This window comes from Halichoeres trimaculatus, unplaced genomic scaffold, assembly GCF_033239565.1.
Source record: "Halichoeres trimaculatus isolate MK-OKI-2021-1 unplaced genomic scaffold, fHalTri1.1 fHalTri1_scaffold_17, whole genome shotgun sequence".
Classification (NCBI taxonomy): Eukaryota; Metazoa; Chordata; class Actinopteri; order Labriformes; family Labridae; genus Halichoeres; species Halichoeres trimaculatus.
In genome coordinates this window covers 16,130,136-16,201,045 of record NW_027437195.1, presented here as the reverse complement: position 1 = coordinate 16,201,045, position 70,910 = coordinate 16,130,136, and the positions used below count along the sequence as shown (strand labels likewise).

General features: G+C 42.1%; 4 protein-coding genes across 6 annotated transcripts; 2 read left to right on the top strand and 2 right to left on the bottom strand.

Annotated features, from left to right (window-relative positions):
• The first annotated feature begins 16,958 nt into the window (after window positions 1-16,958).
• On the top strand, window positions 16,959-26,543 carry chrm5a (cholinergic receptor, muscarinic 5a). The gene is made up of 2 exons (XM_074691303.1): window positions 16,959-17,422; window positions 24,344-26,543. The coding sequence occupies exon 2, from the start codon at window positions 24,413-24,415 to the stop codon at window positions 25,991-25,993; it is 1,581 nt and encodes a 526-aa protein (XP_074547404.1). The 5' UTR covers window positions 16,959-17,422; window positions 24,344-24,412; the 3' UTR covers window positions 25,994-26,543.
• Window positions 26,544-26,717: 174 nt separating this feature from the next.
• On the bottom strand, window positions 26,718-29,260 carry LOC141806076 (fibrinogen-like protein 1-like protein). The gene is made up of 2 exons (XM_074691304.1): window positions 28,979-29,260; window positions 26,718-28,091 (listed from the first exon to the last, which is right to left on the bottom strand). Exons 1-2 carry the CDS (start codon window positions 29,121-29,123, stop codon window positions 27,397-27,399), a joined length of 840 nt encoding a protein of 279 aa, XP_074547405.1. The 5' UTR covers window positions 29,124-29,260; the 3' UTR covers window positions 26,718-27,396.
• Window positions 29,261-29,590: 330 nt separating this feature from the next.
• LOC141806993 (KATNB1-like protein 1) lies at window positions 29,591-33,243 on the bottom strand. The gene is made up of 10 exons (XM_074692745.1): window positions 33,032-33,243; window positions 31,876-31,991; window positions 31,734-31,774; window positions 31,372-31,642; window positions 31,147-31,262; window positions 31,010-31,060; window positions 30,850-30,939; window positions 30,654-30,749; window positions 30,296-30,389; window positions 29,591-30,193 (listed from the first exon to the last, which is right to left on the bottom strand). Exons 2-10 carry the CDS (start codon window positions 31,984-31,986, stop codon window positions 30,161-30,163), a joined length of 903 nt encoding a protein of 300 aa, XP_074548846.1. The 5' UTR covers window positions 31,987-31,991; window positions 33,032-33,243; the 3' UTR covers window positions 29,591-30,160.
• Window positions 32,648-47,339, top strand: acp7 (acid phosphatase 7, tartrate resistant (putative)). 3 transcript variants are annotated; one of them, XM_074692742.1, is made up of 15 exons: window positions 32,664-32,716; window positions 33,557-33,642; window positions 33,836-33,972; window positions 34,538-34,738; window positions 34,859-35,041; window positions 36,535-36,560; window positions 37,789-37,886; window positions 42,893-42,955; window positions 43,775-43,889; window positions 44,035-44,148; window positions 45,786-45,852; window positions 46,260-46,327; window positions 46,406-46,477; window positions 46,834-46,971; window positions 47,053-47,339. In XM_074692742.1, coding segments are annotated over exons 2-15 (1,350 nt in total). In that variant the 5' UTR covers window positions 32,664-32,716; window positions 33,557-33,640; the 3' UTR covers window positions 47,119-47,339. The 3 variants fall into 3 exon arrangements, with proteins under 3 accessions (XP_074548844.1, XP_074548843.1, XP_074548845.1); XM_074692743.1 differs by lacking the exon at window positions 33,557-33,642 and having other exon boundaries at window positions 32,648-32,716; XM_074692744.1 differs by lacking the exons at window positions 32,664-32,716; window positions 33,557-33,642 and adding an exon at window positions 32,723-32,887.
• The last annotated feature ends 23,571 nt before the right edge of the window (window positions 47,340-70,910 follow it).

Sequence of the window (70,910 nt, the reverse complement as noted above, 5' to 3'; positions counted from 1 at the left end):
GGTTAGCTCTCCAGAAAGGTTTGAGGCTTAGGTCGCGAGTGGTAATTGACAGGGCCGAGGAGACGGTCAAAGCGAGCTACTCGCCAAATCTCTACTCCTTTCCAGGGGCCCAACCCTAACCCTAATTCCAGCCTAGGGTTAGGGTTAGGGTTAGGGTTAGGGTTAGCCGGCTAGGGTTAGGGTTAGCTCTCCAGAAAGGTTTGAGGCTTAGGTCGCGAGTGGTAATTGACAGGGCCGAGGAGACGGTCAAAGCGAGCTACTGGCCAAATCTCTACTCCTTTCCAGGGGCCCAACCCTAACCCTAATTCCAGCCTAGGGTTAGGGTTAGGGTTAGGGTTAGGGTTAGCCGGCTAGGGTTAGGGTTAGCTCTCCAGAAAGGTTTGAGGCTTAGGTCGCGAGTGGTAATTGACAGGGCCGAGGAGACGGTCAAAGCGAGCTACTGGCCAAATCTCTACTCCTTTCCAGGGGCCCAACCCTAACCCTAATTCCAGCCTAGGGTTAGGGTTAGGGTTAGGGTTAGGGTTAGCCGGCTAGGGTTAGGGTTAGCTCTCCAGAAAGGTTTGAGGCTTAGGTCGCGAGTGGTAATTGACAGGGCCGAGGAGACGGTCAAAGCGAGCTACTCGCCAAATCTCTACTCCTTTCCAGGGGCCCAACCCTAACCCTAATTCCAGCCTAGGGTTAGGGTTAGGGTTAGGGTTAGGGTTAGCCGGCTAGGGTTAGGGTTAGCTCTCCAGAAAGGTTTGAGGCTTAGGTCGCGAGTGGTAATTGACAGGGCCGAGGAGACGGTCAAAGCGAGCTACTCGCCAAATCTCTACTCCTTTCCAGGGGCCCAACCCTAACCCTAATTCCAGCCTAGGGTTAGGGTTAGGGTTAGGGTTAGGGTTAGCCGGCTAGGGTTAGGGTTAGCTCTCCAGAAAGGTTTGAGGCTTAGGTCGCGAGTGGTAATTGACAGGGCCGAGGAGACGGTCAAAGCGAGCTACTCGCCAAATCTCTACTCCTTTCCAGGGGCCCAACCCTAACCCTAATTCCAGCCTAGGGTTAGGGTTAGGGTTAGGGTTAGGGTTAGCCGGCTAGGGTTAGGGTTAGCTCTCCAGAAAGGTTTGAGGCTTAGGTCGCGAGTGGTAATTGACAGGGCCGAGGAGACGGTCAAAGCGAGCTACTCGCCAAATCTCTACTCCTTTCCAGGGGCCCAACCCTAACCCTAATTCCAGCCTAGGGTTAGGGTTAGGGTTAGGGTTAGGGTTAGCCGGCTAGGGTTAGGGTTAGCTCTCCAGAAAGGTTTGAGGCTTAGGTCGCGAGTGGTAATTGACAGGGGCCGAGGAGACGGTCAAAGCGAGCTACTCGCCAAATCTCTACTCCTTTCCAGGGGCCCAACCCTAACCCTAATTCCAGCCTAGGGTTAGGGTTAGGGTTAGGGTTAGGGTTAGCCGGCTAGGGTTAGGGTTAGCTCTCCAGAAAGGTTTGAGGCTTAGGTCGCGAGTGGTAATTGACAGGGCCGAGGAGACGGTCAAAGCGAGCTACTCGCCAAATCTCTACTCCTTTCCAGGGGCCCAACCCTAACCCTAATTCCAGCCTAGGGTTAGGGTTAGGGTTAGGGTTAGGGTTAGCCGGCTAGGGTTAGGGTTAGCTCTCCAGAAAGGTTTGAGGCTTAGGTCGCGAGTGGTAATTGACAGGGCCGAGGAGACGGTCAAAGCGAGCTACTCGCCAAATCTCTACTCCTTTCCAGGGGCCCAACCCTAACCCTAATTCCAGCCTAGGGTTAGGGTTAGGGTTAGGGTTAGGGTTAGCCGGCTAGGGTTAGGGTTAGCTCTCCAGAAAGGTTTGAGGCTTAGGTCGCGAGTGGTAATTGACAGGGCCGAGGAGACGGTCAAAGCGAGCTACTCGCCAAATCTCTACTCCTTTCCAGGGGCCCAACCCTAACCCTAATTCCAGCCTAGGGTTAGGGTTAGGGTTAGGGTTAGGGTTAGCCGGCTAGGGTTAGGGTTAGCTCTCCAGAAAGGTTTGAGGCTTAGGTCGCGAGTGGTAATTGACAGGGCCGAGGAGACGGTCAAAGCGAGCTACTCGCCAAATCTCTACTCCTTTCCAGGGGCCCAACCCTAACCCTAATTCCAGCCTAGGGTTAGGGTTAGGGTTAGGGTTAGGGTTAGCCGGCTAGGGTTAGGGTTAGCTCTCCAGAAAGGTTTGAGGCTTAGGTCGCGAGTGGTAATTGACAGGGCCGAGGAGACGGTCAAAGCGAGCTACTCGCCAAATCTCTACTCCTTTCCAGGGGCCCAACCCTAACCCTAATTCCAGCCTAGGGTTAGGGTTAGGGTTAGGGTTAGGGTTAGCCGGCTAGGGTTAGGGTTAGCTCTCCAGAAAGGTTTGAGGCTTAGGTCGCGAGTGGTAATTGACAGGGCCGAGGAGACGGTCAAAGCGAGCTACTCGCCAAATCTCTACTCCTTTCCAGGGGCCCAACCCTAACCCTAATTCCAGCCTAGGGTTAGGGTTAGGGTTAGGGTTAGGGTTAGCCGGCTAGGGTTAGGGTTAGCTCTCCAGAAAGGTTTGAGGCTTAGGTCGCGAGTGGTAATTGACAGGGCCGAGGAGACGGTCAAAGCGAGCTACTCGCCAAATCTCTACTCCTTTCCAGGGGCCCAACCCTAACCCTAATTCCAGCCTAGGGTTAGGGTTAGGGTTAGGGTTAGGGTTAGCCGGCTAGGGTTAGGGTTAGCTCTCCAGAAAGGTTTGAGGCTTAGGTCGCGAGTGGTAATTGACAGGGCCGAGGAGACGGTCAAAGCGAGCTACTCGCCAAATCTCTACTCCTTTCCAGGGGCCCAACCCTAACCCTAATTCCAGCCTAGGGTTAGGGTTAGGGTTAGGGTTAGGGTTAGCCGGCTAGGGTTAGGGTTAGCTCTCCAGAAAGGTTTGAGGCTTAGGTCGCGAGTGGTAATTGACAGGGCCGAGGAGACGGTCAAAGCGAGCTACTCGCCAAATCTCTACTCCTTTCCAGGGGCCCAACCCTAACCCTAATTCCAGCCTAGGGTTAGGGTTAGGGTTAGGGTTAGGGTTAGCCGGCTAGGGTTAGGGTTAGCTCTCCAGAAAGGTTTGAGGCTTAGGTCGCGAGTGGTAATTGACAGGGCCGAGGAGACGGTCAAAGCGAGCTACTCGCCAAATCTCTACTCCTTTCCAGGGGCCCAACCCTAACCCTAATTCCAGCCTAGGGTTAGGGTTAGGGTTAGGGTTAGGGTTAGCCGGCTAGGGTTAGGGTTAGCTCTCCAGAAAGGTTTGAGGCTTAGGTCGCGAGTGGTAATTGACAGGGCCGAGGAGACGGTCAAAGCGAGCTACTCGCCAAATCTCTACTCCTTTCCAGGGGCCCAACCCTAACCCTAATTCCAGCCTAGGGTTAGGGTTAGGGTTAGGGTTAGGGTTAGCCGGCTAGGGTTAGGGTTAGCTCTCCAGAAAGGTTTGAGGCTTAGGTCGCGAGTGGTAATTGACAGGGGCCGAGGAGACGGTCAAAGCGAGCTACTCGCCAAATCTCTACTCCTTTCCAGGGGCCCAACCCTAACCCTAATTCCAGCCTAGGGTTAGGGTTAGGGTTAGGGTTAGGGTTAGCCGGCTAGGGTTAGGGTTAGCTCTCCAGAAAGGTTTGAGGCTTAGGTCGCGAGTGGTAATTGACAGGGCCGAGGAGACGGTCAAAGCGAGCTACTCGCCAAATCTCTACTCCTTTCCAGGGGCCCAACCCTAACCCTAATTCCAGCCTAGGGTTAGGGTTAGGGTTAGGGTTAGGGTTAGCCGGCTAGGGTTAGGGTTAGCTCTCCAGAAAGGTTTGAGGCTTAGGTCGCGAGTGGTAATTGACAGGGCCGAGGAGACGGTCAAAGCGAGCTACTCGCCAAATCTCTACTCCTTTCCAGGGGCCCAACCCTAACCCTAATTCCAGCCTAGGGTTAGGGTTAGGGTTAGGGTTAGGGTTAGCCGGCTAGGGTTAGGGTTAGCTCTCCAGAAAGGTTTGAGGCTTAGGTCGCGAGTGGTAATTGACAGGGCCGAGGAGACGGTCAAAGCGAGCTACTCGCCAAATCTCTACTCCTTTCCAGGGGCCCAACCCTAACCCTAATTCCAGCCTAGGGTTAGGGTTAGGGTTAGGGTTAGGGTTAGCCGGCTAGGGTTAGGGTTAGCTCTCCAGAAAGGTTTGAGGCTTAGGTCGCGAGTGGTAATTGACAGGGCCGAGGAGACGGTCAAAGCGAGCTACTCGCCAAATCTCTACTCCTTTCCAGGGGCCCAACCCTAACCCTAATTCCAGCCTAGGGTTAGGGTTAGGGTTAGGGTTAGGGTTAGCCGGCTAGGGTTAGGGTTAGCTCTCCAGAAAGGTTTGAGGCTTAGGTCGCGAGTGGTAATTGACAGGGCCGAGGAGACGGTCAAAGCGAGCTACTCGCCAAATCTCTACTCCTTTCCAGGGGCCCAACCCTAACCCTAATTCCAGCCTAGGGTTAGGGTTAGGGTTAGGGTTAGGGTTAGCCGGCTAGGGTTAGGGTTAGCTCTCCAGAAAGGTTTGAGGCTTAGGTCGCGAGTGGTAATTGACAGGGCCGAGGAGACGGTCAAAGCGAGCTACTCGCCAAATCTCTACTCCTTTCCAGGGGCCCAACCCTAACCCTAATTCCAGCCTAGGGTTAGGGTTAGGGTTAGGGTTAGGGTTAGCCGGCTAGGGTTAGGGTTAGCTCTCCAGAAAGGTTTGAGGCTTAGGTCGCGAGTGGTAATTGACAGGGCCGAGGAGACGGTCAAAGCGAGCTACTCGCCAAATCTCTACTCCTTTCCAGGGGCCCAACCCTAACCCTAATTCCAGCCTAGGGTTAGGGTTAGGGTTAGGGTTAGGGTTAGCCGGCTAGGGTTAGGGTTAGCTCTCCAGAAAGGTTTGAGGCTTAGGTCGCGAGTGGTAATTGACAGGGCCGAGGAGACGGTCAAAGCGAGCTACTCGCCAAATCTCTACTCCTTTCCAGGGGCCCAACCCTAACCCTAATTCCAGCCTAGGGTTAGGGTTAGGGTTAGGGTTAGGGTTAGCCGGCTAGGGTTAGGGTTAGCTCTCCAGAAAGGTTTGAGGCTTAGGTCGCGAGTGGTAATTGACAGGGCCGAGGAGACGGTCAAAGCGAGCTACTCGCCAAATCTCTACTCCTTTCCAGGGGCCCAACCCTAACCCTAATTCCAGCCTAGGGTTAGGGTTAGGGTTAGGGTTAGGGTTAGCCGGCTAGGGTTAGGGTTAGCTCTCCAGAAAGGTTTGAGGCTTAGGTCGCGAGTGGTAATTGACAGGGCCGAGGAGACGGTCAAAGCGAGCTACTCGCCAAATCTCTACTCCTTTCCAGGGGCCCAACCCTAACCCTAATTCCAGCCTAGGGTTAGGGTTAGGGTTAGGGTTAGGGTTAGCCGGCTAGGGTTAGGGTTAGCTCTCCAGAAAGGTTTGAGGCTTAGGTCGCGAGTGGTAATTGACAGGGCCGAGGAGACGGTCAAAGCGAGCTACTCGCCAAATCTCTACTCCTTTCCAGGGGCCCAACCCTAACCCTAATTCCAGCCTAGGGTTAGGGTTAGGGTTAGGGTTAGGGTTAGCCGGCTAGGGTTAGGGTTAGCTCTCCAGAAAGGTTTGAGGCTTAGGTCGCGAGTGGTAATTGACAGGGCCGAGGAGACGGTCAAAGCGAGCTACTCGCCAAATCTCTACTCCTTTCCAGGGGCCCAACCCTAACCCTAATTCCAGCCTAGGGTTAGGGTTAGGGTTAGGGTTAGGGTTAGCCGGCTAGGGTTAGGGTTAGCTCTCCAGAAAGGTTTGAGGCTTAGGTCGCGAGTGGTAATTGACAGGGCCGAGGAGACGGTCAAAGCGAGCTACTCGCCAAATCTCTACTCCTTTCCAGGGGCCCAACCCTAACCCTAATTCCAGCCTAGGGTTAGGGTTAGGGTTAGGGTTAGGGTTAGCCGGCTAGGGTTAGGGTTAGCTCTCCAGAAAGGTTTGAGGCTTAGGTCGCGAGTGGTAATTGACAGGGCCGAGGAGACGGTCAAAGCGAGCTACTCGCCAAATCTCTACTCCTTTCCAGGGGCCCAACCCTAACCCTAATTCCAGCCTAGGGTTAGGGTTAGGGTTAGGGTTAGGGTTAGCCGGCTAGGGTTAGGGTTAGCTCTCCAGAAAGGTTTGAGGCTTAGGTCGCGAGTGGTAATTGACAGGGCCGAGGAGACGGTCAAAGCGAGCTACTGGCCAAATCTCTACTCCTTTCCAGGGGCCCAACCCTAACCCTAATTCCAGCCTAGGGTTAGGGTTAGGGTTAGGGTAAGGGTTAGCCGGCTAGGGTTAGGGTTAGCTCTCCAGAAAGGTTTGAGGCTTAGGTCGCGAGTGGTAATTGACAGGGCCGAGGAGACGGTCAAAGCGAGCTACTGGCCAAATCTCTACTCCTTTCCAGGGGCCCAACCCTAACCCTAATTCCAGCCTAGGGTTAGGGTTAGGGTTAGGGTTAGGGTTAGCCGGCTAGGGTTAGGGTTAGCTCTCCAGAAAGGTTTGAGGCTTAGGTCGCGAGTGGTAATTGACAGGGCCGAGGAGACGGTCAAAGCGAGCTACTGGCCAAATCTCTACTCCTTTCCAGGGGCCCAACCCTAACCCTAATTCCAGCCTAGGGTTAGGGTTAGGGTTAGGGTTAGGGTTAGCCGGCTAGGGTTAGGGTTAGCTCTCCAGAAAGGTTTGAGGCTTAGGTCGCGAGTGGTAATTGACAGGGCCGAGGAGACGGTCAAAGCGAGCTACTCGCCAAATCTCTACTCCTTTCCAGGGGCCCAACCCTAACCCTAATTCCAGCCTAGGGTTAGGGTTAGGGTTAGGGTAAGGGTTAGCCGGCTAGGGTTAGGGTTAGCTCTCCAGAAAGGTTTGAGGCTTAGGTCGCGAGTGGTAATTGACAGGGCCGAGGAGACGGTCAAAGCGAGCTACTCGCCAAATCTCTACTCCTTTCCAGGGGCCCAACCCTAACCCTAATTCCAGCCTAGGGTTAGGGTTAGGGTTAGGGTTAGGGTTAGCCGGCTAGGGTTAGGGTTAGCTCTCCAGAAAGGTTTGAGGCTTAGGTCGCGAGTGGTAATTGACAGGGCCGAGGAGACGGTCAAAGCGAGCTACTCGCCAAATCTCTACTCCTTTCCAGGGGCCCAACCCTAACCCTAATTCCAGCCTAGGGTTAGGGTTAGGGTTAGGGTTAGGGTTAGCCGGCTAGGGTTAGGGTTAGCTCTCCAGAAAGGTTTGAGGCTTAGGTCGCGAGTGGTAATTGACAGGGCCGAGGAGACGGTCAAAGCGAGCTACTCGCCAAATCTCTACTCCTTTCCAGGGGCCCAACCCTAACCCTAATTCCAGCCTAGGGTTAGGGTTAGGGTTAGGGTTAGGGTTAGCCGGCTAGGGTTAGGGTTAGCTCTCCAGAAAGGTTTGAGGCTTAGGTCGCGAGTGGTAATTGACAGGGCCGAGGAGACGGTCAAAGCGAGCTACTGGCCAAATCTCTACTCCTTTCCAGGGGCCCAACCCTAACCCTAATTCCAGCCTAGGGTTAGGGTTAGGGTTAGGGTTAGGGTTAGCCGGCTAGGGTTAGGGTTAGCTCTCCAGAAAGGTTTGAGGCTTAGGTCGCGAGTGGTAATTGACAGGGCCGAGGAGACGGTCAAAGCGAGCTACTCGCCAAATCTCTACTCCTTTCCAGGGGCCCAACCCTAACCCTAATTCCAGCCTAGGGTTAGGGTTAGGGTTAGGGTTAGGGTTAGCCGGCTAGGGTTAGGGTTAGCTCTCCAGAAAGGTTTGAGGCTTAGGTCGCGAGTGGTAATTGACAGGGCCGAGGAGACGGTCAAAGCGAGCTACTCGCCAAATCTCTACTCCTTTCCAGGGGCCCAACCCTAACCCTAATTCCAGCCTAGGGTTAGGGTTAGGGTTAGGGTTAGGGTTAGGGTTAGCCGGCTAGGGTTAGGGTTAGCTCTCCAGAAAGGTTTGAGGCTTAGGTCGCGAGTGGTAATTGACAGGGCCGAGGAGACGGTCAAAGCGAGCTACTCGCCAAATCTCTACTCCTTTCCAGGGGCCCAACCCTAACCCTAATTCCAGCCTAGGGTTAGGGTTAGGGTTAGGGTTAGGGTTAGGGTTAGCCGGCTAGGGTTAGGGTTAGCTCTCCAGAAAGGTTTGAGGCTTAGGTCGCGAGTGGTAATTGACAGGGCCGAGGAGACGGTCAAAGCGAGCTACTCGCCAAATCTCTACTCCTTTCCAGGGGCCCAACCCTAACCCTAATTCCAGCCTAGGGTTAGGGTTAGGGTTAGGGTTAGGGTTAGCCGGCTAGGGTTAGGGTTAGCTCTCCAGAAAGGTTTGAGGCTTAGGTCGCGAGTGGTAATTGACAGGGCCGAGGAGATGGTCAAAGCGAGCTACTCGCCAAATCTCTACTCCTTTCCAGGGGCCCAACCCTAACCCTAATTCCAGCCTAGGGTTAGGGTTAGGGTTAGGGTTAGGGTTAGCCGGCTAGGGTTAGGGTTAGCTCTCCAGAAAGGTTTGAGGCTTAGGTCGCGAGTGGTAATTGACAGGGCCGAGGAGACGGTCAAAGCGAGCTACTCGCCAAATCTCTACTCCTTTCCAGGGGCCCAACCCTAACCCTAATTCCAGCCTAGGGTTAGGGTTAGGGTTAGGGTTAGGGTTAGCCGGCTAGGGTTAGGGTTAGCTCTCCAGAAAGGTTTGAGGCTTAGGTCGCGAGTGGTAATTGACAGGGCCGAGGAGACGGTCAAAGCGAGCTACTCGCCAAATCTCTACTCCTTTCCAGGGGCCCAACCCTAACCCTAATTCCAGCCTAGGGTTAGGGTTAGGGTTAGGGTTAGGGTTAGCCGGCTAGGGTTAGGGTTAGCTCTCCAGAAAGGTTTGGGTTAGGGTTAGGGTTAGGGTTAGGGTTAGGGTTAGGGTTAGGTTTAGCCCCGTCAGTTACCACCCACAACCTAAGCCTCAAACATTTCTCAAGAGCTAACCCTAACCCTAGGCCACTTACCCTTACCCTACTAAGGTTACGTTCAACTCTTGAGAAGCAAAAAGTGGGGTCAGACAAAACCTTTGATCTCCCAGATGAGAGCCTAAATTTGTGTTTTTCATTATCAAAATAAACTGTAGATACAACTTTGAGCCGAAATGTATGACTTTAAGATAAATGTCAGGGAAGAATTGATACTGCTGCGTTGCTCTCCTTTTGGATACAAGCATAAATGCTACATTAATGTAGCATGTTGTCAGAAACTTAGAGTCAACGACTAGAAAAGTTTATATTTTGACAGCAATTAAGAGACTTTCTGCTGTCAAGTTTCTTTAAACATAAAACAGAAGCCATAAGGCCATTAGATTAGCATGAAGATTGGAGTAAAGGGTAAATAGCTAGTAGTTCAGTCAGACAACTCACGTTTGAATTGTTTATTTAGCAGCAAATATATTTTATGTTTGGCGTCCAGGCTCCGGCCTCATCACCCCTCACAATAAATTTACATGGTGACATTGAGGAGTGATGAGCAAAACATAGTGAACATAATCCCCCCGGAGCCTGCAGGTGGTTGCTGGGGTGGTGGTGGGGGCAAAGAAACATGCAGCATTACAATCGCAGGGCAGCCAAGGCATTGACAGGCAGAGAGGGATGAGAGACTCCCTGTTTAAATAGACCGCCCAATTGAGAGAGTGTGATTGCAAGATGGTTATGACGTGTGAGACACGTGGTATGTGTATAGCAGTGCTGCTCGAGTTGACTGCCTGAACTAGCTCGCGGGCTTGCCCATATATGGTATTGAGCAGTTGATAATTCTCCTACACTTGTTTTCTGTTCTTAACTTATAAAACTTGAGCCAGATGATGGTTAGCTTTATTTAGCATAAATGCTAGCACTAAGGGCTTGGAGCTAGCAAGGCAGAACAAGACTGAATCTACCATCTGCCTTTTCAATGTAAACCTGGTTCAAAAAGCTGATAAAGACTGCACTCAGGGGTTACACAGCTAGCTAACTTTGATCAAGAAAAAGATACTAAAAATACTGATAACGTTCCTTTCTGTGTGGAGTATGCATGTTCTCCTCATGCATGTGTGGGTTCTCCCCGGTTACTCCAGCTTCCTCCCACAGTCCAAAAACAAGTTCACCAGGTTAACTGAACACTCTAAATTGTCCGTAGGTGCGAGTGTGTGTGTGTGTGTGGATGGTTGTCTGTCTGTCTGTGTCAGCCCTGTGATTGACTGACGACCAGTCCAGGGTGTACCCCACCTCTCCCCCAGTGACAGCTGGGATAGGCTTCAGCCCCCCGTGAATTTGAACAGGATGAGCAGTTCAGAAAATTAATCAATTTTTTTTTGACCAGCAGCTGTGAGTTCCAGGATTTTTGACAATATTTTTAGTTTGTGTGGTAAAAGATGCTGGCACAAGCATCTTTCTAGATGTATAAAGAATTAAGCTAGTTGTGACTTGTTTTCAAATCAAACTAGCCCCTCTGTTACCAATTCTTAGAGAAAAGGTTAAAGTAAAGGGGTATTAATCAAAATGTGAAGCTACTTCTTGTAGATGTATCTAGAATCAATTGAAAATTTCAGTTACAGCTGACCTATACCAGAACATTGCCTGGTTTTTAACATGGTTCACACAAATCTTCTTCTGCTAAACATCTTTGTCACTGTATGACTGAGTATTCAATAACATAAAAAAGAGCTGCTCCATCCATTACACTGCATGTTTACATAATGCATAAACTTTTATGTTATGACAATCTTGAATAATTTATGAGTAGATACAGATATCTCATAGGTATCACATCACTTGGGAAATCAAATACAAGGAAATACACAGTTAAACAACAAACGAAAAGAAATCAGATTCATTTTTGTATGTAATAGGATTTAATGGAACCATTTAGGTCATAAATCAATAGAATTACAGAAAATTATCATCTACATTCTGTACACCTGCATGGAGCTAAAGATACATTTTTTTCCTCACCAATGACCAAGCAAAAGATGTTGTGAAACTACCCTGAACAGATAAAACTGTCATGTCTCTTAAGCAGCGTCAGAATAGACTGTGTCTGTTAGCTTATAGATTTTCCACATCAAGAAAAAGTGGATTCAAGCACAGTGTGTCACACAGAAACATGCTATACATCAGGATGTTGCATGAGAAACTAGACCTACTGTTAGGGTTCACATTGCATGTAAGAAAAGCAGGTCTGAATAATATCCTGGGGATGGACATACATATCTGGGATGAAAAAAAACAGTGAAAACAACAAAAATTGAAGCTTTTTCTTCAGGATAAAACAACAGTGCAGTGGGTGTTGTATTTTTAAACTTTAATTTGTCTGTTGAATATTGTGATTTATTTAATGGATATATTTCACAGCTGTTAGAAAGGTTGAACATGGACACAAAAACCTCCGCCCATGTCTTGCCTCAGAGGAAGGCAGATGGAGGTATCCAGCAGGTGCTCCTGAATTGCGGTAATTAAAAAGACACAGACTGGCCTGCAGAGCAGCCCAACATGAGAGCAGAGTGTGGACAGAAAATCAGAGCAGAGACAGTGAGGGATCAGCTATTGAACACCCTTCATCAATTCATTTTTCTCTCTTTTCTCTCCAGCATGTTCTCTCTCTCTAGGGTCAAACAGGGACAAGCTTTGTTGAAAAGTGTTTTCCTCTCACTCTGGAAATTTGGCAGCTGCTGATAAGATTTTCAGTGACACTGGCCGAGCTCAATGAAGCCTTGACACTCTTTTTGCCAACCAATAACTCAGACGGATGGTGACTGTAGGACCTGATAGGGAGAGTCTTAACTTCTTGTGCTCATGGTCTGTGACAGGATCTGCATCACTGTGCATGTGTGTGTATGCACATATCACACACCTGCATAAGCAAAGAAGACAGAAAGGTAGTGATGTCATGAATGGAAACTCAAAACACTTTTCCTTCGTTAGTTATTAGTCTTGCCTGTTTTTCTGAACACGTTCTAAAATCTTGTCATCAACGTGAAGCTGTTATCACTTTACAAAAAGCATAATGAAACTACTTTGTGCATTGCACTGACATTCACTGACCTTGTATGCCTCAGGAGTAACAATCACATCCAGATACCTTTGCCTGATATATGGGAGATCTTAGATCTTGGACAGCCTTAATGGCCAGCATTGTATTCTGATTGATGATGGAGACTATGGGTACGAATAAAGGCCTTAGATTTACAGTTTGCCTCAGCAGTTTAAGAATGAATGCAAATGTGAATTCATGAAATGTTAACCATAGCCTCATAGCCATCTAAATACAGATTACCTTTTTTTAAAGATATACGCTTTAACATTTGCTTTATCTTGTTGTCTTGCATGTGGAGATCCCTAGTAATGTGTGGATATACAAATTCAAGAAGTAGCACCAGCTAATCTATCACATACTCCATGTACAGCATCTGTTGTCCTGGAAGCACATATCCCAGGTTCAAATTCATGCAACGTGCCAGCTAAAAAAAACTATCTTCCAGTTTCCTATACAAAGCATAACACAAAAAAGGGTGGTTTGGTTGGGTAGATTAGCTTCTTGGCCATAAATCTGTCAGAATAAGCTGTACAGCATTGGCAAAGAGAAGATGTAGCAAGTTTTTCATGTGTACAAGCCACATCCTCAGCTGTGCTGCCCGTCCCACAAGTGCATGCACCTTACATATGTGGAACTATTTAAAGAAGAAATAAACACACTTTCCAATGTTGTCAGATTTATTGCCGAGAAGCATTGTTACGAAAAAGAAATAATCTGCCAAACACAAAGGGCCTTACTTTTAGTGGGAAGCTTGTATCTACCATCCTTTCCTTGAGGAAATAAAGGGTTAAGGAGTCCAAAACTACACATTACACAACTCATGCGTAGAAAACCAGGAAATGTCATCCATTATTACTCACATATCTTTCCTTTTTTTTCCTCTAAAGAGTGCAACAACAAAGGCAAGCAAGGTGATTAAGTTTTCTTTCAGTTCAATATTTTATGTTCTAAACTGGAATACACTGTGCAATCCAAGGACATCTCAGATTTAAAGGCACACAGTAGCTGGCACCTGTCGTAAACTGATCACTTTAAGCTTGCTTTACCTTTTACTGATTGGTTACTGAAACTCTGAACATTCTGGCTGTGACCAATGATTCATCAGAGCCACATAAGAATGGCACTCAATGGCTGTGTATAGGATTAGTTAACACTGATTAGTCTTTGATGTCAATGTGTGAATGTGGTGTGAATAGGTTGGTCAGTCAAGGGTTATAAAGCAATATATATTTTTTTGTTTGTATTTTTTGGAGGGAGGGGACAAAAAATAAGGAATAAGATTAGCATTCAGATGTTACAGTGAGGAAAAATACCTATGCCATAGCAGTTTATCTTGTTGGCAGTGCTGTGTGATCATGAAACAAGTACAGCTGTTTTGAATTTGACACTTGCTGTAATGCGTTTCTTCTTCATTACAGTCATGGGCTATTGTCTGCAGCTTATCAATGTAGCTCAACTCATGGGAGGTGCTTACACACCCTTAGCTCCATCTCACATTCAGACAAGGTCATGGTTGTTGACGCAGGCTTGGTGATGAGTCGGTGTTGGATATCCTTAAAGGAGTGCAGACCACAAGTCCACAACAACAGCTCAATCTGAGCAGCCTGGCACCTAATCTCCCAACATTAAAGTTGCATTGTCAAGAGGGATAGCTCATGTGCCACCTAGTCTTAGCTCACTGGTACAAAACAAAGCTGGTTGCTCACTCATCTACTGACCTGGATTCTGCAGCTGGACTCTAATTTCAGTGAGCACTTATAAATGAATGACTACATATAGCATCCATTCAGTAGCTTTGATCAAACAGTGCTACTTTTCATTAAAACCAAACATTCATCAAAAGATTCATCACAAGATTTTTCACATCAAATTGCTTGATACATAAAAAACACAGTACATCTCAGCATCTAAGAGCACCAAACAAACCAAGCTTCTCCACACAGCTATAAAAGCAAGCCCCACAGCAGGGGAGACTTGTAAATCCAGCGCAACAGTTCAAGGTATTGGCAAATCATTATGTCAAACAGGAGTTGTTGCTCGGGGCCAGAGGGAGAGAGATAAAAAAGAAAAAAAGAGAACAGGGCCGACACAACAGCAGACAAACATTTGTTGCACATCAAAGGACATCAAAGGAGTCAATTCTTTTAGCCAGCATGGAGAGACGCGCACGCCAGGGATCAACTAGATTAAAGGGGCTCTAAAGTGAACCATTGATCGTGTCAGCAGGGTTATATTGCTGGATATATATCATTAAATGTAATCAGGACTTATCTCCAAATTGGCTGCTATCAAATCACAAAACAGTTGCCTTAATCAAGGTCATTTACAAGGAAGAATTATAAAAAAAAACACTATTAAATGAGCATCGAGAGATAAAGAGAGGAAGAAAAAAGACTGTAGAACTGCACCATGTAGAAGCCATTTTTTCCCTCGGTATATTGGTGCACAATTGGGTCAGAAGATAACCGAGCCCCTGGTGACTGAGGACAGATGCAATCCATATCTAGCTGTGTTGATGTCCTCCCCCATCTTGTCTCTCTCTTTGGCATGCACTGATCAGACAGTGACCTGTGGAAAAACTGTCACGCCTTTAGGATGCAGATGAGTAGAGACGAGGGTGCTTACGTTTTTCCCTGACATCTGCTCCCATTTGCTATTATTAGATGCACCATGAGTGTGTTTTTCTGTCCTGAGGAGGAAGATCTAAAATCAAAGATATCTGAAAAGAGGACAAGGTTCACTGCGTTCCTTGAGGTGTATTGGTTTACCATTATTTTTCATTCCTCGGGGTCAAAGGCCCTGTCGGTTCTATTAAGAGCTTTCACCTGCACTTTTAATTACAAACTTAATAATGCATAAGCTTGTCACTTTTTGTAATAGACTTTAGTATTTTAATCAATAAGACATGTTGTGCAAATACAATCAATATGAAGATGCTTGTAAGGCAGAGCACGTTGGTGCGAATGTCTGTGCTTCTCTCTGCGTGTGTTGCCGTATGGATGTACTGTGTGAAAAATATGACAGCACCCTCAACTTTGTGTTGGTCAGCGAATCAGTGGTAATGATGAGCCAGGTGTCCGTCCTCTGGCCTGCTGCCTGGAAATCAGCATTAGATTAGACTGTCAGCCTGTGAGGGGATATACAGTACTGCGTAGAACGTGGCAGGATTTTCATGAAACACATCAATCAAATAATTGACATACAGGTCTGACCTGGTAGCAGAATCATTTCGGTGTGGGAGCTGCATTATGAGGAATGTCAGGAGGAGGTATAGGAGGGAGTGACACTAACAAGCTTCATCTGCTGCACAGGGCAGAGTGCAGCTCTCCATTCTGTGTAGGTCAACACTTAGGTCCTCTCAACATCAGGACCTTATCCCCAATCCAAATCCAGATTATCATTATGGTGTGTATTTTTTTGTCTTTCATTTCATTGTAGCTTCCTTGCTGTATCCCAGGTCATTGTCAAGCAAATTCCCTTGTCCTCAATACATACCCAACCTTTAGAGCAAAATTATACTTATGTGGATCCTTTGTCACAGCTTAGCTCCTGTGTAAGTGTTGGAAATCCTTGAACTGGCTTTAGGTTGATGATTTCAAAACTTTTGCACTCACAAAAAACATGAATAGTAAAGAAAAATAAATAAGATATACAGTAGTTCTCCAGGTCATGACTCCATCAATGCAGGTGTGATTGTTGTAAAAAAATAAAAAAATTACCACATTTTCCTTAAAAAATAAAACAATGTCTACATTCATTCTTGACCAGCTTGTTAACTTCTTACTGCATTTGGACACAAGCATTTACACACGCACACACACACACACACACACACACACACACACACACACACACACACACACACATATATATATATATATATATATATATATATATATATATATATATATAGCACTGGGTCCTGCCAGTTGGGTCGGAAACTGTTTTGTTGGAATATACAATACTAAAGGCTGACCATACAATCAGAGCCTAGAGAGTGGGGGTAATTTGATATTCAATAAATGATTGCTGGATAAACAGAGAATTACCCTGTAACCTTGTGAATAAGTTAACTAAGAGAAAATACCTGCAGTATATTCTGCAGATTAGAGCAACATATACAGGCAGCTGCTGGATTTACCAGAGCATCTCTTTAGTGATTTGATGAGATCTCATGGAACAGATCAGCAGCTCATCATCTGGATTAAAACATATAAGGTCTTTACACCCATCCAGGACGGTTGCCTAATGCCCAGAGAATAATTCCCCAATCAGCACAATGACACACTTCTACACACACTTACACACGCACACACACATACACACATACGCATACACACTTACGCAGACACAAAGGTCTGAATGAAAAACATCTGTCACTTTTAGAAGTCTGCTTATCTGTCCCAGCCATGTCAGCTCTCTGCCATGTGAGCATAAAGGCAGGGATGGTGTTTTATGTTTTCAGATGAGTTTTGTGATAACCACACAGCTTTAGCTTCAATGCAGATCAAACACAGAGAGAGCCTGGAGGGCTGATAACCCCAGTCAATGAGTCTTTGGGTAAAATAGACACAAAAGAAGGCAATTAATAGTTTATCTAACACATGAAAAGCAGGGTTTACACTCCCCACCCCCCATTTCCACACCCCCCAAAAATGAATCCCTTGAAGCCACCCTTGCCACCTCCTCCCATCTCCTTACTTCTCCTTCCTCCCTCCCACACTCTGAGGTCTGAGCTGCATGCTCACTGTCCCGAAACATGATGAACCATTCAGCCCTATGGGAATTTCTCCTCCCAGCAAGCTCGCGTCAGCTACATCTGTGTCGGCCAGCCAGTGCCGATGCAGCAGCAGCAGCAGCAGCAGCAGCAGCAGCAGCAGCAGTGTGGCAATGACTTCACTCAGACTCACTCTGTTTTAACTTAACTGAGCGACAGCACAGTTCATTGGGCTCCAGCTTGAACTGAGGGGAAAAGTTCTCTCTTCTCTTATGCCTTTTGCTTCTCATTTTACTGTTTTATTAATAAGTGAAGGAGGATGCTCTTACAACTTGAGGATACTTTTGTCATCTGAACACACCAAGGCTGTGTTGGATGATGAGGAGACTGTGATGCTGCCTTTGGGGATGACCAAAGCCACCGCCTTCTTCTTCTTCTTCTTCTTTTCTCCATCCAGATTTTCCGCTGCTTCTAAGCTCCCCTCTGGCATGCGAGGGTCAAGTCAGCAGGATTTCTCATCCACCCAATCCCCCTTCAGACTGGGCTGCGATTCTGTTCCTCAGTGCCACACTTGACCTGAAGGCAAAACAAAGGGATTAACAATGAACTTTGTTCCCACCTGGAGACACAGTAAGCACTCTAACAGAAGGATAAGAGATCCGGTGAAAGTCGACTGTGAGTATTTATCCCCTGTTATATCAGAGACTTGTCTTACAGCCTTTAAAGAATCAAAAGTGATTGAGCAAGCAGTTTTTGATTGATGCAGATAGGCATGACCTGGATTTAAGGGAAATAGCATCATGTGTTCACAAGTGCATGTCTGAGAGGTCTCTGCATGTATTTTTAATGTAGCCTTTTACCTTAATGAACGCAATGGAGGATATTCATGTGCATGTGTTCCCTCTGAAGACTTGGTGAGAGAGAAAGTGCCATACATTACATTTAAGTGTGGAGTCACGCAACTAGTATGTTTTTGAGCTTAGATATTGTTGAGTATATTGACAGAGAGGTGTTTTAATTTGCCTCTTCAATGAGTGGAGTATTGGTTTCAAACTCTATTCCTTCTTTCCAAAAATCGTGTCATTTATGCATCTCTCATCCATCCTTTAGGTTTTTTGATGAGCGGTTTTGGCCTATTTGTTCTGAACCCTTTTCCACAGCTCAGTCCTAGTTTTTCACTCCCTGTCTCCCCTTAATCTTCTTCAAGACTTCCCTTTGAAAAAAGCATCCGAAAATCAAAGCTGTATCCCAAAAGGACACAAATTATTTGAAGCTGAAATTATGACACCCCCCCCCCCCCCCCCCCTTTCAAAAAAAAAAAAAAATCAATAAATTTTTTAAAAGCTGCTGCACACATGCTTCCAGTCTCCTTTTCCCTCCCCTCTTTGATTAAGTGGAAATGACAAAACAAGAAAGGATTAAGCAGTGAACCGTGATTTTAACGAGTCCACCCAGTCCCCATGGATCTGGTGAGGTGTTACAGCAATTGTGAAAAGGTGCTGGTGCTGCTCATAAAAACCCAGGCAGTACAGTTCTCGCTACATGGAATAGAAATCGTGACCAGATTGTTGTGCATCACTTCTAGTTTTAATATTTTCACATTTCTGTGGGTCTATTCGAGTTAGATAGCTGGCAACACTTGCTTTTTTTCTGCAATCAGCGGGACATGTGTTACACAAATTAACAAATACTACAGCAGCTTCAGCGACAGACACCACATGCAGATACATTAAAATTATTCATTTTCTTATGCGCAATCTTTAGTAAAAGCAGCATGAAACTCTTTACTCAAGATCACAGATGAGTCTAAAGCAGTGTCATTATCCAAGTGATGGGATTTTAATGAAATTTTGCACATAAAAAGAACTCCTTGAAGCATTAGTGGATCATACTCATCTAATGGTCAAATTTGTCTGATCCTATCGAAAAACAGATTTCAGGAGAGAAACAAATGTGTTGGAGCACAGGCAGAAGAAAACACTTTGTTAGGGACAAGATGCATGCTTCTCTGATTGTTTTGGTTATATTCCGACGAAAGGAGCGAGCGTAAGACACATAAAAATGTATTTTAGATTGCATGTTTCAGATTAAGGTCACACACACACAAATATTTTAATCTCCTTTATTCCTCCTAAAACAGACAGATGCAAGCATATTTCAGGTCCTCCTCTAGGTCGTCACATATGCAGGAATCTGAACCATGGGTCAGTGGTCTGATAGGCCGCTTGAACCATTGTGCCAAAGAGCTCTGGGCTGATTTGCACATCATACATACTCATCACACACACACACACACACACACACACACACACACACACACACACACACACACACACACACACACACACACACACACACACACACACACACACACACACACACACACACACACACAAAATGCGCGATTTGCTTTCACTTTTCTGCTGTGCAGGGCAGATGTGCTGCAACCAAAGCAGAGTGGACAAAAAGGTTACCTATAACTTGAAGGCCTGGTTGGGGCCAGTGTATGGAGCTACTGCACAGGAGCTCTGGTGGCCGGGTGCCAGAGGACCTACAGGAAGACACCCTGGAACATGTCTGCCCCATACACACGGATGGATAACCAGGGCATTATTTATTACTCAATCAATCCCACAACCAACAAAATAATTTAGAGAGTAGTTACCTTAGATACCTTTTGGATGGTTGTACGTTGAGCTACAGTCTATGACAGTGAGTAGGTATTATTGTTACCTTGATGGAAGAGATGTTATAGCACCATTCTTTCTCACATAAATAACCTCTTGGAGTAATGTTGTCATTTACGCACACTGTTTAGTAGGCTATAAAAAGAGGCAGACCAGGAATTCTACACGCGTCTTTGATTCAATCTCTTGGGGCTAGACAGCATCACTTAGCTCTTCCCCAACATGTGTCCCATTTGATACCAAACCTCTTCCGGATAAAGTCCAAAAGCAGAGGCCACAGTGGACCATATCCACTATTTATAGTGGTGCAGAGTCTGTGTTTACCCCACACTCTAAGTTCTGAGTGTACCATTAGAACACTTCCTGCTTTGATTTAGAAGCTATTAGCTGGCTTGACTTGTTCCACCAGTTGAGGTCAAGAGGTAGAATGAGTTCATATGCTGTGTGTGATTGTGTGTGCCCAGCAGCACAACATGCATTGGTGAGTCAGGAGACGTCCATTACTCAAACTTGTTTAATGTCATCACAAGTTAATGTTATTGTTGGCAAGGATCATCAACAGTTTGGCATCCACTGGTTGTTCCGGGAAGAAAAACAACAACGAAACACTATTCTGACTGATGCATTTGGTTAATTCCCAATACACTGGCCTTCAATCTGTTAGCATTTCTAATCAAATCATCAATCAATTAGAGAATGCCCTCAATTAAGCTCAAAGCCATGAAATTTTAGACTTTTTTAAATCTGTCACTGCACTTCTGTCTGTTAAACATGAGAAATATTTTCAGTTAGTTTAGTTCAGTACTTCATTTGTTTATTGTTTTGTAAAGTCCCCTTTAATTTACAATGCTGTAAAAAAGGCAGGATTAGCCTTTGTGGCTTATTTTCAGCTTTAGTCCCTGACCAGGTGTCAAATAGTCAGCCTGAAATGTTATCATTAAGTTTTAAAATACAATAAAATACATTACAACCATGGTTACAGCAAGCCTAAAACAAAAGGAAAAGACACAACATATCACACGCAATTAGATCAGGTACAAACAAAGCACATCAAAGCAATTCATGCAATAAAGACAAGACTGAGACAATAAAGGGTGAAGAATAATCATGGGGGCTAAAGCAAGTAGGAGACATATTGTGGAGGCAGGTAGCAGCAAATGCTATATCACATCAAACGGGGTGAAAAAATAAAAGGTAAGCTGATTAAGCAAATTAGACCTTCAGGTTTTTTTGTTTGTTTTTTTAAATTAATAAAGCCACCTTGAGAGACAGGTGGTGCTGCTAAAAAATAATTTCATTATATCAACAATGCTAATGTAGCCTCTGAACCTAATTTCTAGGCTGTTTGTGTTGTTTGTACCTTTAAGTGACATTTCAAGCAAATATTGGACAATACATCATGCCTTGCTTTTTTCTTTTGTTTCTTTTCCATAGGATATCTGTCTATCAACAGATTGTCCATAAAATTCTGTCCTCAAACTTTTTATCATTGCAACACCTATAATTTTATGTTGTTGTTAGCATCTTAGCACTTCAAAACAGGTGACAGTTTTTCATTGTGTCTATTAGCTGGAATGGCAAACTCAAGGCTTTATAAAGTAAGTCAACAAAAAAACAGTGTTTTTAAGTTAGTTAGTTTTATTAAATTCAACAATATTTGATTAAACAAGAAAGCTAACAAGCTTAGCTTGCAATGTTTATAAGCCAACATCAACCCATCACCAGTAGATGCAATTCAAGGAACGTGCTGGTGCATGGCAATAGTTTCAAAGGTTGCTTAGCCATCAATCAACATACTTGAAAAGTATATAAGTGGATGCTAAGTCAGGGAGTTAATAGTTGAGGAAAATTGAAATTTTGGTTGGAAACTGACAGTGCCTTCCCAAAAGCCACACCCCAAGCAAAATGACACAAAGTCTTTGAGCTAAATCATTTCACCTCTGGGTGGAAGACCTAAATGGTTTTTCTTTATTGAGAGGGTTTATGCTCAGGTTAGCGATAAGATTAAAGAGACAAATTGCCCAATTCTGCTTACCAGAAAAAAACAAACAGGGAATTCTTTGGACAGATTCATAACCTCCCCTAAGCGTAACAGTGTAATGATGTAGGGATTTGAGTGATGTGATATGAAATGTCGCCATATAACAAGATAAGGCAATCCAAGTCCTGCAGGAGGTCCCCCGCAGTGGCTGGAATGTTATTTGTGTGGGCCTCAGGCTGCTGCTGGCACTCCTGCTAACCTGGAACTGTCAGACGAATGCCAATAAGAGAGGAAGTCATTTCTCCAGTACGGACTAAGGACTTTCCAAAGTGTTTCATTATTGGCAGTAGTTTCATCCATACAACTAAGGGAGAGCTTTCCAATAGCAAGAGGGTGAAGTTTAGAGGGGGTTTTTTGTTTTTGTTCCAGACACTTGGAAATTCATGTAAATGAGGGCAGAGTACAGTGTATCACATGAAATAAGGCCATTTCGGGTGAATGTATAATTAGATGCAGCAATCTGGGCATTAAGAAAATGAAGCAGGTGTAGCTTTTTTTTTTTTTTTTTTTTTTTAGCAAACTTTATTTTCTGCACATTTCTATGAGGAATACATGGAGTGGGATAAAAGCTATAGTAGAGCCAGAGTTACATTTCTGTAACCCAAAGTTCATCGTTTGATCACCCATCCAACCACCTAAATGCTGTTCCCCTGCCCATAAAGTGTGCCAGTGCAAGCACACCCATCTTCCAGCAGTGGCTGCAAGCCTGAGGGTTGAATTGTTTCATTCACAGGGGGGATTTTCTCTGTGGAGATGATTAGCCTCAAAGTTTACTGATGCTCCACACAGACAGTAACAAATAGTGTCTCCTCTACTGTGGATCCATGCCAGTGCTGCTTGAGTCATTTCTAAAAGTCTGGAAAGTTTAAACATTTGGAGCTGGGAAGATTGAGTACCACGCATAGATCCTGGGCTGTGACTTGGCACAGACATACCCTTTATGATAAACTAAGCAAGTGGTGTTGCTGAAAATACAAATGGCATGGCACCAAGTTGGCTGAGGTTGATCCTGAGAGAAGAGCGTTGTTTCTAAAAAAGAGTGGCTCTGTTATCTCAACAGAAAGTGTGCAATAATCTCAGAGACACGTCTTACAGTCATATACAGTAAGTACAAAGTTTGTGTTATCCCCAAGGAGTATAACTCAGCCAACTTTTCATAAAGGACATCAGGGAATATAATGCTGCTTCAATACATTAACTGTAAACCTTTGAGACAAGAGAGAGACCATGTGACAATGTTGTTGATTTGTAGGACATGAAAGACGAAACATCTTGTGTTTAATGATCTCCATCAGCTTGTTTTAAACATACAGGTCCAGGTTGGTATGGACAGCCCCTTTGTCACTTCTTTACACTGCTGCATTTAGAGATCAAAATGTGCAAAATGTGCATGTACACCACTGCTCCAATCTGTAGGTAACAGGTTGTGTGGAGGGTATGTACTGCCCTCTACTGGTTATGGGTATGTACAGTAGTTATTTGTAGTTGAAGCCGGTGCATGTGACCTGAGTGAGGGAGTGAGTCATTCCAGCAGAAGCGCTAAATACTGCATGTTGAATAGTAAATGAAGGTTAGGATCAGGCAGAGCTGCAGCATAGAGGGACAATAAAAGCAGTTATGGTTGTTTAATCTGTTGTTAAGATTTCTTGGTAAGTTTGCTGTGAAAAGATTATTTTAAGGTCACACTAAGAAGTCTCAAACTTTCTAAGGAAGAGCATGACGTTTCCATTAATAATCATGTAAACACAAAATTTATTACAGTATTTTTTAGACCTGATATTTAGATTCTGTGCTTCTACAAGTTGTATTCCACTCATTATTTGAAAAATGTATGTTGTAACATTTTCCAGATGGAACAAATTCCTTTCTCTACCACCACTGTAGTGTATCAAAACCAGTAAAAACATTTGTGTATATTGACCTGTGTGCTTGAGGATGAGGATTGCATTTCAGTTACAGGGATAGAGCAGTGTATAATGATATAGAAGCCATAATGACCTCTCTCTGATATTCCTTTGAATATATACTCATCCACCAGGCAATCAATCTCCTCCCCTGAATCTAATGCGTGCAGGTCATATGAATTGGAAATTGATGTCAGCAGATGAGACTCTGAATTAGCTCCTCTATGTTTGAATTAACCTTGCAACAGACCGGCAACCTCTTTGTATGAAATTATCAATTTCTCTTTGCCCAATGCTTCACCTCCCTCTGGTTAGATAAGGGACACATTCATAAATTTAAGCTAAAGATTTCCGAATAACAAGCCAGAAACATCACAAAGAATCTCAGATCAAACAAGTTGTTTTCACACTAAGCACTGAAGAAATCCTTCATAAACCAGAAGTTACCAAATCATCTTAATCATTCATTTGTTTGGATTTTGTCACAAATAGTCACATAAAATCAGAAAACCTGGCATCGTTTTGGGTTATGAACACTTATGTGCTATTAAAGGAGCAGAACAGATTTAGATCAGGAAATTAAATAATGTCATGACCTGAATTTTAAAATGTGCCACAGATGTTTGCAGAGATTGCCTGGAACTGTCCATATGGTACCTCACATGAGCTTAATTTGATTATGTGAACAGCGTGACGACAATAGATAAGTGACATCATCTAGTATGAAAATGAAAGCAACCTTTTCACTAAAAGCTTCATAAAGACTTGTGGACAGATAAAAGAAAAATGCTTTATCTAAGATGAATGACAAAATAATTTAGTTAGAAAAAGAAAAATAATGTTCAAACTTGCAATTTTTTCCGGTGAAGTGTGAACATTTGTTGCTCAACATGCTGATTTGATGCCATCTAGTGGCAGTGAATGGAACTCTTTTGAAATTATTTATTTTTTCTTTTCTCTGCAGGAGCTTGTCCTTAAAATGGAAAATCTGGACACTTTTGTTGTGGCTGCATGCTACTAAACAGGAAACGCCATGGAGGAAGAGAGCATGTTGAACTCTTCTGTCAACACCAGTACCATGGATATCCACCTGGTCACGCACAGTCTCTGGGAGGTGATCACCATCGCCACTGTGTCAGCCATCGTCAGCCTGATCACCATAGTGGGGAATGTTTTGGTGATGCTCTCTTTTAAGGTGAACAGCCAGCTAAAGACGGTTAATAATTATTACTTGCTGAGTCTGGCGGCTGCTGATCTCATCATCGGCGTCTTCTCCATGAATCTGTACACCTCGTATATCCTGATGGGATACTGGGCCTTGGGAAACCTGGCCTGTGACCTCTGGTTGGCTCTGGACTATGTAGCCAGTAATGCCTCTGTCATGAACCTGTTGGTGATCAGTTTTGACAGATATTTCTCCATCACCAGACCTCTGACCTACAGGGCCAAACGGACGCCTAAACGAGCCGGGATCATGATCGGACTGGCCTGGTTGGTGTCACTTATTCTGTGGGCCCCTCCTATTCTTTGCTGGCAGTACTTTGTGGGGAAAAGGACTGTCCCTGAGAAGCAATGTCAGATCCAGTTTTTCTCTGAGCCTGTGATAACTTTTGGGACAGCCATCGCTGCCTTTTATATCCCCGTATCAGTCATGACAATCCTTTACTGTCGCATCTACAAGGAGACAGAAAAAAGGACCAAAGATCTGGCGGAGCTGCAGGGGATCAATTTTACAACAGACCAAGGGGTTACACAGCCTCAAAAGACGATAATCAGATCATGTTTTAGCTGTAAATTAAGATCAACTTCACAAGACAGGACTCAGGCCTCTTGGTCTTCCTCCAGTAGGAGTAATGCGGCAAAATCAACAGTTACCACCAACGATGAGTGGTCCAAAGCTGGTCAGCTGACCACCTTTAACAGTTACGCCTCCTCTGAGGATGAGGAAAGGCCCGTATCTCCTGCTGGATTCCAGACCTCCTTCAGGAACCAAGCCTGTGAGACCATCAAGAGTGGAGTGGGCAGCGAGAGTGAGCAGCTCAGCAGCTATGAAGAGGACAGCTTCTTCCAGACGCCGCCAAAAAGCAACTCTCAGAAGAGCAGCAAAGGCGTCTCCTACAAGTTCAAGCCTGTGGTCAAAGACGCTCACACCGAAAACCACAGCAAGAATGGAGACACCAAAATGGCCTCATCGACCTTCTCCTCAGCTGAGTCCATGAGCGCTCCATCCACCTCCTCAACGTCAAAGCCTATAGATGGTTCTCTGAAGAACCAGATCACCAAGAGGAAGAGGATGGTGCTGATCAAAGAGAGGAAGGCGGCTCAGACTCTCAGCGCCATCTTACTCGCCTTCATCCTGACATGGACACCATATAACATTATGGTGCTTATTTCCACATTCTGCTCAGACTGCATCCCTCTTTCGCTATGGCACCTGGGATACTGGCTGTGCTATGTCAACAGCACCGTCAACCCCATGTGCTACGCTCTCTGTAACAAGACTTTCCAAAAGACATTCCGCATGCTCTTACTCTGCCAGTGGAAGAAGAAAAGGATCGAGGAGAAACTGTACTGGTATGGACAAAACCCTGTGGTCGGCACAAAACTGACATGAACCACTTTTCAGTGGCTGGGTGTTGTCTGTTTCTCACAATTAGGAGATATGAGAGTAAAACAAACCATATAAAGGGGCTGGCACTGCTTTAAGTGCTGCTTCTTAATCAGTAGGTGTGCTGTAATGTGTGCAAAATGCGGCTCCAACTTTGGAAAATTAAGTACATAATAAATAGTATTTCACTGCAATCAGTGACACTGTAAATAAACTCTCAAATGTCAAAAAGTTCCCAAATTGTCCTCAAAATTAATCACATAAAACAAGAAATGCCATGAACTAATACACAGATTGTTTCGTATTGTACTTTGCCATTTATTCAAGTTGCACACTTCCAAAGGTCATGTAAAATTGCTCCAATCAAATAATTCATGCTGTGAATTGATTTAAAAAATATATAAACAAATACAGACATTTCTCAAGTTGATGCTCTTACATTCAAAGTGTCAAAAATGTGCAGGTACATTTATTTTGCAGGTATTGTGTTTGTTTTGAGAATGCACTTTTTTGGAATTGCTATTTTATTTTGAAGGGCTAATAATTGTTGTCCTGATGTCTGATTCTGCTTGCTTGGTCTAGATTGCAACTTGACGAAAATTAAAGCCTTTTCACATGTGCCAAAGTCATTAGTCAGAGGAGAGAAAATAGATGCAGCGTTATCATTCTTCTTATTTCTTATTGCACTGTATATTATTCAGTCTGTTTTACAATTCAGATGAAATCCCATAAATTATCTTAGACAGACTAATGAGTAAACATAACCCTGTGGGGCCACTCTAAAAACCTTTACAGTACAAAATAAAAGACTTAAAAGTCATTTTAAAGTTTCAACATGCAAAACAATATCACTGTTTACAACAGGAGAGAGACAAACATTGTAATCTGTATATTATTCTTTATCCTCAGGATATGTTCTTTTCTGTGCACAAGTACAGTATCTCTGTGGCTAAATGATCATATTTTCGCTGTATTTCTGGACAACTTGTGTACTGTGGCAAAAAAAAAAAAAGTTGTTAGTGAAGTGTTCTGTAAGCATTGAATGGGAACCAAAACACAAATAAGATGTTTTACATGTGTCATAAGCTAAAATGTCATGAAGCACATTTTTGTAACTGTGATGAACAAAGAATCTGCACTCGCAATTTGGGGATTTAAGACAATGCTTTGCTGAAAATACTGTTGAGATGAAAACAAAGCTTGAGCATTTTTATACTGTGTTCAGAGCTTGTGATTAATTTTTGAAGGTTGTTCTTTTTTTTTTTTTTTAATATTGTGTGATCATGTCCATGCATTTCTGAATAAAACATTGTGAATGAATGTCCATGTGCAATGAAAATTGAAGACACTTTAATCCTACACAGCCTCCACCCAGTGTCACTCATCCATAAATCCTGATTATGCTTCCCTTACAGTTCATCCTTCTTGCAGTCGCCACTTTGAACCAGTTTTACTGTGTCTGAGGGTCTCACCATAATCCATGCATATTTGCATAGACGCTCCTTGTTGCAGTCCTTTTGCCAGTAGATGACATTCCTGCGATTGAGGTTGGCGCCGGCACAGGCATCATACCACCAACCTCCTCCTGGAACACCCTGAAACTCCAGCTTTGCACAATTTTGGAAGTAGTTGTCATTGTCCCTGTCTTTGGTGGTGAATTTCTGGTTGTCATGCAAGTAATTTTCAGTATCCAGTGTGAGAGCATCTACAGCTGTGCCCTGGTACAACCCCAGCCTCAGCCTGTACGCCGATGATTCATCCTCCACCAGGACAGGGTCGTACTCCCCCATCTTAGTAATGGCATCTCGGTCCACTAGTTTTACTCCTAGTTTATAGCGGCCAGGGCCGCGGGTGAGCTGATGGAGATATTCATTGCCAAGCCAGTGATCACCAGTCACATCCCCGAAACCATTTTTGTACTCATCCCAGGTCCGATCGAAATTCACGCTGCTGTTAACAGTAATGTGCTGCACCACAGTCCAGCCCCCCTCCTGCATTGCGCAGTACGCCACGATGGGAGAGTCCCCTGGTTTGATCAGGTACACGCCATCTCTGGCCTTGCCTGAAGAAGTCATGAGCATTTCGTAGCAGTCTCTGGGCAGCACTGTTGAGCAGATAAACAACATCATCATAACAGTGTATTGGAAGTAAACCAGGTTTCTTGACATTCAGTTATTTATTGAGTCAAAGACAAAATTTAAGCAATACAACACTAAAATAGGCATCGTCTAAATTTAAATGTAATGATGTGTAAAGTGAAAACAGTTAGAAGGATTTATACTATGCAGTAAGTGGGCACTTAGCCTAGCTAAGCACAAAGACTAGAACACATAGCTTAAATAAGTCCACAGATAAAACCTTACAATGGGAAAGCTCATATAAGTTTTGCCCTGATGTGCAAACATTTTTTTTTTCAATAGTAATCAAATAACCATAAATAGTTCAACACACAGTATGTGACCCACTGTGACTTGCTTGGCACACTGTTACCTAAATTTAAACTTTGTTTCTTTGTTTATGCTTGATAACAAAATTGTTTACAATACAGCAATATGTGAGTAAAATTGTTTGTGTGCAGGTTCTTATACCTTTGGCAGAGGTCAAGATAGTTAGTTTTTTCTCTTTGTATCTTTGTGCTAAGCCAAGTACAGCTGAGCTAATATGGCTTGGTTGAGCATTTCCACTACAGGAGTGAAGGAAAATTTTTCTTATGTCAACACTGACCCCCAAATAAATGAATAGATATTTCCTTTAAAAAAAAAATGAAAGAATAGCATTAGTTATCAAAAAGTCAAAGTATCGCCCTAATTGTGAATCCAGGAATCCATGATAATATCTAACAACTGATTTAGCATCTACAAACACCTGAGAGCTGTTTGAGGCTTAGCCAAACTGGAAAGATTCTGCACAAATCAAACAGCTGCAATAACATGTAAGGTTTAATTATGAAACATTCAGCTACATTGAAATTGAAAGCAAAATCTATTTTACCTTTCATTCCAGGGTTCAGGACCAAGTTATGCTGATCTGAGGGGATGAGGTTCAGGTTCTCAGCTTGGAGATGCTCCATGTTAACTGCAGCCACTTTGAGCAGCAGCAGGGCCACTGCTGCAAGAGAGCATCTTGAGCTCTTCATCCTTCACTCTCCTCTTTTTTTAGACTGGAAGTGTCTGGTTAGTGACATGATTCTATCAGTGTCTGGGTAAATTTAGTACTTAATCAGAAAACCCACAAAAATATACAAATGAATATAAGGAAGGTAAAATGTAGAAGAAGTTGTGGTTACCTTTAACAGATTCAACCGTGTCCAATAGTTTTCCCACGTCCCGGCTGTATTAATCAACACTGACTGCATACAAACAGTGTTTTAGACTGCATAGAGTTCACTGAAGTCCTTGTTCACTACCTTTCCTGCTGAGTTACAGATGGACTTCAGCCTCAGGTTCACATCACAGTGACATCAACACTCCACTTATCTGTGTCAAGTGAGATAAAACCGCATGCAAACAGAGAGATATGAGCTATTTATGCCCATATCTCTGTCTGACTTAAATCACTTCAGGACTGAATGAGGCTGAAGTCCAAATTTGATTACATTGTAGGGATTTCACTGTAATAGGCTGCTGGTGATTTTGAACTTTATTTTCTGACCTCATGTTTCATCTCACTGCACTTTAGCTCGAGGTAAAGTGCAGCACTGAAGTTAGGTACAGCACGTACAGTTCTACTAAGGTTCATTTTTTACTTTTCTACTAACAGTGAGGGTGACCACGGTAATGCTGTCATCTCTTACAAAAAAAATATACATATATATCAAATGAAATATTCACGACTTTGTAAGTTTATTGTAAGAGAAAAACAATATTTCATGAGAGTATACATCATATAATTTCAAAAAGCCAGAAAGTTTCTGTGCTACATGTGAAACTGTATTATCATATTTACAACATCTTACTTTTTTTACAGTAAACAACTCGAAAAAATAATAATTAAATTGATATTGCACAATGTCAGTACTTCTGTTCTTATGGAAACCAATAAATACATTAAGTTCTATAGACTCCAGGATGGGTGCAGTACAGGCTGAAAGGCACACACAATAGAAAAAACTGCAATTACTATCAAATGATTCCACCAAGGATTCTAAGACCGTTATCTTGCTCTTCAGTGTCATCAGGTAAGCTGAGACAGGAACGAATCAATGACCTAAGGGGAAAATATAATTAACATTAGGTTAGGACATTTTGTATGAAAATTCAAAACCAACAGAGGCTGCAGTAATGATTTATGCATACATGAAACACCGACCTTTGCCATGTCTCCTGCAGTTCCTGGAACAAACTTCAGGGATGGTTCCTGATGCCATAAATCCAACAGCTGTTGATTAAAAAGCTGGAAATTTCTATAACATACAAAGTCAAACTTTACCACAATGGTTATGTGTATTGACCATTACATGGTTCTGATACTGAATATTTTAGGAAACAATCACTCTCTCTAAATTGCTCTGCAAGGTTGTTTCCCCTTGTGTTTTTTTTTTTTTTTTTTTTAAACCTGGTTTTAATTTTTAGCTTGCAGTGCTGTTTTTCTTTTTGTTCGCTCTTTTTTTTTTTTTTTTTTTTTGCTGCTTTGGCAAAAGTCTATCCAGAAAACCCAGTAAACTTACTTATCTGTGGTTGATCCACTATAGCCACTTGCTCTAAGCTCCTCACACCAGTTTATCAAAACTGAATTTATCCACTTTAAACCAACATTAAGATACCTGGGGGATAAAAGACAAACTTTAGTCCTTTGCATTTCTATACAGTTGAGTTAACTTGCTTTGTGCAGTCTGTTCAGCTTTATTTCTGCAGAGTACTTACTCTTCATATGGATGAGTGAGGACTTTCTTAACTAAAGGGAACAAGTCCACACAACAGCCGATGGAAACCCTGGGAGAATCTTCTTCAATGCTGCAGAGAAAAATAGATCTCAGTGACATTTCCTGCTCTTGTAATCAATGCTACTTGAAAGCTTACTCACCTTTTGCTTATCAGTGGAAGAAAATCAACTAACACACCAATGTCTTGGATCCTGTACAACAATGAAGTTGCAATACAATTAAAACTTCAGGAGATCACAGTGCATGCAACATTATTACACATTTACATACTATTTACCTCAGAAAGTATGTCAACAGCTCTCCAACATTTCTCTGCCACAAAGTCAAAGACACTTTTAGTCTCAGGTTTCTTCCAAAGAGCACATCAATCATAGTGCTGTGATCCCGCGTGAGCTGAAAAACATTGTCAGATTCAGATATTATCTGCATACCTGCAACATACTCAACAAAAAATCCAAAACAAGAAACAGAAGTACACTCTGAGGCGTGTGGTATTTCTTACTTCAGTGAGCATACAGTAGTCTGCTTGCTCAGGACCAGTTTTTCCAGTCTTGTGGATTTTAATGACACTTAAAGGAAACTCCCAAGGGTCCGAGTCAAATATCTCCTGGTGCATGTCCTGCAAACAGTTCATCTCATTTTCCTTATTTGCAGCATCATAAGTCCTCCCGCTCACAATCTGCTTCCTCCGGGCCACTGTCAGGTGATAGGTTTTCCTCTTACATGACACTACCCGCTTCAGTCTGCCACTGCCGGAGCGACTCACTGGATTCCTGGTTAGGGTGATATACTTATTACTATTTTCTTAAAACCAAATTGCATCACTTAAACTTTGTCAAAGCAAAAATACAAAAAAAGACCTACCTCTTTTTTATGAAATCCTCATTTTTTTCATAGACTTCCTGCTGTAAAATATATTTACGTAAGGATAAGTACCACAATTATTCATTAAAAAATTCAAATATTCTGATGTAAACTAATGATATAACAATATAATCAAGCTTACGTGTTTTGTGTGTCTTCCATGAGTATATGTCACTCTGTATGGGATTTCATCATGTTGTACAGCATCATGGCCGAGAGTTTTGTACTCCCCATCTTCACTGTTGGAGTCCATTATACCTAGAAACACACACACACACACACACACACACACACACACACACACACACACACACACACACACACACACACACACACACACACACACACACACACACACAGAGAGAGAGAGAGAGAGAGAGAGAGAGAGAGAGAGAGAGGCATATGCATTTAAACACATGCTATTATCAATGGTCAAGCTGCGAGTTTGAGACTTATGTGTAAACCTATTTCTTTGCCTATTTACTCATAAAGCATGACCTCATACTTTATTTTTTAAAATCATCATTACAGTAACAATGCATATTTATGTAACTGTGCATAAATTGCTTACAACTTTTTATAACACATAACTGTTTAAGATAGCTGTGCATTGGATGTTCACACAGCACATTGTACACCGCAGATAGAGCATCATGATCATTTATCCAAGCGCTTTGTGTCTGGTTTCATGCTACTGTGTACCTTGGTTGAGGGTGAATGGCAATTAAGTTGACTTTACTCTACTAACGTATCTAATAGTTTGTTACAGTCTTCATGTGACATTTTCCCTGCGGTTTTAGGAGAAAAAAATGTAGAAAAATAAGTCGGACAATAGGTCTGAGGCAAGTTGTTTTGAGACGAAAGACTTCGAATTTCTTAGGCAAACCTATAGAAACACAATCTCCCAGAATCCACGTAGGTTTTGTTGTTCTTTTTGAGTGATGACGTAAACAGGAAGTATTTTTGAGCCGGACAGCTGAATTGTAAGTCCTTTGAATAACTAGGTTAAGTTTGTCTTTACCATTTTTCCAACGTATATCAGTAGTGTAATGGATGAAATGAAAGCTGACTTATTTATGAACTTCAGACTGAGAGTGTATAGAGCAAACTGCCTTCACCGAGCGCAACGGTACGAAGCGCAGTTAACCACAGAGGTAGGAACGAATACGTTTACAGTACACAAAACAGCTGGTTAGCATAGTTTAACATCTCAGACAGTGATATCAAAGTTATGTATTACGAATCACGTTACGTGAAACAGATAACCTTACACTTTCTCATACGTGGCGTGTACTCACCGTGTTTTCCATTCCTAAGCAGAGACAGCAGCGTCAACGTTTTCTTTTGTTTATTAAAGGCGACTTCCAACAAGCTCACACCCAAATTTAACTGCCTCAGCCGCCCAGTATCAGAGAATAAAACATCCTATTCATAACGGAGTTTGCGACTGTGCACCCTCTAGCGACTAGACAAGCCTATCAAACATGCCTGAGAGAAGGTAGCCATCGTTGTTTCCAATCAGCTGATCCATAACCCTTGTTTTTATGTGCCATGAACAGAAGCTAGAGAGGCAGTAACCATGGCTGCAATCATTAGCTTAGATGGTTTTTATGGGTGAAATGAATTTTGCTTTTGCTTCATGAGCCATGACCCTTGTCTATATGAGTTGTTTGTCTCTGCACTTGATCAAACAGGGGCAAGCTGTGGCTTGTGGGTTGATCCCTGCTGAACTTGAGCTGACTTTGACAGCAACAGCTTCCCTGAATGCATAATGAAAAACAACATCAGCTGCTTTTATTGACTTATCATCTCTCTCCGTGCAGTTGCTGACTCGGTTGTTTTAGAGCTGCAGTTTTATCATCAGGTTCACTGATGTAAAGGTCCTCATCAGAGACGACACTCGACCTATGTATGTGTATGTTGCTAATAGGTTACATGGTATATTATTGGACTTATTGGCTATCATTTCTAGAGACATATTGATCAGCTCTTTTTCAAAGCAATACACTCAGTCATGTGATGTTTGCTTGAAACCTTACACACCATGTGATTACAGTAATATAAAGTTTTACTTCCTGATTGTGTGTTTCTACTTAAACCAGGCACTTGTTCCTGCAGTCCAGTCTTAAGATGGGACCTGCTCATGCTGCCTGTGCTCTGTTAAGCCTTGCACCCCTAATGGTGCTTGGTGTTCCCCCCGTTTTGACCCAACCAGAGCAAGTTCACCTCTCATATCCAGGTAAGAGATAGATTTTCCATCTTTTTCCATCAGCCTCTTGGTGCAATTATGCATTAAAACTGTGCCAAATGAATGCAAATTTACAGATTTAATGTACAAAATCACTGAACAAATAGGCTATAATTCTTTTTTTACAGCTCTATAACATGCCTCATTTAAGTGTAAGTCTTTTCGCATATCATGTTGTCAAAAAAGTGACATGCATGTTGTCAATTGTTGATAAAACTTTAAACTATGTTCAAACCTGTCTTCTTATGAAGTGTAGCATTAGTGTTGTCAACGTTAAAGGAACCCTGCAATCCTTGGTTAACACAGTCTTTTTCTTTTCTGTTCCTGCCAAAAATAATGCCTTGTTTTCTTTTAACTAATTATTTGATTTTTAATGGATGAAAGAGCATCGGGCCAGTAGAAAGTTTAAGTCAGCATACATGCAACAACATGAATAGCACCAAACCTGTACAAAATCAGCCTGTTCATTAGCATCCCTTGGTCTGTTTAAATTACATTAACCCAGTTTTTTTTTCACAATGTGCATCATGATTCCAATTTTTTTTTTTCTTCACAGGAGAGCCGGGGTCTATGGTAGTGACATGGACGAGCTTTGATTGGACTGAGAGTTATGTGGAGTACAGCCTTCTGGGAAGTCGGCTCTTTGAGATGACAGCCAAAGGTGAAGCCACTCTGTTTGTGGACTCTGGGATGGAGAAGAGGAAGATGTTCATCCACAGAGTCACTCTCACAGGCTTCAAACCTGCTGCCTCATATGGTGTGTGGAGGTTTAATATTACTGACATTTACTTATTGACTTTTGGTCTGTGAGATAATTGCTCTTCATATATGTGTTAAAGCCTTTTATACAAAAAAACAAAACTTGTTTTTCCAACAGTCTACCACTGTGGGAGCAATGTAGGCTGGAGCGACATGTTCTTCTTCACTGCTCTGAATGACAGCAACAGTTTCAGTCCTAGATTTGCTCTGTATGGGGACCTGGGGAATGAAAATCCCCAGTCTCTTGCTCGACTGCAAAAGGAGACACAGCAGGGCATGTATGATGCTATCCTGCACATAGGTAAGCCTTATGATTATCTAATTTATTTTCTAAAAGTAGTATTTTGTATGTGGATAATTTGTTCTAATAGACATTAAAAAAAACCCTGCAGCTTAGCTTAGAACAAACTGTATCATCATTAATCAAACTAAGAAGGTAAGATCAAGTCTAACAAAATGCTGAAGAAAGCAAGTAACAAGTTGGTACTGAATTTGCATTTGCATTACATAATTAGTATTTATTATTTAAGTTGTTTGTGTTGGGATCATATGGTGTAGCTGTGTGTCATTTGCTTTTTTCGAAGAAAAAGGAGAGTAGAATCTAAAAAGTGCCTGGGTCTGTTTTGTATCAAAACATGTTAGTCCAGAAAATTGGCCTGAATCTGGTTTTCACTGACTTTTGTCCCCTGTCTGGATTTAATGCCAGGGTTTAAAGAAACAGTCTTCTGATTTTTATTGTTTGTGTCAGCTTTTCAAATGACTCAACAAGTCAAACACTCTTTTACAGCCATTTATTAAGCTTACAGAGCTTAAATATTAAGTCTGTTTTCCTCATTAAACCAGATTAAACATTTGTATGTGGATGACTGGAGTCGACTGGTCCAACAATATAATATAGTTTAGCATCTTGGGAAATAAGCTGTTCCTTTTTCATGCCTAGAGGTAGAGAGAAGATTGTGAACGGTCCCAACTGTTTGCTAAAAATTAAGCTAGAGCCAACAGAAGATAAGTCAAGCTTTTTACAAATACTGCTGGAGCAAGAAATCAGTAATGGTTGCTACCCCAAATAAAACTATAAATTTAGATTTTTCTTTTAGATTAATAAACTAGAAAGAATGTGGAAATCATAAAGTGAAAGTGAGGATTTTAGAGAGTTTTTACCTAGCTTTACTTCAGCTGAGGACAGGCTAGTATGTCAATCTATCAGGACTTAAAAAAAGAGGGGCTTTGATGCTCTTTCTAGTTTATGCCCATTTAACATGATTCATAACTAAAATAGAAATTCCCATTTGTCCCGTGCTTGTGCTTTAGTAAACCCTTATTTTAACACCCTGAAATACATTGTTTTAGCTGCTGTCTCTTTAAAGCTCCCTCCTCTGATTGGCCAGCTTTCTGAAGGCCTGTCTTTGCAGAGCAATGGAAAAACCTTGGTGTATGGGACCTGTCACACCAACATGCCATTTGCCAGCTAGGAGTAACTTTTGAGATGACTTTTTTCTTTTAGCAAGACTCACTTGGATCTCTGAAAGATCGTTCATCGTTCCATACAAATCTGCACTCTTATAGGAAAACCAGCATTTCTACTTCATATACACATTTAAAACGTGAGAATGCTGTAGCTTCAGATTTAGGATGAAGACCTTAAGTTGGACCATGTTCCATCATTTAACTCTATGAAGAAATTAAGTGACAGTTCCATGAGAATGTTGAAATAAAACCAAAAATATCTTGAAATGTAGTGTAATGAACTTGAAGCTTCAATCTAACCAATATTTTCATTGTTGTTTTTTCCAGGGGACTTTGCCTACGACATGCATGAGGTATTTCCTCTTTTAACTCTTCAAGATCATAAATTCTGATCACACCCACTTCTAGTGTGCTCTGACAGTACATTTCTGTCAGCACTTTTCTACTTTCCGAAAGCCTCGCTGACACTCAACTAACCCCACAATGACAGACGAAATAAGCCAATTCACCTCTCACCGCTGATTCTATCTCACCACGAGGTATTATCAGTGCATTTAAAGTTTGGCTGAAACACACAACTTACGATTAGCGTTACTGTGAAACGCCTCAAACCAGTGGGGAAAGATGATAGGTCTGGTTATTTCACCCAAGTATTTCTTGGAAAAATAGCACCATTCATAACCACAAATATTAAGTCCTCATATCAGTTTTGCTCATCTGAAAACCTCCCAACTGTCATTATTCATATTTAGCAAACACATCCCTGTCTTGGATGCTAATATTAATTTTCCTGAATAGAGTTTCTGCATTATTCATGTTCTTTCTAATATGGAAAACTGCTAAATGCAATCAGCAGACTACAGAAAAATGAACAACTATAATTCATCCAAGCTGTGTTTGTAAGTGGAATGTGCGAGCACATCCTGTGGTTTCACTGATAATATGAATACAAAAACAGAGGGAAGGGGATTAATGACTTTGGCAGGTAAAATCCATCAGTGCTGCAATGAGCTACGGTGTACTGAAAAGCACAGGGAGATTTGTTTGGTAGACTTATGATACCTTCCTAAAGATGTCAGGGCAAAGAGTGCTTGGAGCCAAATTATCGATCTGCTTTTTATTTTTATGTTTTTGTCAAATGAGATACAAGGTTGCATTGTGATATATATTTTTGCTTGCTCCAGGTGATCAGAGAGACAGGTGTGTATACTGCAAGTGAACACTTTTCGATAGCCTTTTGGAGAGTTATTGAAGTTTATTCGTCATTTATCATTACTATGTTTCACGTTCACAAGATTTTATTGTCCTGACTGAGTCACAATACACTGCAGAGAACTGACTACACTGTAAATAAACTGGTCAGCAAATCTTAACTGAAAATACCCTTTGGACATTGTTTCAACACATACACCCAGCCAGACTAGTTCCCTAATTCACCCCTGAGTGACTTATTTTAAAAAATAATCTTTTCTTTTTCTTTAGACGGATAGTGCCTAAAACTATAGCATAGTAGACCTTTCAAAACAATCACTGTTCATTAATCTTTGGCGCCATGATTGAAGCCTAATGTCTTTTTTCCAGGACAATGCCAGGATTGGTGATGAGTTCATGAGGCAGGTTGAGTCCATAGCAGCGTATGTGCCCTACATGACCTGTCCAGGCAACCATGAAGCCACATAGTAGGTGACTTTGTAACAAATACAGAGCTATTGTATACTATCATCTTGGATTTTTTTTAAACACAGAGAAACTTGAACTTTTAACAGTTAGAGTCAAACATGGGAGTTTTCTGACTGTTTTTCTGTTTGTTTACATTCTGGTCAAAACACATCAACAGCTAAATTATGAGGTTTTAGGCAAAAACGTTTAGTGCATGCTGTAATACATTGCGGTGAGAGAGACTTTGCCAGACTCCACATGACAAATTACTCACAGAGCTGGCTACTGTAAATGTAGAGTCTGTACACACATATTTTAAAGCAGAATCACCAACCCCCTTAGAACAACCTCTACGGTCTGCCACAGTTTTCCCCCATAAAGAACAAACTCTAGCCTGCAGAAAACTTCATTGTACCGCTTGAACAGATGGGAGCTATTTTGGTCACTAAAGGCTGGAGCGGTGTCAGGAACCACCAACATCTAAACAACGCAGCGCTCACCAAAACTAACATTTATCTGAGTAGGAATCATCAGCTTTCACTATCTGTTATTCAGCTCAAAGAGACGCCCCCATTATGGGGGGAACTCTCTGTCTATATTTTGACTCATCGTCACTGAATGTGCTGATTTTTTTGTGCCTGAGAAATGTCCTGGACTGGGCCACCAAATGAATAACTGCTGTTATTCAAGCTAAATTTAAAATTTTTCTTGGTTCCAGCCTCTTAAATATGATGATTTGAAACCTTTTTTGTCCTAGAGGAATGCTAATTCAATATATTTGAGTTTTGGATTGTTGTCGGACACACACAAAAAAAAGAAATTCTAGCTTGGAATCGGAGAGACTGTAGGGGATATTTTTGAAGCTTTCCGTGGCATTTCTTCAATGATTTGCTTGATTTAGGAAACTGTCAGCAGAATAAAAAATTCTACTGATACGCAGCATCTATTAGAAAGTGCACCTTCATGAAAAGGATGAGAAAAAACATCAGTGCAAACTTTACAATTGCATCCTCATCTCAGTTCTTTTGTCCTTCATAGTAAGTTAGTTGAAAGCCAACCAAATGTCCTTTTGGGGCCACCGTAGTCCACACAGCATTCATTGCCAAGTTTAGCAGTTTTTTTTTTCGTGAACTTCAGGTATTGACAGCACTGATACTACCTTGCCTACCACTTTGCCACCTAGAGTGTTCTCTGAGTGCTTCACTTTTACTTTGCACAGCATGGTTAAGGATAAGTCATGTACCGCTCCTTTATACCAGAAGATTAGAGTATCCTGAGTGCACCAAAATGATCTTCAATTAAAAAAACAAGACTGACCAAACGTCTGCTTTGTTTATAGTAGGTTAGTGATTCAGAGAGCTAGCTTCTTAAGTTAGGAGCTCTAGCATGACCAGCTGCCCCTGAGTACTACAGAAAACAAAGCAGACTGTGGGTTTGATGTAAACCCACTGACTGCCTCTGAAACAAAAACAAAAACAAAAAAATAGTGGAAGTTTTTAATTGATTACAGATTTTAGAAATCTTATTTGTGGTACTGTTGTGCATTGATTTTCTTATTCCTCACTGCACTTGATTACCTGAAGAGTGACAGGAAAGAGGGAAACAGAGAACAGAGATGTCACAAAGGGAACAGGAAGGGCAGAACCAGGAGTAGAAGCCTGTTTGGCCAAGAACTCAATACCCACTGAGTTAAATTGCTCACCTTACCTTCCCAAACTTTCCTATTTTTCAAGATAAAAGAGATGGGGGGAGAAATGGTGAGAAAAAAGGGAGCTAAACATTATCTTCCTCTGAACAGTGTTTGGCCCAAAACAGCCGATATCTATAGCAGTATTGCACCTATGTCTCTTTAACTCTTTTATTTTGTCCTCAAAATGCTGCCTCTGCCTCTAAATAACCTCAGATCTGTTTGTTGCTTTTGCAAATTGATGAATCAGAGAAGGGCTGTAAGTATAACACAAATGGCTTTCTATGAATTATAGCCTCAATTTTGTCTTGTGGGTCTAGTTTAATAAAATAAAATGCAGCACCTTTTTAATGCAATGTTAGTTTAACTTTAGCAGAATTGAGTTTAGTTCAATGGAATTTAGTTGCAGAGGATGAAAGACTTGGATAAAGCTGAGACAGCAAACCCTAAGCATCCTCATATGCTTCTAATCCCACACATCGGCAGCGGATGCATCCTTAAATTCCAAGCCCATCTGCTGGAGTCAGTGGTGTGTGTTTATGCATTTTGAAACCTTTGAGGTGCCTGATCTTGCACCATAATATTTACTCACTGCTGCAGTATGGAGACAGTCCTCGCCTGGCCCTGCCATGTGTAATGTGACGGCTGCCTGGTTCTCATTAGGGAGCTGTGAGCAGTAGTCTCTTTTTCTTGGCGCTGCATCCCGACATGAGAACTTGATATTGAGAACTAGCTCACTTGCTCTGTTACATAACCAGAAATCCAGCTCCTATACCTTAATTTGTGTTTTGCTCTGCGGTGTTAAGAAATGTGTATACTCCCAGCAGCTGGCTCTTGCTCTTCACCCTTGCTCTTTCTCTCTATACTTCTCTGTCCTTCTCTTTCCGACCTCAAAAGCTAATGGGGAGAGAGAAATTGAAACAGGGCACACCGCAAAAGTTTTTGGTCAGCATTCCAGCAGGATGAGAACAGAGGATCCACAGAAGATGCTAAGGCCCCAATCAAGACTGTCTTTGTTCCCTGAGCACAATACGGTTCATCAGACCCTCAGAGGGACAGAGCAGCAACCGTCACTGCCTGAAACAATGTCCTGTGATGGGAGTCAGCGATATGCTTTCTGAAGACTACAAGTGCTCCCTTTCATCCCTCTAACGGCTGGGATTGAGCTCATCAGATGATGAAAGACGGGGTTTGATGGGGAAGGAAAGTCTTGTTGGGACAGTTTAAGAGTCAGGTTGTCCACATTGAATTTGACAGCCACCAGATTTTTATCTCCATAACATTTAAAGAGGGAAGCAAACACACATGGAAAACAAGCGTGCTCTGGGTTACAGAGGATGACTCACTCTCTAAGTTGCTCTCCCACAGCGCAGATTATTGAAAGAAATATAGGCTTATCATATTTGTACCTAATCAGATTTTCCAGCTCTTAACCACAGAACAAAAGGCTTCAAACTCAGCCTGCAGCTATTTCTGCAACTAAATCTTTCCCTTATTGCATGCCCAGTTTACATCATCCTGTTTGGATTCCTAGAGAGAGTGTGTATTATTCTACTGAATGAAGATATAATCATTTATTTCTTCAAACTTCACACTGCCTTCTCATGTCCCCTCTGCATATCTGCTGCTCCTGTTTTTAGCCACAAGATGGGAGCCTAAGCCCGCAAGAGGACTTTTCCTGCTCAAGTTCCTTTACAGAGAGAACACATTATCAGAGACGCAGCTCTCATTCTCTTGTTCTTTTCATTCTGTAGTCTTCAAAAGAAAATGTGATTTTTCTCACATATTTTCAACTTATTAGGCAGTTAATGCATCTTGTTTTGTAAGTTAAAGCACAATCATTGTGATAATTGTATGATTGGTGTCTATGGATGAAAAGAGATGCTGACTCAAGTCGTTTTCAGCTCGTGCTGAATGATCACAGGTCACACACCGGCCTCGCCCACTTAAAGCTGACCTCAGTGCCTTCGGAAATGACTGGTCTCATCATTTCAGACTCAATCAGCATTATTTCTGAGTCTCTTCCATACTCCTCTTGTGTCCCTGCTCCTGGCTTTTGACCTCTGACCTCCCTGTTCTCTGGTTACCATGAACCATACCTTAACGGCAGGTCCAGCCAGAATACTGCCCACTTTTCCCCTTCTCTTATGTAAGATAAGAAAACAATCAACCCCATCACCTCGCTTAGTTAATGGCCCGTAGAGAAGACTGGCTCCTGCCGAAATGAAAAACTGTGAGAAGAGTGAGCCGAGTTGGCGTCTGGGGGAGATTTCCATGAAAGAGTTGTTCTCTTTGGCACGGGCCCATCATAATATATGGAGAGAATGTAAATAATGGTGCACTCTTGGATGATATTTTTTTTATTAATTCTCATCTCAAAGGACGTTTGAATGATTTTGTGGTAAGAAAAGGAAGTGGTGCAGAGTGTGGGGTTATGAAGAGAAGTTGGTTAGGATTTATCATTTCCACCTAATACTGGATTTTAACGAGTAATCGAGTACTGAGCAACTGATTTCTAACAATGGGCTCAAACACTCTTTTTTTCTTATCAGGTAGAGATAATCACGTGTGGTGTCATATTACATGCCGCCATCAGGGTGGTGTCTTTAACTGCAGGTTTCAATGTGGTCCAATTGATTAAAGGATTAAGAAGATTACTTAGAATCTGCATCCAAAAACTCTGTGGTAAAATCATGGAAGTTACTTAACTCCTGAAAATTGCTGCTTGTAAAATGATGGTGCTCTTGAAGCAGAATGTCATGGTTTAAGACGGGTATATTTAGAGGCCAGTTTTGCTTGATTGACAGCTGCATTACATGATACATGACCTAATCTCAGCTCCACCCAGGCTCCCTCTTACTGCGCCTATTTTATTATCTGACCTCAGACATTAACCACAATCTCAAGTTCAAAACATGCAGTGCAGTGTCACAGAAGCTTTGCCCATGTTCTTTCTAAAGTCTTTAATTTGAAGAGGCAGCCTCTGACAGCCGGCCTACAGAAAAGTGTACAGTTCCTTTAAGTATCTAAAAATAGGAACATGTTTTTAAACTTTGACACGGATGTCAGCACTAAAGTTTAATGGTCATCTTCAACCAGTGATATATAATTCTGAGCTTTCTGGCACTGACACTGCACTGGAGAGGAAAAGTTGTGAAAAGACAAAAGAATTGCAACAGAGAAAGGCAGTCATTTTCAGAATTGCTGGTTCATTTCAGCTGCTTTTAAGCTGAAAATGCTCGAGTCTTTCGTAAATGGACTGTTGTTTTGCTTTTCTGAGCTCTGGTGTTGCTTCTTCTCATCCTATCTAACTTACTGTTCTTCTTCTTTTGATTGCAGCAACTTCTCCAACTACAGGAATCGCTTCAGCATGCCTGGCAACACCGAGAGCTTGTGGTACAGGTAAGGCAGAGGGAAAGAAATGTCACACTTAGAGGAGTCAGCCAGTTGTTGCTTTAGAAGAAGTGGACTTGGATGAGGTTTAACAGGTGAAAAACCCCGAGCAAGGGAAGAGGATGCAAGCTGCACACAGAGCAAGGAAAGAGAAATAATTCATTTTCCGACAGAGGCCCCATGTGAAGTATCGTATGTAGGTTTACCAAGCCTACTACTGTATTTCTTTAAACATTAATGAGCTGTAATAGGCCGCTCAGAGGAGCTGGCACTAGAGGAGCTCAGAGCTCCCTGCTCGTAGTTTTGTTTGCCTCTGCTATCTCAGGGACACTGGGACTACACAAAGGAGCTATACATCTCACTGAGTGACTCAGAGCTCACTACAGACCTCCTCCTCTCAGACAGAAAGATAAAACCATACTAGATCATAGACCAGCTGCCCACTCCTCAGACCCAGGGTCTAGACGCAGACAGGCTTGCTGGCTGGGGGCCATCGCTCCATGTGTGTAGTTACAAAAACTGGAGAAATCATCTCACTGCTTGAGTACTATTGGAAACTTTTCAGTTCCTAACATGCCATACACATGTACAGAACACATGCTTTCCGTGAAGCCTGCGTCAGAACGTGGAAGCTTTCAGAAAATCCTTTTTTTATTCTAAAGGGAATATGGCATTGAGCAGCAAATGCAAGGGACAGGGCTAAGATTAGGAGTGTTTTTCACACTATGTTGAGTTGGAAGTGAGGTCTGTTCTTACTTAGTGCTGACTTTCAGCATGCTTCCTCCACTGGGTCAGGCTTTGTATCATTTTAACAATGTGTGTCCGCAGCTGGAACTTGGGGTCAGCACACATCATCTCCCTCTCCACTGAGGTTTATTTCTATCTCGAGTTTGGCCAGGAGCTCCTCTTCAAGCAGTATGAGTGGCTGAGAAAAGACCTGGAGGTTAATGACCAAAACCATTTTGTGTGTTGATCATAAGTGCTCTTTCCAGATTTCTCTCTCTGCCTCAATAACATTCAGTTTTTCTTTCATCTGTTATTAATGTCCTGATGTCTTATTTAGTTTCAAATTAACTCTTATCAAATAGGAGGCCAACGAGCCAGAGAACCGAGCAGTGCGCCCGTGGATCATCACCATGGGACACAGGCCAATGTACTGCTCTGATGATGACCAGGACGACTGTACCAAATTTGACTCTTATGTATGTAACAGAATTGTATCTGTAAATTCATACACATTTCTTGTGACACAGTCGCCTGATTTTTTAATTTCCAGATAGAAAGGCGTCATAAAAGTGTAAATATATTTTAGAACTAGCTCAGTAAAAGACAGTAATTCCACCAACCACTTCAGAAGTTTCCCATTGAAAATGCTTAGGGCCTGTGTCTACTAACAGCAGTGTTTTCTTCTACTGTTAGTGCCCATGACTTCAACTTTAGAGTGCTTCTCACTAACACAAGCTGGTTGAGGTTTCTAAAAACTTACTACGGCACTTCTGCCTGCTTTAGAGCTGACATGAAGACTGATTTTAAGTCAACTAATTTTTTTTCTCCTTCTGTTATGTCTCTTTTGACTTTTTGCATTAAGGACTGAGAGCTGAAACATCGCTTCGTTTTGGTCAGACCATAGACTTAAAAAAACGGACATCAACTTGCTCGGCCCTAAGTGAGGTCACCACAAAAACTGCGCCCCCTGGTGGCTGGCTGCAGTATAGGTCAAAAAATCCAGCTCTCCAGTCATTCCAGATGGGCTGTGATCAAACTTTAAAAAATTAATACACCTCGTAGAAATGTTTCTCACGTCCGATTGTTGTGATGATTTGAAGATATTGTCTGGCTGCCTTGTATTCAAGTCCTCTTTTTTCTGAAAATGTTTGTTTTGGTTAGTTATGCAAGGTTAAAAACAAGGTTTTATGTTACGTTTAATGATGATCACAGCTGCCGTTCGTGTGTATTTTTTTCAGGGATAGTAAAATATGTCGGGACAGATTGCCAGGAAGAGATTAGACTTTCGAATGAAAAAACCAATTATTTTTGTCCTGGCTCCACTCAGATTCTCCCAGAATCCCTCACAGTTTTTACTGTGCAGACTCTGGCTGCACAATGGCTGCGCCTGTGACAGCCACGCTGTCAACTCTGTATACAGTCTATGGTTCGGACAGAAAATGTGTGCAGCCAATGAAATAAAAGCTGCTAGTGGACACAGGCCTTTCATTGCACTAGTGGTCTGATCAATCAATCTTTCTCTATTTAGCACCAATTGCAAACACATGTTATCTCAAGGTGCTTTACAAACAGCAGATCTAGACTATCCTCTGCATTTTATTGATTATAGACTTTTTCTTTTTTAGCAAAGCAAAAAAAAAAGTCTCTTTGTTTCCCCAAATGCTTCTCTGGCATCAATTTGTCTCTGGAAAAACTCTAAACAGAGGAGTTTGGTGGGGTTTTTTTTGTTTTGTTTTGTTTTTTGTTTTTTACAAAGAACAGAGGATCTGTATCATAAATTATATCTGTGTCTTTACTTAAAGTTATTATTTTCTGCTCTGTTGCCCGAGGTTTTAATTGCTCCTGTTGGTAGACGTGTCACCTTTATTGCAAGCTGGCCGGTCCACATTACAGCCTGTGAGCACTTTGAGTACAGCCTGCTGTCATAATCACTGTAATTTAGACCAAATAGTTTCCACCTTGACTTTCTTGTCTCAGCACTTGGCACAATTTGGACTGAGGCTGGCATGGATATATTAGTGCTCTACCAGGTTGTATTCCAGGTAGCAGGTAGAGTTTCAGACACTGATGTCAGCTCTTGCTGTTATAAACAGTCCTCTCTTTTTTATCTCAGGTCCGACTGGGACGGAATGACACCAAACCACCAGCTCCTGGTCTAGAGGATCTTTTCTATCTCTATGGTAATGTTTCAATATGACAACCAGCAGAGTGCTGCTCGTGAGTGTTTCAGATCACAACTCCTCACACTCCAATAGACTCATGTTTTACCAAGTACTGAGAGCAGACCAGCCCAGACATCTTTTATTAAAACAGGCTTGTGGCCCCAAAAGCCCTTTTGTAAATGTTTTCCTGAATTACATGTCTCACACTTTTGTTTGTTGCATTAAATTACTTAAGTTGCAGTGGAACATGGACGGTTTTTGTTGCTCTGATGTGAAGATTTTACTTATTTGTGAGAAAATTTCAAAATGAAGTGGGCAGTGGATCAGAGAAACAAGAGATTTCACAGTGAAACGTTTTTAATTGAGCCATTCAGCTGGTTATTTTTCTGTGCAAGATGCTGATTATCATCTAATCTCTTTCACAGGAGTGGATGTGGAGCTTTGGGCACATGAACACACTTATGAGAGACTGTGGCCTGTCTACGGCGACAAGGTCAGCTCCTCACCACATTCTTCAAACTATAGTCTTTGTTTTGGATCTGAGACAGAGACGTGTGTTTATCTCTTTAAGGTGTTCAATGGGAGCAAAGAGCAGCCTTATGTGAACCCAAAAGCTCCAGTTCACATTATCACAGGCTCTGCTGTAAGTAATTTCACATCACAGTATCGGCTTTTTTCCACAAACATCTACGCATAAATTGACAGCCGCATCAACAAAAACAATGTTGCATTGTTCAGAGTCCCTTCTGTGCAGCAGTTGGTCTGCCACATGGTTCAGTGCCAGCTGTTTCTCTGGTTAAGTGTTTTCTGATGTGGTGGAGAGCAGCGCAGGACATGCCTCGTCATCCAACCGCAGAGGGATTAGTCATCAGCATATCAAACTGCAGCCAGACTCACACCGAGGCGCAGCCACAGTTGTAAATGTCACACAGGGTTTTGTGAACAGAGCTGGAGGAGGGCATCCTGCTCACACCAACAGATCCTCTAATTCCTCTGCAGGGCTGCAGAGAGAGGACCGACAGGTTCAACCCGAACCCTAAAGAGTGGAGCGCTTTCCGCAGCACAGACTACGGCTACACCCGCATGCAGGTTGTCAACACCACCCACCTGTACCTGGAGCAGGTCTCTGATGATCAGGTGAGCTCAAATGCAAGAGCATTCACACGAGTACAAGTAAACAGTTCATTAAAGTTATGACGTCTTCAATGTGTGTTTCAGTACGGCAAAGTGATTGACAACATATGGGTGGTGAAGGAAAGGCATGGCTACTCTTCATGGTTCTGAGGAACATCTGCCCAAAAAAACCTGCTCAGGAAATGCACTTTGAACTTCAAACAAGCACATGTTTTGCAAATTGCACTGATGATTAAAATAATGCAGTCCATTTGTAGAAAAATTTATCATCACATTTTAACCAACAAGCGTTTCTGTTTTATTATTAGTCAGAACTGTAAATGTTTCATGCAGCTGGAATTAGCTCTCAGGCACCCTCTCTCTATTTTGTCGACACAAAATGAAAATCTGTTAAGAGTTTCAATAAATTCAGCTTTTTTATGAACCTGTTGATTTGTCCTTCCTTCAAAAATCCCCTTTGTTCATCACTATAGACTAAATAAGTTCTTTTTTAACTGTAACTTTTCATCCACAAATAGATGCTGCCAGATTACTCCGTTGACAATAGCAATAGACAGCGGGAATCTGGCAGACATGAGGCGCCATTCCCTTCAGAGCCCATTTCTCAGCTCAAAAAACCTGGAAATGCACTTACACAGATCAGATCTCCCTTCTATCACTCTGTCTAGATGACAGTCTCCCTTGGATAATCACATCAGGATATTGGAACCTCATTTCACTGTCCATCTGTGTGGCCTTCAGGGCCTGAAACAAAAAGACACATGGATCTCTATGTCTGCATAAAAGGGCGGTTATGTAACTCAGGGATGTTTGTGGCTTGGGCACATGCAGAGTGAGAGAAGGCTCCTTCCCAGAGGAGTGTTTATGCCATGACTCTCACCACTATGTTGGCGTTAATTCCTAATAAGAGCAGGCTGCCGTGGATGAATACTGGCAGACTGCAGCGTGGACCAGCATGCGGCTGTGTTTTCAGTTTTCTTTTAGCGCCAGATTTAATGATGTATCTGTATAATGATGTTGACACAAAATATACAAATCAGTCATTTGCTAATGCCACTTATGCGTTTGAGCATACAGCACGTTGCTTGGCAGGCATTTGGATCAGAGGCACATGCAAACTTTGAGAGACTATATGTTACAGGAATGGAAACTGTAGAAAAGTGCCATTTATCATCAGAATGATGGGCCGCTTACAGTAAGAGGACAAAACATTCAAGCAGCTTTGACTCGGTCAAGACGTGTCAAAACAAGTTAGCCAAAAGGAGATGAGAGCTCTTGTAGAGAGTACAAAAATAGTCAGGCGTCAGTAGCATGTGTGTAAATCTATCCAAGGATTTGTTGAACTTCTCTCTGATGTCAACGCCCCGTCGTGCTGCGGTGTCTGGCTCATACTCACATGCTCTCAGCGTGCCTACCCACTGCTAAACGCCACTCAAACACAGCAGCATGAATGTGAAAGTGCCTCTGTACTGCAGGACCTGCACTAGAGAGCCTGACCTTTGACCTGCTCATGCTGTACTGGGTACTCTGTTGTGTCCAACACAGTGAGAGATAGGAAGACGAAGCGCTGTAAAATGCAAAATCTAGAGTCCAGGGAGGGTATGAGAAGAGAGGGCTGCCAGATTTCAGAGTACATTGCATCACTGCATTTGTTTACAATTGTTAGCAACCACATTTATTGTCCTATAAAGGCTGTGTTGTTTTCCAGTTGGTCATCCAGGTACACCGTACAATGCATAAAATGGAAGAAGGAAAATGTCTGCTGTAAAAAAAATGAGGATGTCTTGCGGGGTGCACATTCCTCATTGTTGAGTTCATGTGATTTTCTTTAAATCCATAAAGAATAAAAAAAAACATTGATCAGAATCCAGGAAAAAGGGCAGGGAGAAAATAACATGTCACATCAGATCGCATGCCTATTTCTGAAATATGATGTGCTTATTACTGCTTATGATAGAGGAACAGCAGGGTTTTGGTAGTGTGGTTTAAGGTGTTTGTTGAAAGAAAATGATTCTTGAATTTAATAAGGCAACAGATTTTATAGCACTTCCTGAAGTCCTCTTTGAATGCCAACTCGTTTCTCTCAACCCGGGGCTTTGGCAGGTCAGAAATCAGATTTATTATCTTATTACAAATAAACTGACTTTAAAGAATTTTATTTTCACAACTTTAGACATGAGGCAGACTGATAGCCATATGAGTAGCCCATTTCTTTCTGGTGCTGAACTCTTTAGACTTAATTGAAAGAACTTCTGTCATTTTTGGTTGAACACACTGGTAAAACAGAACTTTCTACTAAACTTTCAGAGACCTTAACATGACCACAAAGCTTTCCCACACAAGTTAACTGCATTGTAACACTCTAATTTCTAACAACACTGTAACAGCTATTTATCCTTCCACAAGATCACATCTTCGTAAACCCTATAAAGGTGATGAACTCTCTTTTGACCACAAGCAAGATTAGGATGCAGATGTCTCTTTATTTTCACCCAAACATCCATGAAGACTCTTTAAGAGACTCTCAGAATCCCCTTTAGTAAACTCTGTGGCTTACCAACATTATTTATCTATTTTCAAGTGTTCCTCATAGTCCTCAAACTCAAAAACAAACTCCCCGGGGAGAAGGGGGACGGCTTCTGTGTGGTATTACCCTCCCTGTGTGATCAAGGGCCGGCATTTGATCACGAGGTTAAACTGTGGAGACTGGGGACATGTGTAATGAATTCAAAGCCCTCAGATGCTGGATCTCGGGGATTTTTCAACAATCCAGAAGCTCAGTGTTCTTCCAGACCCTAAGCGCCACTATTAAGCAGCCTCAAACCACCACCTAAACAAACAAGCAAAGTACAGTCTGCCCCAGCACATCACGGCACAGTTTCGCCATAATTACACTCTCAGCATCAACGCCGCAATGACTTACAGGGCTTCAGAGTGAGGCATCCACAGGACCACAGCATGTGCTTGTGCACACACTTATTGCCACAGTAAATCTGAGGTAAACCCAACAGCGCCACCACTGGAACAGGGTTTTGTTTTTGTACTACAGCAACATGTGCGCAGGAATCACAAAACACATTTTTCTTCCATTAGAAAAACATAAACCTTAAACAGAGCAGGCTGAGCGCTTGATGAAAGACGTATATTATTTCTGGAGATATAGGAGGCAGCTCCCCCGGGTCAAAATAACACTAAAGTTAAGTCCAAAGATCCTCAGAGATGAACCACTGCAGGGAGTCAAACGGCACGTGTACCGTCCACACAAAGCATGCGGCGCTGTTAATCCCATCAGTGTTAAAGGAAGACATTTGTACTGTTAAACACTGCTGTTTTGATTGATCACCATTAACACATGTACCATAAATTGTAACTATTAGGACCCAGTACACTGCGTGCTGTTCAGCTACCATGCGTGGGTTTGAGTGCACTGAATCAGGGTTACCTGAACACCAGGTGATTCTACCACGGCAAAATGTGAATCCAACCAAGTACATCCTCACCACCAGTCAAAATATCTCATCGCACTTAATAGAAGCCACACTGACCTGACAAGTCCTGACATAACTCTTATTTCAAGACAGTGCAAGCCAAAATGAAGGCCTTAAAAGAGCAGCTCAGGTCTTTGAAGTGAGGTTGTATAAGGTGCTTGTCAATATCAGGTATCAGTGAGGCCCTTGTGTCGAGAAGCCTGGTGGAGAACTGGTAGAAGCCTGTAGCAAAATACGACAAAGTCAATTCATTAACCTTTAGAGCTGGGTGATAACATGGGCATGCTGTAGTGATGGCAGGCAGAGCCAGGGTCACTCAGTTCCAGAAGTCCATGTTTTGGTCTGTTGAGTCATCAAACAGTCTTATGGTTTAGCTCTCCTTATGTGGTAAGGTGAAATTGTGAAGCTGTGGTCTGTTCATATCTGACGTCAGAACTTTTTCAGGTGAATGCCTGCAAAGAAAGCCCCACTATGCTGAAATAAGCAAGATTAACCAAACGGACACACGTTACATTTAGCATGGTATGTGTTTCGTCATGTCGTGGTGTGGGCTCCCTCAACATCTTACCAATTTTAGACATCTACTCCTTTTCTGTAAGCCAGGCCACAAGGATCCAACTAATTTAACCACCACTAATTTTCTCAGGGCTTCGTCATGCCTGCCTGGTTGAGACAAATTGCACGGAAGAGCTGTCTACTCTCACAGCCTGGCACTGCTGACAAAATGCTCTCACATAATGCAGCATGCTGTTGAGAACAATGCCAGGCTCATTATTGCCTGTCCTGTGTCCCAAATGTTGCGCATGCCAGGCAGTCTGTCTGCCGACTTCAACTTGTGTCACCGTAACGTTCTCACACTTTGCTCCAAATATCGGTGAGGCCTACATTGTTGGAATTTCCTAACATTGTAATGTTCTTGTTGTCCCTTGTTCAGAGTCTGATCCACATAACTGTAGAGCACAGGCTGTGATGAGGTGAACAGTCTACATTTGTCTTTTAGGATACAAAGCTTCAGTCTATCAGCAGTTGAGATCAGAGCTTCGGCAACAGAAAAGGTCAGAGACTGGTTTACAATACCTGTCCAGTGTTTTACTGGAATGGTAACTTAAGAACCCAATTAAGCTGCGGTTTTTAAAACCTTTTACATAGGAATGAGGTGATTAATGGGCACAGAACTCACCTCTTTAAAAAATGTCCAAAGGAGAGCCTGAAGACTTGGTGAGTGTTCTTCACCTCAGCTGCACGTGCAGAGGCTGTACTTGACACTCCTCACACGGGGAAATAAGCACAGGAAAAGAAACCACAAGCCCTTCAGAGCATGTTAAACACATGCCTGCTACTACTTTCAGAGATGACAATCACCCAGCAGAAAGCAATCCCAGTAGTGCCCAAGAGAAATCATTTAGCCCAGTAAGAGTGTTATGACAAGGGCATAGCCTGACTCTAGACATGAGGCAAAATTTCAACACTTTGCTTCTCATGGGGACTTGGTGCAGGACCCTTTTTTTTGGAAGTCCACTGGTATCATGAGAGGGCTTCAGGTAATGCAGATCTTTCTGCAGAATAAACAAATAAACACATACACATGCAAAAAAAAGTGGAATCATGATGATAATGTCTACCGACTACAACAGGATGTTAATTGTTTTTCAGTTCGGTTTATAAACAAAGACTGAAATGAAGAATCTGAATTTGGAATAAAAAAATAAATAAAAAAAAAAAAGGTTTTTGAAAGAGAATCCTGATTTTAATATTATCAAACAAAAAAATCCTGATATATCGATTTTCATTTTTTTCTCCCACCCTTACAGAAAGCTATTAGTGTCCTTAAGTTACATTACAGACTGCAAAGGTAATCATCCTGGGAGACAGTGTCCAGTGTTGTTTTTTGGATCATACTGGACAGTTGTATAGACGGTGAAGTGGTTTTTAATATTTATGGAGCAATCCAAATGAATGGGTAATGAGGATCCCTTAAGCACCTTGACGACAAAAAAAAAAAAACAAAAAACACCATCCCTCTCACCAGACTGCTGGTTTGAAAATGAATGACTGGCTTGAAAGAAAAACACAGATGTCTCCAGACACAAAAATGAAAGTATCACAAGAATCTGAGCGGCGGTAACAGGTGATTTTGCCATTAGGGGAAATTGGTGTCCTTGGCTGTATGACATGCTACAGTTGGATTCAGACAGACAACTATGTCCCAAGTCTAGACCCATTAGGATACCTTATGTCTTTGTACCTAGGTCATCTAAATGACACAGGCTTTAATCTGGTGCCAGTTCTTACCCCGGATAAGTAATGAAGCCACCAAAGACGATTAAAGGCTTTATAGAGGCACAAATAGCCTGCTCTATTGAAAGGGACAGTTAATTTTTTTAAATAGGGTTGTATGAGGTATTTGTTGAAAGTGTATTTTGAATCCAGGTTAAAACGCCCCTTTGTTAGAAAATCTGGCAAAGAACTGGATTGAATGCTAGGCTATCAGCCCTTGAAAATGAGGTTAATCCTACTACGTAATTCAGCTAATTTTAAGAACACCTAATCCTTAACACCAATACCCGGGTGGGTTTTCCAGCATTTTACCTTTTTTTTTTTTTTTTTTTTATCAGAGAGCCACTATCTATGTGCCTCATCCAAGTAAAGATTGGGACATGCTGTTGACTGGAGACACAAAAAAAAAACCTGATGAAGGGGATTACAAGAGGAAGAACAAGACTTGATTTACAAAAAGAGAGAGGCTGGAAACTTTGTGCTAACAGGACAGCAGGTGAAGCTTGACTTGTACGTCATAGACCCCATTAGCTGATCTACAGGAGGAAAAATACATATGTGTAGCAGCTGCAAAACAGTGGGAAACAAAATGGTTTTACGAAAGCAGAGTGAAGGGCTAAACATTTCTTTAACAGAGCAAACATTTGGGTTGGACTTCTTAAAATTATCTTAGTAAATCAGTATACCTTATAAAATGACTTCCCTGTAAAGTGAACTCTATTTTTTAACATTTTTATTTAAAAAATATATTAAAAATAAATTTTGTCTTTTACTCATGCTAACAACATAGCTCAATAGCTCACTGATGAAATGTTTGATAGGTCTGACTTTTGAACAAAAAACGTAAAATCTCTTCTTGTGATGGTGCCGACTGACTTAACTGATTTCCACATTGTCTCTTTGATCTTTTCCATCTGTTTAAATAAAGAAAAAGGAGTCAGATGTATGTCAGTCTTATTGGTTTATCAACAGATACCTTCAAAAGTGATGAGTTGATGTGTCTCACAAAACTTAACTAGTTTTATTTTGTTGAACCTTACTGCTGTATTTACATGATTGATTCTCTCTATTATACATCCTGTAACTCACTGTTGTGTATGTGGACTTGTAGATGTTATGGAGGATTCACAATTGGTGATAGACAGAAAATAACTTAGACTGTTATTTTTACCATGTTTAGGTTTGATTTTTCAGTAATATATCAGTAATGTCTTGGGGTCTGCTTTCTCTCTCATTACAAAAGAGGAACAGCAAAAGCATCATGTGTAGTTTTCTTTGTTCCAAAAGGCAACACTATCAATTTCTTTAAAAAATGTTGAACTTGAAAACACGTTATTCGTTTTGTAGTTGTTAGCTGTTGAAAGATTTTTGTCTAACTCAGAGGATACACTAGCCAGCTAGAGGAGACCCTTTACCTGCAGTACCATCTTTAACTGTTTAGCATTGGTCATGGTGGCCCAGAAAAGTCATGGTTGTGCCATTTTGCCATGGCATAGTTCATATGACAGTGCAAACAGGAACGTAAATTGACAAATTAGTTTGAAGTTAGAAGATTAAAAATGTTCAAATTGAAATGTGTATGGTTTCCTGTTTATGCATCATCTGTAAGGGTACAAAACAAAACTGCCTCCGTTTGCATGCCAATACGATAGTTACCACGGTGAACATGGTAGAGATTTTTTTTTCTCCCTGTCAGCATTGTCAGTATGCTAACATGCTGGCATTTATAACAATATATAAGTACAATATATCTTAGCCTCTACAAGCTGCTAGATCAGTCTTCTTTGGTGATTACAGAAACAGGTGGTTGGAGTTTTTTAAACCCTCTCAACCCAAACAACCGAGGCAGAACAAAACCATGACTTGCAGTGTTTGCTCCACCTTACAGTAAGTATGTCTGACCACCCATTAAATGGACCAAGGCATGACTCTGGGCAGAGAGAGGCACATCATGCCGTGGCCGGGAATTGGTTTTGTGTGGCCACTGGCCGCTTGTTTAAACAGACGCAGACTGAAAGACTTAATGACCATGCTGACAGCAGTCATTCGAGATGTCTAGAGAGGCTGGAGCGCTGTGGCTAACAGCAAAGAGTCCTGCAGCTGCAGAGGGAAAGGGAGGGATGTTGTGGTCGCTGTCTCTTTATGTAAGCTCCAGAGAAAAGAGTCGCAAGGGATTCATCTTGAAGTCCAATTTCAACATTTGTTCTCCCACCAAACCGAAACCAGCAGAATACAGGATATTCAGTCCGGCAGCTGCCTGCTGTGTTTTTCCTGCCACCTCAAACGTGTGCTGTCTTTTGCTCTAATGTCATCTCAATTAATCGTCAGTGTATGGACGGAGTACAGCTCACGCTTAAAAGTAGGTTTGTGTTTTTGTAAGGTAGTGGTGAGTTTTGGGTTGCATCCTAAATAATGTTACACATATTTCAAAGTGAGTTTTGCTGACTTGATTGATTCCCTGCAACGCATGTGCAATTTGCACGTGCTTAACACGTGCAGAGCAGCACTGGCTGCACACATGTTGTGAAAATAGTAGCAGGAAAGGTTGTGCTGATACAATGGAGCAGCTTCTGAACATTTTGTTCAAGTTTTCTCAAGAAGTAACAGAGATATCCATCGTCTTAAATTCTGAGTTGCATATTTTCACATATTTTTATTCCTTAAAAGTGATAGAATATTTCACCAGTCCTAGACACGGCTCTTTAAAGGTTTGACTTGAGCTTTTTAGGATAGCTGTTATCTTTATCCCTGCTGTTTAAGGCCTGCAGAGACTGCATGTCTCACCTCCTTATGTCTCTGAGCTTCTTTAACAGATAAAGACTTGGTCTTGATCCCTCCAACTCGGACCAGGCCAGAGCAAAAAAAAGTGGATCCATAAATCGAAAGCTTTGAAAGATCATCACAATCTGTATTCTGTACTCTTTGTACTGGCTCACGCTGTAAAGGTACAAAACCAAATACCTCAGTTAACGAAGCTTCCTCTCCAGTCAGTATAAAAGTGGTCTGACTCAAACAGCAGACTGCACAACAAAAATTTAATGATCAGAAAAAAGATGAATTTTTCAGATCCGAGCAATTAAATTACATAAGATAAAATTTGTTCTCACTTATCTCAGATATCAGAATATTTGCCTTTAATCATTCAAATGAGAATCAACAGCTGTTTAAGGCTCAGTACTTACAGCCCTGTACCATCTCAGCCTCAATATAACAAGAAGGTTCAATAGTGTCATCCAATGCATTTCAGGTGCAAAACAGGATCAATAGAATCTGGTGGAGTGTGTGGAGCTCCCACTGTGTATCTATCTACACCATGAGCTTCTGGAAAGCTGTAGCATGATGTGAAATCACAGACAGACACACCAATACTATGCCCTTTCAGGATCAATATTAAACCAGAAAGGCTTGATCACATCAGAACTGTTGCTGTTACAGTTTTTTTCAGTTAATTTGTAAATTATCATTTTCATCAGCATTGAACAAATGTGAAAGGGCGAGATCACATGAAGTTCATCTAAGTTGTATTTCTCACAGATTTTGCAGGGTGAAAACAAATAGAAGCTGAAGAGAAGAAGGCATGAGTCTGCAAAACAGAAGCAAGCCCCTGTTGGTGATTTAAGACCCTAACCAGTCATAATAAAGATGATCGTCTACATTCCAGTCTGCAAAAGAACATGATTAAATACATTTGGAGAGGGATGCTGGCTGTCCTTCCTGCTGTGGTAACTACGATTGTCTTCAAAAGAGAGTCACAAAAGTTACTGTGATCAAACTTTCTCAGTGCAAGCGTAGATCTGTTTTGCATTCGTCCCAGACTCCCCTGTCTCCTTCAGCATGACCCCTGCTTTGGCAAAAAATGCCTTCATATGAGAAGTCTGATGAAGAGCAGGCTGATGCTCCTGCTGTATTTAAGGATAAGATATATCATGTGGGATCCACATGATGGCCCAGACAGAGGGGGAAGCAGAGAGCACCTTCAGACAGCATAACTCAGCAAAACAGAGATGCACCATATATCTGGGGGAGCCCTAGACAACAGGAAATGGGAGAGAGAAACAGGGTCAGCAGCCCATCCGTTTCATCTTACACAGAGCTTTCATATCCCCTCTGTGTCTAATTTTAGCTAACCTGAAGCTAGCATGAGGTCAGTTTTTGGTTTCACGTTCAGGTGAGATTTTCCTCCTGTGTTGAGTTCCTGTCTTTCCTCTGTGTGTTCAGATAGTTTGTCTCCTCTATGGTATTTTATCTACCATCAGAAAAGTTAGTGCTGTCCCTATAAACATGCTTATAATGAGCTTAAAGGGTCAAAATGTGAAAAAAGGAATCAATCACAAAAAGCTATCTTGATATTACATAGAGAGTGTCAATAATTTTTAATGGAGACAGATTTAGTCGTCCAACAGACAACAGCTTTTTTGACTCTTCTGAATATCTGTGTATGTGCATGTGTGGGCTCATCAGTGCACACTCCTATCAAGTGTACACATGTGCATCGTCTCCACAGTCCTGGCTGAGATTCCTGCCATTTCCACGGCTGTGACGGATCCAAACACCCGTCAGTCAGCCAGTCAGTCACCCCGCGCCTGCAGAGAAGCGTGATTCACTCCTTAAAGCTGCGTGACTCAAAGCTCTCTTTCCCGCCTCTTCATGTCCTCCTCTCACTCCCACTGTCCTCTCAGGACTCAGGCTTGCCATTTGACCTGCTGCCAATTTGGATGTACCCCCACCCCACCCCCCACCCTGATGGCCAGCTGTGGGCTTGTATACGGTGTGTCTACACAGCAACAGTTTGAGACTTGCTTTTTGAGGCATCCACATGTAAAAATGTCAAACAGATGGCTGTAGAAGTGGGGTGATTTGCATTTTTCCAAATAAGATGATTGATTTCTCTTTCCTTCATTCTGCCTCCACATACTCTTCATCAATAATGAAGCAGAGAGACCCTGAATCAATCTGATATAGCCACAACACTGTCAGCTCCACTGAGAATCAACACGTGCAGATTGTTTCCTTTGGAAGGTAAAGAATTGACTCTTTCATGAGGTGGCAGTCTGCAAAAAATTCCTTCAAATTGGTCCAAATACGGAGGGGAAAAAAACCCCGACAAGTGGCCACGTCCAGCTGAAGTATCATACAAAGACCAAACCCAGGCAGGAGGATCTACTGCTGGGTGTTAAAGAGGACCAGATGATGTGGAGAAGGTGTTTTCAGCCATGGGGCTTCGGATATTCATATTTTTTTGACAGGATGGGAAGAGAGCAGGAAAGCTGCAGATGTTGAGTGTTGTTCTGCTACCCTGGGATCTTATTTGTGTTCATATCAATTCAGATCAAGCAGCAACTGAAGGCAAGATTTGACTGCTGCACAGCTCTGCCGCCGACCTTAGTGGGAACGCCACTGCAGCACATGTGAAATGGGGTGCGAAGTGAGCCCACTGACAAAAACAGACCCAGGGTGAGATGAGGTTGAATTGAAATGACCTCAGAGTCCAGAGAGCTTTCTCTGAGTGTTTCCAGTGAGACTCTCTCCCTCCAGAGGATGTTGTAAAAAGGTTTTCCTGTTCCTCTCCTCGTGAGCTTCAAGCTCAGTTTTTTCTCTTTCTCACCAGGACTATGAAAAATAAAATCCAAGACTATCATAAAAGCAGTCACCGAAGTCAAAGCAGAGGGAAAGTTAGTCTGGCCAGTGCACAGAGTCATGGTGTCATAAAGGCCTGGGAGCCAAACACCACAGAGGAGCTCACACACAGGGAGGGGCGTCCAGCCTCTGTGTCCCTGAAGACCTTCAAAATCCCCTCAAACATGTGTAACAGCCCACAGAGCCACTTACAGCGGATGGTAGTCATTGTCCAACAATAATACCTTAACTATCAGTAACTGTTGTTGACGAAAGGCTGGAACAATCAACCATTCAGAGCCAATAATGACACTTAAGAGACCATTTGTGTTAATGGTGAAATTACTTTCAGGAACATTCAGCATTCACCAACAACTTAGAACTTTAATGAGAAATCAACACAAATATCTTTAAGTCATTTCTGGGTTTTCATTGTTCTTTATCCTCACTTCAATCGAGTGTCATATGAAGTACCATAAAATTTGGACTATAAGTCACACCAGTATGTAATACACTTTCTGTTTTGGGGGCTGCCAAGGGGAACAGGTTTAAATCCCTTTTAAACTTTTCAATTCATGTTGCATTTAATGAAGTCCACATCATGCAGCATCTGGTGGAGCTCTGTCCCTCCCTGTTAGTGGTGGATGTATTGATTCTGTGGTATTAATATACTGATACTCATGCTACTCATCTGTGGATCAGTTACCTTCATAAAGTATCCATATTAGGTAATAAATGTGAAATACAAGAGCATGTGTCACTTCCGAATCTTGTAGGGTAACTTATTCCAAGGTACCAACACCCTTCTCGTAACAGTTTAGTCTGCGGCTGCACGTGTCTGCATGGCACCGAGTCAGAGGAGCAAGGAGCGTACTTTCTCTTTATGCCTTCACCTGTGGAAAAACATGCATGAAGCATGAGGTACTTTTTAAACACCCGAGCACCTGTTTTATTTCTATATTCTTATTTCATTTCATGTGTTATTCATCATTTACTATTATAAAATGACAACCTCAAGCTTATTTTTCTCCACCACCTTCATCATTTCTCTTTTGCTTTAGCTTTTATTTGTTATTGATTATAATTATTGGACTTTAAATGTGCCCTGTTTCCACAGGTCAACCTCATAAACCTTAAAAAACAAATTCAAACAAATTATAAAAGGCAGAGAGAAAAGTCATGCCAGGCTTTCTGTCTGGAGGTTGTAATGTGTCTCAGATAATGCCTTAATTATTGCTCACTATGATGGGATAAAAGAATTGACTTTCAGGTACTTTTTGCTGGATTGAGCTGCAGTATAACTATGCTTTAAATGTGTTGTCTGTTCATCAAACTGAGGATACTCCCCAGGTATTCTCCATTTTATACCATAGTTTTGGAAATACCAGTGTGAGGCATGCTCTCCTCTGGATGAAAAGTGTGTCTCACACTACATTTTGCAGTAACTGTCATCTGAGTTTACTTTTGGCTTCCATAAATGTCTAATCTGAACCAAAAGCCATGGCTGATAATGTCAAAAATTTCCATCAGTGTAAAACTGCTCATTCAGGTATTATGTTGTTCTTTGTTTCAAAGTAGGTCTGTACTCTTCTCGTGAGACATATCAACATCACTTTCTGGACTGAATTAAAAGAAAGAAAAATGCTTCATCACATAACCCCAGTACTTTGGCTAATTGATGTTTTAATGCTTCAGTTATTGTTCGGGTTGAAATGCTCAGATTTAGCAAACCAAACTAATTGGCTGCTAGCTGTTGGCTTACAACAGCAGCATCTAATCTTCTTATTGAAATCTTTGCTTAAAGTAGAATAACTGTTTGGCAAAATTGTTGAGCTTTCCTTTTAGAGTTGTAATCCATAGCAGCTTGGTGTTTACTGGTGTTCGCTGTGCCTACTAAAGAGAATTGTTGTTTTTTACTTTGTTCAAAGGTAAACATAATAGAAGCAGGTCCTGCCTGCTCATTGTTCTCCTGATCATTCTCATAAAACTGTGGCTGCTCACAATTTACCTCAGACCACAAGCTACCTGGAACAGCCGCATTATCATTCAGTCTTTAATCTCAGCCGATCTGTTAGTACAGCACTGAGAGCTTTAAAAAAAAGCCAAAACCGTCTGTGAATGAAAACCAAAGCTTGCAGCTGACGCGGGAGGAAAGCACGTGCCACACACAGCAGTCGACCTGTCTCGCGTGTCGGTGAGTAGTTTAGCAGCATCTGTGTTTTGATATTTGTGCTCAGTTTGTCTTAGCTGGAAAGTTTCCTCTGTTTCTCAGCTGCTACTCGGACCACACCTGGTAAACATTCCTGGTTATGTGATTCAGATTCATTTCTCCTGGCTGGTGGAAGTATGACAGGCATTTAAACATAATATCTAAGGAAGAACCATCAGGTCTAACTCATATTACATTTGCCCATTTTAAAATGCTGGGATGATGTTGAGATGATGTCGTTATTGGCCTTAAATCAACTCATAGATACAGATTGTGCCTTTACCTAACCCAATCAACAAACTGTGCAGGTCCAACTTCTGAGTGTATTTGTACAAATTTATGATCCTGTAAAACAATTCAGTATCATGCTGAGGATGCCCTGGGTTTGACAGCTAGTTAAATATATATAAATATATAATTTCTCCAAGAATTGCAGATATACAGATAAGTACCCACATGCAGCAGGTGGTAACTTCTATTGTTCAGGCTACGAGCCTGCAGTCTGCATGTGCAGCCCATGTTTGGTTTCTATAAATACTACTACAGCTTTTCTTACACGCATTGAAGTTTAACAGCCTTATGTCAAATAAAACTGAGTTGTGACAAAGGTTACATAATAGCAGACATTTAACTAAATATTTCTGCATTTTCTTGCTGCACAGATGGAGCATGTACAGAGCTATACACAAAAAAGCTGCCCATTAAGTTGGAAGAAAATACCTACTCATGAGACTGATGTTACAATGTGATTGATTCTTTGGAGATGAGTGTATCCTCTCAAAGCTTTATTAATAAATAATGACAAATGTGTTACATTGAAACTTTAACCACAGTTTGACCTTTGTAAAATACAATCATTATGAGAAAAAAGTTAGAAAATATATCATTCAAAAGTCTTCTGAGTTGTTATGATGTATCTGTCCAGAATTTTAGGTGTTACAAAACAAAATGTGCTGAATCTTGATGTAAACTTAATAACTAGCGGTGACCTGGACATGCTCCTGGCTAGCTTAAAGAAAATAAAGGTTACACTCTGTTTAAATTCACAGGAACAGCTTAGTCAGACTGGCCCTTTGTGTTATATGACCTCCTTCTCAGATTGTGGTTTGGAGACATTAGCTATGAAATCTTTATTAGGTGATAGTTATGTTTATGTTGTGTTAACAGCTTGGGCTGCACCTAGCATCTAAAAGTGTGTTATTTTAATTTAGATTAGGGTATTTCTGAGACAGAAAACTCCTTACCAACGGTCTGTGTAAGAACAACTCCTCCCAGAAACTTAGAAGAGGGAACATTGAAGCAATGGTATTTTTACGCAGTGATTTTCACAATAATTCGTGTTCTTTGGAAGAGAATAGTTCTACTGAAACAGTTCATTTTCTGCTGACGGTTAGTTTTGCTCATTTTCTGGTAATAAGAGTCTACTTCCAATGAGAAATAATGATTTGTTGAAGTAAACTGTGCCCAGTGATTCTCAAAGTTAATGTTTTGGATCATTGAGTGTCTTAGCTTCAGGCAACTCTTCTGAGCAGAAAAACAATGGTGCTCTGTGCTCAGATGCTATAACATCTCCTGCATGCCAAAGTCAATGAACCTAGATTCCTTTACAAAGCTGGACCAGAGGCTCGGAGCAACAATTAATATGCAACGTGATTTTATCTTTGCCTCTCTCCAAAAAGAGAAACACATTTAGTTGTTTCCACTGCTATTTGCTCTTTCTTTTAGACAGATGAAGTGGAGCGAAACGTCCCTAGAAGGAGTGGAGAAAAGGCGTCTGGATGTCCAGAAGTAGTCAATCCTGAAAGCACAAGAGCTAAAAGCGTGGAGATATCTACATGTCTCCAAGAATTCAGGCTGTATTTTCCAGAGAGCCCTCGTGGATAAACATAAAGCAGAATAGGCTGTCTGAGAGTGAGCTGTCAGTGAGCAGTGACAGATCCAGATCTCGTCTCCACCACCTGCTGCATGGTCAAAACAGAAGGGACAGGAGATTCCATAGAGACTCCTCAAATAAGCAGCACGCTGCATGACGCCTCCCTTCACAGGATAACGGGAAGGAAGACGAGATGGAGCGAGACAGAGACCTGCCTGACCTGTCAGTTCGTGGAATGGGAAAACTAAACACCTTGGTTTAAACACTGAGTGATGGAATCCACTCAGCCGTAGTCAACAGCTCAGACTAAAACGGAGCCCTCCACTTTTGTTTTTATCATTCATTTTTTTTCGATGCTTAAAACGTAAAAGCAACCACAGTATTTACTCTGAGTTCCAAGTCTGAGAATAAAACCCCAAAATACAGTTCACCACATGAGGGTCGTCCTTTTCATGGCAGAGTAGTAGAGCTGCCTTGTGAATGCATGTGGTGAGATTGCTTCAAACACTTGGGACCTTACTGAAATGATTTACTGCAATGATGTATTTATTCTCTTTACAGACTGAAATGCTTTTCTGAGGTCTAACTAAACTGACTTCTGTGATCCGTAGACCCCAGCTCTTGCTCATACAGCAGCATGTTGAAATGATAATTGTGGACAGGTTGAGTTACCATAATGTTAGCAATGCAGTGCATGCAATGCATGGTTTGTGTCGCTGGCTAGAGCTAGCTACAATTAGCACAAGTACTTTGATAGCAGGCTAGCGTAGCATCAGATAGTCAGTAGACAGCAGAGGGAGGTTTCCACACAGAAGTTTCATTCAGAATCCACCAGGTCTCAAAAGAGCTATGCACTGTATCCTGTATCAGCTTTTTACTGCTAAGAGTCGTCAGTCAGCACAAAACTAAGAGTCACTGAGGGTGAGGGATGTGTGATGATCGTCATCTATTGTTTTGTTGGTTTGCGCCTCTTCCTCTACGTAGCTAAGATGGTGACCATTGAGGTTGAGAAGTGTCCAGCGTTTCACACTCAACTTTATGACTATTCTGACCGCGCCAGCCTAGAAATCAAAGTGCACAACATGTTTCCACACTGTCAGTGTGAACACACTTGTGCACTCAAAATAGTGTATGAACAGATGCATGCAACTTGGGACACAGGACTTGTCCTTTTAATAAGACCAAAACTTTCAAAGGACACCCACTTGTGGTGTTTCTGAAATACTGCAATTATACTACATTCTCCAACTTTTCAATTACCATTGACAACTCTATTGTCCCTCCTTCCCCCACCGCAAAGAGCCTGGGTGTCATCCTTAGCAGTACCCTATCCTTCGAAGCTTAAATCAATAACATCACTTGGTCAGCATATTTCCACCTTCGCAACATCAGCCGTCCAGCCTGTCTCTCACACCCCTCAGCACTGCCATCCTCATCAATACTCGGGTCACCTCCCATTTAGACTTCTGTAATTCCCTCCTTTCTGGTCTACCACTCAAGCTTCTCCATAAACTCCAACTGGTCCAGAACCCAGCTGCCCAAATCATCACGAGAACCCCCTCTGCAAATCACATCACTCCTGTTCTTTACCAGCTCATGGCAGAGAAGGCCAGAGCTGCCTTGTAAATGCATGTGGTGAGATTGATTCAAACACTATTTATTATCATTATTATTATTATTATTATTATTATTATTATTATTATTATTATTATTATTATTATTATTATTATTATCATTATTATAACTAGTCTGTGTTTTCTACATTACACAGTGATACTTTTGTATGACAGATTGAACCACTATTATAACAAGGTCTGCCTTTTACTTTATCGAGTGGACATACCAGCATAAATCAAAGGTATTTTTATGAGTATAAAGGTTATTACACCAGATAAACTTTGATACAATAGCTGTCATTGTGATGATATTTTTTATGCTAGCATTAGCTAGTTCCCCAAAGCAACAGTTTCTGCTTTGTACACTACAAAAGATAAGCTAGCTTGGTTGCATGTAAGTATTTTGAACTCAAACTTCTCCCATCAAGCAAACATGATGGCAAAAAAAATCAGGTGACAGTGATGCTTGTCCATGTGTTTGGCTTTCACTTGCAAAATATGAATGTTAAATTCAGCACTGAACTCAGAGGCTGATAACAAGCAAAGTCATCCAAACATAAAGACTGAGCACCTATAAGAGTAATTGAGTCTTTTGCTTCCTACGAGTGTGTGTTATGTTAAACTCCTGCTCTGCTGTCAGGGCCTGTTTCCTGCTCATGTAGGTGGTCTGTCGAGGGAGAAAAGCACTGATCTGCATGATCTACACCGTCCGTTTTCCCTTGTATCTATAAAGAGTACAACTCTTGGAAGGCAGCAGTAAGGAAAATTTTGCAGTATTGTGCTTTCCAAGGGCTTAATACACACAGCTTGTTAAACATGTTATTTGTTCTGACACACATGAATAAAAATCTAATTGTTGTAGATCTTTATCATTACAGGCCTCTTGTCAGCAATGAACATGTCCATAAAAGGGTAAAGGGGAAGTGATGTTGTCAGAGTGCAGCGATTCGGCAGCTGGTCTCCTGTGGAATCCTGGGCGATACTGGGAATGACGGAGACCAGCTGCTGACTCAGTGACTCATTTTTACCTCAGCAGGGAGAAGGAGGGAAGGAGAGAAGGAAATGGCAGAGCAGTAGCTCCCGCCCAGACAAAGACCAGGCACAGCCAGCTCCCGCAGAGAGACGGGCCACACAATTTGAAGTCTGCTATAGTATCTCAATTTGTACCCTCCTTTTCCTTTAGCACCACGCTTAGATCGTGCTGCAATGGGATGATACATAAACAAACGCTGATGAAAGAGTCTGGGCAAAAGTATTCCTCTTTTGGTTATTTCAGTTACTACTGTGGGAAGCTGAAATTTGTGAAGTATGTTTTTGAGTGTAGCTTTTATCTTTGTGGTCTAATGACGGCGACCTAAATATCTGTTGCTCATCTTCAATCCCTGTCCCTGTTTCACTCGATAAATTTTTGAGTGCATGCCTGTGTTGTGTCTGGATACTGGCATAAGTAATAATTTAATGTTCTGACGGATGAATATGGAGCAGTAGTTCTCGGTTCTGGCAGGCAAGCTTTCAATTCATGGTCGGAAAGAAAAATGGTACAAACTTTTTAAGCAGATGTGAAATCCTTTGGAATAAAGAAAGATTAGATAGTAAAAAAAATAAAAAACAGATAGTGGCAAAATAAGTGCCAATTTGTTGAAAATTTAGATAATGCTTTTTATTTTATTTAAACTGTTCTTAAAGTTTGAAAGCTTAAAATACATTTATGTGGATCTGTTTAAATCAGGAGTTTAATATTATTATTGTTTTCTTTTTACAATATCAAAATAAAAATATGCCCATTGACTCTATCTTGTTGTCCTTGGCATCTTCTACACAGACACCTTCAGCATGCTAAAGCGTCACATAATAAAGCAATTTACAGCCAATGAGCTACACATTCTAACTCCAAAAGTTAGTGGAAACACAAAAACAGGCTGAAAAAGCATAGGCTATTGCTTTTACTTTAGTATCATTGAAAATACAACCAAAGCTATATTCTAACATAGCTCTGTATTCACTCAGTTGTATGCCAATATATCAGCTATGACTGTTATTGTGTCTAGAGCTTGTTTAGCTGCCTCAGAGAAGCCTCACTGGAAAACATTCAGTCTGTGGGACAGACGTTTTTAATTGTCTCAGAAAGGAAAGTACAGGTGTAACTAATAACACTAATGATGGCCTTTTTCCACAGATTGTCCTAAGCCGTTCCAATGGCAAAACATGGACAATACCAGGAACTGAATCAGCTACAAGGAATGCAGCCATCAACAGTGATATTTGTAACATTTGTGCTTCAGGTGTTACAAGAGGACAGGCACACGTCTCTACCCTCTCACCTGCCTTGCAGTTTCTTATTTTTTTTTATATCTGTTATAGAGATAAACAACAAATAGCCAACATTAAAACTTATTCAAATTACACTAACAACAGGATCTGATCTGTGGGGCCAACCATGATTAGCCTTTGGTTTCTAAAAGGTAAGTTGATTTCCACTTTAGTACGTGTCATAGTTGACAGCAGCTGAACCCAATCAGAGGCTTGAACTCTGGCCCACCTCAGAGCAGCTCAACACAAGAAAGCACACTAAGGCACACACTGTTCAACACCACAAATTTAACACAGATTGCCCTTCCTTTTAACTCAGGGAGAATAGCATATTTTCCTGTAAACTCTCAAATTTTTGAAGCACAAAACAGTTTTAAGATGTGATTGTGCATTCCTCTCTGATGCTCTTTGTCCCAGATGCTTTGTTTCACAGCTCTTTAGTCGCAACTCCTCACCACACACAGTCCTGGAAGAGAGTGAGTGTGTTTGAGGTTGTCTTTGAAGATGAATGTAACTGATAACAGTCCTGACTCCCGGGCCCCTACGCACCTTCTCTCTCCATAAATAAAGTGACACTGTGATTACAGACACGTCATGTTTGATTGAACACTTCCCACAACTATCGGGGGGATCCCTCTGAACCCCATGCCTTATTCACCGTTAGACAACACAAAGAAATGTTTCTGTGGCTTAGTAGCATGTCTGGAGTTACCACAGTCAATATGACTGTATTTGAACAACAATCAATCAGCATTTAGTAAGCAGAAATCGCATGACATCAGCCGTGACTGCATTGGAAAAAACCTCTAAAGATAAACAAGTTGCAGACTCTGAGCCCTCACAGGCTCAGACAATAACACGACATGAAACTAAACACGAACGATTGAGCCTGTCCTCAAGGAAACAATTTTTAGTAGATGCAAAATAGTCAAACAGCAAACACACAAATACCAACAAAGGATTTTAGAAAACAGCAGCTGAAAGGTGGATTCACCCTTTTTTTTCTTAAGTACATACCATTTCTGTCTGGGAGTGCTTTTTTATGGAGATTATGGGAAGCTCCCCGATGATACGGTAGCCCTGCCCTTATATGGAAGGTTCTGTCCTCCTACCGTGTCCCGCTGAGACTGAAAGCCACTGCAAAAGTCTCAGAAACAGCCGAGTTCAATTACATAACAGACCTGGCAGGAACAAAACATGTATGATTAGGGCTTAGACCTTGAGCCACGCAGGATTTGTCAATGGAGGTGGCTGGAATGTCTGGTATGGCTGGTGGTACCACTGGCGTACAAAATCAGTACAATCTGCTGTTTGCTAATCCTGCACGGAACAAACAAGCTTTTATTGTGATCCAGAGTGAGTTATTAAGATGATGTAATCAAATCAAACAAACAGCAAAATAAACATTAAAACAAACATGTCGTACTATTGGACCAGACACTGACACCAATAATCAGTCTGCAGAGACATGACGACTTATTTCTGAAAGACGTCAAATCAAACTTTTCCACTATGCCTGTGTCGTACAGAGAGGCCCTCTGATTCTGATTGTCTTTAGTTGCTTTTACCAAAATCGTCATGAGTCAGAGTTGAAAAATGAGCGGCCGGTTTTGATTACGAGTTACTTTTTTTTCTGCTTATCACTGCATTACACCTGAATGATGAACACCATGTGGAGGAACATCTAGAGTGACTGTACCGGTTCCGATAAATTTTGAGAAGTAACGTTGACGTAGATTCCAAAAAATGGGACATGGTGATACAGGATACTCTTCACTGCAGTTTACTGAGTGGGTTATTGTTCAATAACCCACAAAAAATGTGTGATATTTTTTACTACACAATTACACTTCTTATCACACATCTGCAACAAGTTAGCCAAGGAAGATCTCAGCCAAGAGGAGTAACACAGATTCCTTGTAGGAGCGCTAAAAGGCCTGTGGGAGTCTATGTTGACATGCATGAGTAAACATGGTTGCTAAGCACAGAGTGAAACTGAAGGAAAACCTCAAAACACAACAGCTGCTGTGTCAGGTATCTGTGCAGGCTTAAACATAGGAAGACATGTCAGACTCTGCTCAGTTTACATTGACCTGCATACCCAGCTCAAACTAAAACTGTGAGAAATCCCTTTTTAGGGAGTTAAGAAATACTTTTTCAGGGAGGAAAAGTTGGTGACACACAGCGTTAAAAAAAAAAAAAACTTCAGAACAAAAAGCACTCCAAAGTGATTACTGGCAGTCATCAGTGACTGAGCCAATCACAGGCTGATTTACAATTTGCAGAAATTTACCCAGCACTGACTGGACATGCAGCATGAAATGCATCCAATGACCAACATGAAGCCAGCATCAAACAACTTAGGGTAAGTGAACTTTGCCGGTCAGGATGCGGTCTTTCACAACAGCGTGCTTCGGTAAAAACATGTTCCATCGTTTTATTGGACAAGTCACCGTACTGGAATTTGCTAAAGGAAGTGCAAATGTGTGATGGAAGAGACATAGCCACAGGCTTTCTGTCATTGTTTTATTGATTACTGGAACTGCTTCTCTTAAGTCCAGTCACTCAGATTAAAACCGCTCTCAGAAGGTTCCTTCAGAGTTCAATGTGAGTCTGAGCAGAGAGTGGACGTGGAGCTGTCTGTTGAGTAATTCAAGCAAAAATCAGACCATATAAAAATTTGGTAACATGCATTCTTGATATACTTATTAAACATCTCTAATCTGAAGCATTACTGTCACTCCATGCATGCTCCATACAATAATTTCTTAACTTTAACCTGTTCCTAGTAGTAATACACTTGTGTTTTCTTGACCAATCGAGTGACTTCTAACTTGTTTTTACTTGCAGATCCACTGTAAGGCTTAAATAAGCGTCATTCCCTGCAGCAGAGGGCAGTTAAAAAAAAGTTCCCAGAGCCTCTCTCCACACTACTTCCTAAACATCATGACAACTCCAAAATAAGTGACTAACTAGTAAAGCTGTAATTCAGATGCAGGTAGTTATTTTAAGAGCTGAATATGTTGTAAATGTAAAACAGCATATTGGAATTTGCAAAAGACATGTCTGTAAATACAAGCACAAAATCCAACCAAATCCAATCCCTTTAGGTATAATTCCTTTCATTGCTACTGAGTTATTAATTCGTTTTCTGTCTTGGTCATTCATGCAGTTGAATTAAAGTTTTAAAAGTGGGACGTGACACCAGAGAGCAAGGTTACCTTTTTTAGAAATAAAAGGAGCAAAAAGTTGCTGCAAGTCAATTACTCAGAGTCAAGGTAGCACATTTCTTGTTGAATAAAGAGGCTTTATGTTCCTCTCCAGCTGTGGCTGTTCTTGTTGGCAGCGTGTTTTTTGGTGGGGAAAAATCCTGGCCTGTCTGAGTAGTCTCTCCAGCTGACGTTTAAACCTCGACCTGTGATAAATGAGCAAGAAGTGCTGTAATTCACTGCTCCTCTCCGGTGGGTCCTTTGAGAACGGTGGTACCATTTTCACTCAGTCGATTTGTAAAGAGGTTGATCTTACAGAGTGTACTTAAGGTATAGTTCAATAAAGGATGACTAGATATTGTGAAATGTAAAGAAATGCAGAGGTATGGCTGTGTTTTTCTCATAGTCGAGGGCCCTAATGTGAACTTTAGAAAACCAGACAGTTGACTCAAAGCCCAAGGAGAAACCTGACATGATAAACACAGTGTTAAAGCTGTGTTGTTTAAATTATCTAACGCTGGATTAAAACAAGAGAACTGTGTTTGTTTGAAGCTCCTCTCCAACCATAGCTGTGGTCAGCCACAGCATTCCTGCCACAGATACCGTTTAAGTCATACCTGCTCATGTGCACAGGCCGCAGGAGCAGACAGACACCCAAATATTGACTCCATTTCTCCAGATGGCTTTACCATTCAGCCACCCAAGAAACAGAGTAGAGTTGAAAGTTGCTTATTTTAAAGTTAAAGGAAAGAGAGCGAACAAAATCCCACTAAATTACACAAGAACTATTAGTTTCAGTAGCAACTGTGAGTAATAGTTTTAGCACAGACTCTTCACAGTGAAGATCCCAGCATAGAGCTTTTGTTCCACATGGAAATTTTGCTGTTAATAAAGGATCCCTGGAAGTAAAAGTTCTATAAATATGCTCCATAAAGGGAACATTCTTGGTAAAATAAATCCTGCCGGTATGATATGCCTTGACTTTAAAAATGGGGCAGGTTTCAATTCCTGGTGTGTGGCTTGCTAATAAATGTCAACCAGGATGTGCTGTATTCAGGCCAATGTGCTATAAGCAGAGCAAATGAAAGTGGGCCCATACTATCTTGCACATGTTAAACTTTGGGTAGGATGAAGAACTGAGTGACCTGAGCAAGCCTTCTCGAAATCATTTTTATCATTTTACTCAACACTCATTACTCTGATTATACCATTGAACTGTTGTGCAGGGTATGTGTTAGTGTAAATCAGTCCTTGCAAATGTACTTTTGTGTTAATGGTGAATTGATATTTCATGTTGCCCCAGACGTCTCATTTTGTGGTTATTTTTTATATCTTCAGTAACAG

Bases quoted from the DNA above. Each gene is read 5' to 3' on its own strand.
- chrm5a (XM_074691303.1), top strand. From the start codon at position 24,413: ATGGAGGAAGAGAGCATGTTGAACTCTTCTGTCAACACCAGTACCATG.
- LOC141806076 (XM_074691304.1), bottom strand. From the start codon at position 29,123: ATGAAGAGCTCAAGATGCTCTCTTGCAGCAGTGGCCCTGCTGCTGCTC. The intron at 28,092-28,978 runs GTAAAATAGATT...TCTGCTCAACAG, and splicing joins CCTGAACCCTGGAATGAAAG to TGCTGCCCAGAGACTGCTAC.
- LOC141806993 (XM_074692745.1), bottom strand. From the start codon at position 31,986: ATGGACTCCAACAGTGAAGATGGGGAGTACAAAACTCTCGGCCATGAT. The intron at 31,643-31,733 runs GTAGGTCTTTTT...CACCCTAACCAG, and splicing joins GAGGATTTCATAAAAAAGAG to GAATCCAGTGAGTCGCTCCG. The intron at 30,390-30,653 runs GTAAGTTTACTG...TGTATGTTATAG, and splicing joins AGTGGATCAACCACAGATAA to AAATTTCCAGCTTTTTAATC.
- acp7 (XM_074692742.1), top strand. The intron at 36,561-37,788 runs GTATTTCCTCTT...TCTTTTTTCCAG, and splicing joins TTGCCTACGACATGCATGAG to GACAATGCCAGGATTGGTGA. The intron at 46,972-47,052 runs GTGAGCTCAAAT...TGTGTGTTTCAG, and splicing joins AGCAGGTCTCTGATGATCAG to TACGGCAAAGTGATTGACAA.